At 39.0% G+C, this 72,089-nt stretch overlaps 3 protein-coding genes across 3 annotated transcripts; 1 reads left to right on the top strand and 2 right to left on the bottom strand.

Annotated features, from left to right (window-relative positions):
• Positions 1-50,871: 50,871 nt before the first annotated feature.
• LOC104247767 (FACT complex subunit SSRP1) lies at positions 50,872-57,873 on the top strand. Its single transcript, XM_009803860.2, has 16 exons — positions 50,872-51,025; positions 51,530-51,715; positions 52,330-52,435; positions 53,626-53,762; positions 53,928-54,011; positions 54,123-54,217; positions 54,301-54,409; positions 54,530-54,616; positions 54,694-54,786; positions 54,933-55,130; positions 55,218-55,363; positions 55,450-55,591; positions 55,757-55,855; positions 55,944-56,114; positions 57,189-57,267; positions 57,450-57,873. The coding sequence occupies exons 1-16, from the start codon at positions 50,972-50,974 to the stop codon at positions 57,575-57,577; spliced, it is 1,914 nt and encodes a 637-aa protein (XP_009802162.1). The 5' UTR covers positions 50,872-50,971; the 3' UTR covers positions 57,578-57,873.
• An 863-nt stretch (positions 57,874-58,736) lies between these two features.
• Positions 58,737-62,168, bottom strand: LOC104247768 (probable pectate lyase P59). Its single transcript, XM_009803863.2, has 4 exons — positions 61,779-62,168; positions 60,606-61,021; positions 59,596-60,107; positions 58,737-59,105 (listed from the first exon to the last, which is right to left on the bottom strand). Exons 1-4 carry the CDS (start codon positions 61,976-61,978, stop codon positions 58,878-58,880), a joined length of 1,356 nt encoding a protein of 451 aa, XP_009802165.1. The 5' UTR covers positions 61,979-62,168; the 3' UTR covers positions 58,737-58,877.
• A 988-nt stretch (positions 62,169-63,156) lies between these two features.
• LOC138882303 (uncharacterized) lies at positions 63,157-64,248 on the bottom strand. The gene is made up of 3 exons (XM_070162874.1): positions 64,244-64,248; positions 63,830-64,123; positions 63,157-63,607 (listed from the first exon to the last, which is right to left on the bottom strand). Exons 1-3 carry the CDS (start codon positions 64,246-64,248, stop codon positions 63,157-63,159), a joined length of 750 nt encoding a protein of 249 aa, XP_070018975.1.
• Positions 64,249-72,089: the final 7,841 nt, after the last annotated feature.

The following is a 72,089-nucleotide window of genomic DNA, read 5'->3' as shown; positions in this document are numbered from 1 at the left end:
ATTATCTTGGGAGAAAAATTTCATCAGACCAAGATTTTGACTCTAGGAGATAAATCGTCAGACTAGGTCCATTTTGTTGTGATCTTAGGAGAAAGATTCATCCGACTAAGATTTTATTATATTATCTTGGGAGAAAATTTTCATCAGACCAAGATTTTGACTCTAGGAGATAAATCGTCAGACTAGGTCCATTTTGTTGTGATCTTAGGAGAAAGATTCATCCGACTAAGATTTTATTATATTATCTTGGGAGAAAAATTTCATCAGACCAAGATTTCTATCTTAGGAGAAAATTCATCGGACTAAGATTTGATATCTTATCTTGGGAGAAAAATTTCATCAGACCAAGATTGTATCGGGAGGGAAGTTCATCAGATTAGGACTTTTATCCTAAGAGGAAAATGTAAAGATCAATGATTTGAGAAACTTACCTTCGTAATTTCTTCTTTTCTTTTCTCCTTCCTTTGCTCTGCTTTGTTCTTGCTTGCTGGGGATAATACCACTGTGGGAGTCTCCTTTCTTCCCCTCCTCCATTCTTTATATATTTTTTCTTTTCTTTTTCTTTTCTTTTTCTTTTTTTTTCTGTCAACACTGCTGGGGATAAAAGAGTTATCTTTTTGGATAACGTTGTTGAGGATAACGCTGCTGGGGAATTTTATCCCTTCAAATCGATGCTTTATTCTTCTGGAAGCCGCTGGGGATGATAATGGCTCTTTGCTTTTCTGAGCACAAATGTCATCCCTTTGTTCTGCTAGGGAACAACTTCTCCATTGAAACTTGTTATGCTGGGGGCAACACTGGTTCAATGACCACTTCCCTTGAGACTGGTGTTATCTTTATTCTTCCTCGAGTGGGTACCTGACTTCCAGAAAATTTTCCAAATGAAAGGAAAATTTTCTGCCCCAGTTTTATAGTCTCCCTTATGGCATGCATTTCTGTCATCAATGCCATTCCCTTTACCTGTTTCAAATCAAACAAAATTTGTTAGTTTAAAATGTGGTGGTTGGTTGTGATACTCCCACTGGGATGGTTTTCCCTTTTCCCTTCCTTGCTCTGCGTTCCACAACTTGTTGGGGATGATATTATTTGCTGGGGATAATCCTTTTCTGCTGGGGATATCCCTCTTCTTTCGTGGCATGGCTCGGAAACTTGCATTTTCCCGACCTTTTAGTCTCGCATGAATTTCCCAAATCATGCTTATTGTTTTTCTTGTTTTGTCCACGGGCTCTGGTCTTGAGGTTTAATAACCTTTGATTTCGGCAAGGATATCCCTCTTGACACTCGTCAATCCTTTTGCTGGGGATATCTTTCTTGACACTGGCCTCGCGCTTGTTCCTTCCTGACTATATCACTTGGATGTACTAGTCAGATCTTATCTTGGAAAGCTGATGGTCTACTTTGAAGTCATTTCCCACTGGTCTTGACCCAACAGACTCTACTGGGGAAATTTCTATGAAAGGAAAAGATAAAAGGGAACAGAATAAAAGACAAAGGAAAAAAATGACTCTTTAACAAAAGAAACTATAAATAAAAACCTATCAAACGAAAACACTGACTCTAATGGTCATGACATGCATATGTGGCCTATCCTTCGTCATCAATCGTCTTTTGAGGTCTTCCCTTGACTATCCCCCATCTGATTCCCAATCTTATTCGACCTGTAGTGCCCGAAGGGTTTTCACTATCAAGCCTCTCTCATTTTGGTTTTTCTCTCAGCTTGCGTCGCCTTATGGTGTCCGTAAAAATTTTCACCGATAAGACTCTCTCATTTGTATCACTTTCCAGCTGGGGATTTGGAGTGTTGCCGGTATGACTCTCTCTGCTGGAGATTAGAGTCCTTTCTGCTGTGGAACAGAATGTTATGTTCGTCGGTAAGATTCTCATTTGTCTGACTTGGCATCTTTTGCAGACTGATCAGAAGGTCTTTCTTTGGACCGTAATGTGGGTTTTTTGGATAGGCTTAAAAAGAAAGGGTATTAAAGGCTCAAAAACAAAATAAATTTGGGGTTTTAAAATTACAACCTTCGGAACCAATTTTGCTTACAACGAGTACAACTCTTGCCCCAGTTTCTTGCTTGGGGATTATTTATTTATTATTTTTAATTTCTTTTTACACCATGACCGAGCCGTGAGGTGCCTACGTATCCTCTTTGAGGAATCAGGTCAAACGTAGTTCCCAATTCCTCTTTTTTCATTTGACTTTCTTTTGTTTTTTTTTTCATTTTTGTTTTTCTTTTTCGTTTTTTTTTGATTTTTTCTTTACCTTCCAGGCTCGTATTTCCTAGTCGTTGCTATTGATTCCGAACGAGGGGTATGAAAGAAAATAAATAAGGCTCAAAAGGGGTAACGAAGGATAAAGTGTTTAGGTAGCAGAATAAAATGCCTTCGTCATTCCAGTCTTCAAAACATGCCAAGTGCAAACAACACAATTGAACATAGATTTATAGTCTCTTCCGATGGTGCTGGACTTGACAATTATGTTAAACACTTGCTTTTTCATTTGTCATTTCTAAAGCACTGCTGGGCGACACTCTCACTCTCATGCACGACCCTCATGCCAATTTGGCGAATCTTGCATTTAACGGTTTTCTTTATGTTTTACTTGCCCCAGTTCCACATGACTCGGGCTTCAAATAATCTCAAACCGTTCTTATTTCCTTTAAATGCTTTGATCACCTTCCCAGGGTTTTATGATTAACTTTATAGACTAGGCCCAAACTGTGTGCGCATGTCATGTCCCTAGAATCGGCATTGAACGAAAATGACAAAAGGACTAAATAAAAAGATGACTGGAAATAATAAAAGACCGGCTTTTGTATTAGACTTCCGGCGAAATGGTTAGAAAAACAAACAAAACAACCAGAATAAAATCTTAACACAACATCAACGAGACTTAAACAAACTGATACGACAAAAATGGAAAGATAAGAAGGTTTGACACAAGACAATATTCGGATTACAACCCTAAGAATAATCCGGATAACAGAAATGACAACAAAATAAACCACCAACAGCTTCTCTCTTGCTAACCAAGGAACGGAGCGTCCTCCCATTTTATCAAAATTGGCATCTTAGCCACTAAGCTTTGCATTAGTATTGCCAAGACCATTATCAGCTTCCATATCATCAACCTCCGTCAACAAGTTCTCGATAGGGTTCGAGTGCTCCATGTTACTGTTATCGATCACAATCCGCCCTTCTTGGATCATTTTCTCTACTTCCCTTTTCAAATTACGACAACTCTCAATGTTGTGCCCTATGACATTGGAGTGGTACGCGCATTGCGCTGCCGGATCAAAGTTTCTTGCATGTGGATCTGGAGTATATGCGGGGAGCGGCTCAATCAAGCCAGCATGCTTTAGCCTTTCAAACAGACTTGCATAAGATACTCCGATAGGGGTGAGAGCCTTTCCTCGTTTCAGCAACCTTTCGTTCCTAAATGCTTGATTGGGCCGGAAACCTGATCCAGGGGGCTTCCGGTAGGCTTGTGAGGGTGGATAGGCCTTCTGTGGAGCTGGGTATTTGGAAAGTGAAGCCCATCTTTGGGAACCTCGTGGAGAGAAGTAGCATTGGGGAGGGGAGTAGCGTGGACGAGTGATGGAGCTACTCGGGTAGCTAGGAAAGCTGTCATAAGTGGGTTGGGATGGAGAGTATGGGGGATGGGTAATGCCAGAGTTTGAAAAGCTTGGCGGTGGTGGGGGTGGTGCTTTCCCAGTTATCCATGCCTGATACATGTCTGCCACATGTTGTCTCAGCATTTTCACTTCTTCTACCAACCCGTTGTTCTGTTCGACCAATTGTTGTCGGTCATCAGTACCGACCCACCCTGTTCTGAGGTTCTGTGTCATTTGCTTTGCAGGGAGGAGTTACCACAACCAACCACTTTTCTATATATGAACACAGCAAAGGGAAGCCATCACGTTAGTGTCAGGGCATTTGACAGATAATCATATATTAGAGATGCAATGCACCTAAGCAGTTAAACCGTTCTATCAGAGATGCGATGCACTTGCGCTTTCCTTTATTTTTCTTTCTTCCCTTTTTTTCCAGTGGTGGTCGAATCTTATGGAGATTGCCTACGTATCATGACCCCGCATGAATCAGACCTTGCGTAGTTCGGACCAATAAAAGATAAACAATACTAATCATTTTTTCGATTTTCATATTAAAATAAACTGGGTTTCAAAGGTTTGAAGATGACCTACAAACTCGAAAATCAAACATCCCACATATTTTAATTAAAAGATTTACAAAATTCAAAACAAACGGCCAGCTTCCTTTCTCCGTTTGACAGATGCAACCGAACGGTTATTTTTGCAAACGTGGCCCCTTCCAAATTTTGAGGCCGGAGAGGATTATTTTATGACACTTTACACACTTGTTCGTTCTTTTACGAAAATAGCCTTTCGACAACTGAAAGATATTCTAAGGCTATTTCGGCAAGAACGGTTTAAGACGCGGCCGAAGCTGGCTTGACTTATTTTTGACTAAAAAAATTCAAATGGTATTCACCTGACCGCTGACTCTTTGTTTTTTTTTTCAAATTACAATAAAAACCGGGTGTTGCAAACACGGCCCTTCAGCGCCTCGGGGACGAAGATTTTTTTTTAAGGCTGCGTGGGTCAACTGGACCAAAATCCTACACATGACCCAAAAAGTGGCTGTTTATGCAAAGTCAGCCTTCCGGTGTCCTTTTCGGGAACATTCGGCTATGTCTTGATAAAACAGCGTCACCCGATTTCTTTATGACAAAATTAAAATTAGACATATTTTTTTTTTGCTATTTTTTTTTAGCAAAAGGGGAGGCTGGACACTGACCGACTTATTTATGACAAAATTAAAATTTTGACACGTTTTTTATTTATTTATTGGGTTTTGGCTATTTTAGCAAAAAAGGGGGTTGGACCCGATGAGGGTTGCCTACGTATCTCACATCCAGTGAGAATCAAACCCGCGTAGTTCGGGCAGGTCATGAATAAAGTAAATAAACTAATTTTAAATTTTTTTTTAATTTGTAAAAGAACTGCTTTAAAAGAAGAAATGAAGTATATATATATATATTTTTATTTTTTTATTTATTTTTGATTGATTTTTTTTTGAAAGAAAGACTTCTAAGAATTCCTTTTCTTTTGATTTGAACTTTGAGGATTTCAAAAGTAAAAGGAAGATATTTTTTTTGTTTTTTCTTATTCTAAGAAGAAAGAAAATACTTTTTTGGAATTTTACCTTTAATAAAAGAAATGCTTTCTGAAAAAGATATTTTTTTTGAATTTTGAATTTTCTTTTCAATTTTTAAAGAAGAAGGAAAATATTTTCGAATTTATTTTATTTTATTATATATATATATATATATATATATATATATATATATATATATATATATATATATATTTTAATAATTAAAAAGACTTTCTTAAAGAAGTCAATAATGGAAAATATTTTTTGAATTTTTTGTTTTGAAAATTGGGAGTGTAAAAAAAACTTTTCTAGACTTTGGCAGGACAAATATTTTTGCAACAAATAAAGATATATATACATTTTTTGGAAATAAAGAAAAACTTTTTGAATTTATATATATATATATATATTTTTGCAACAAATAATAAAACCACTTTCAACGCGACTCTTTTTATTTTATTATTTTTATTTTTATTTTGGTATCTAAACAAATAAATAAATAAAAACCCATTTTAAAAACAAGACTCTTTTTCATTTTCATTTTTTATGGCAAGACAAACTATTTTTTTTTTCTAATTTGTTTTTTTTAAAACAAGACAGAACAACGACTCTTTTTTTTTCTATTTTTCCTTTTCTTTTAATAAAACAAACTAATAAAATATTTTTTTTCATTTTCTCAAAATTTCGGCAGAGTTTTGACAGTTATTTGGGCATTGTTTTTTTTTTTTCCAAAAATTAACAATCAATTCCCTAACCGCTATTTTTTTTTCAATTTTAAAATATTATTCATGATATTCAAAAGTCAATCAGCACACAAGTACTAATCAAATAAATGCGCAAGTAGGAGCAAGTAAGATGCATCAGGATGATCATTTTCATTTTTGGTACACCTGTCCTAGACAGACCCAACCCCTGTATTGAGTCTCCAAAGTCAAATGCACGTGATGCAAACAAACGCTCCTACTAGGGATCCGGCATGAAGCTGAGTTATTCTAAGTGAAAAAACCTGAGGCATATTGATCTAGCCCTGGCTTACCCAAACGGACAGTTTGAGCCGAAGCGGGGGCAACGTACCGGGAGCACGAAAGTCTACCCGGCCTAGTTACTTGTCCCAACTTCGTCTTATTTGGTATGACTTTAACAGAAAGGTGGGCCACGCGCACGTGTGCACCATAAATTTAGAAGACTCAGAAAGAAGGGGGTTTCGTAGCAGTTGTATATATTCATAATTCAAATAATATTAAAGCGGTAAAAGTGTCATTTAGCACATTGGGCATATATCATGTAAAAAAATCAGATAATAAATAAAGCCAACTATAACAATTATTTTAAGCTCGAATTCTCGAACCCTGAACCAGAGGTTCTGGGTAAAGTCCCCAGCAGAGTCGCCAGAGCTGTCGCACCTCCTTTTTACATACCCGCGAGGGTGCGTAGGGAGTTTTCTCCAATTAAAGGACAGTCGAAACGGGATTTGTTTGTTTGTTTCAGAGTCGCCACCTGGGAATTTTAAGGCGTCCCAAGTCACCGGTTTTAATCCCTGAATCGAGGAGAATATGACTCTGTCTATTTAACAGTCTGCGCACCAGAAATCCGGATAAGGAATTCTGTTAACCCGGGAGAAGGTGTTAGGCATTCCCGAGTTCCGTGGTTCTAGCACGGTCGCTCAACTGTTATATTCGGCTTGATTATTTTGATTTGTAAAATACATTTTTATTGCATGATTTTATTGTTACCGCTTCTATTTATATTTAAAGACCCTTCTTTGAATTGAATCACGCGTACGTGTATTCGTGTTATAAATTATATTTTTTTTTTAAAAACATGCGGAGTTGTGTCACGCGCACATGTACACAATAATATAGATAATATTTTTATTATAATAATTATTTTCGAAATTATGCTTTAATAAAATCAAGAACATTCGCCCCTTTTGTATAATTAAGTAGTGAACCTCACATCTCGGGTTTTTATGAAATTAATAATGATATTCTCCGAGGAATCCCTTTTATTAAATATTCGATCGAAGTTGCGCGAACGCATAATCCGAATTGCTTTTAGAAATATAATCAGGTTACGCGAACGTATCCCTAATCACAAAAATATTCTTGATAAGGTTCTCTACAAATTGTTATTATGTGTTGACCGCGAGCCTTGTTTTACACATATGAATCATATACCTCAAATTTTAAAGAATTAATGACGTGAAAAAGAAAACAGACAATACGTATCTAAAACTAACATTTTTCGTGGATACAACCTTTGGATGTCCATAAATCGAATCGTGTATAAAATTGGGAAAGAACTTAAAATGGTAAACAAATTAATATTTTCCGCAGAATCTTCATTGTTTCATTTAAGGCGAACTCTTCTTCTATATATCTTTTACATAAAATGCCACGATTCGTTTATAAATCCTATGTCCTTCTCATGTATTTGTTTTAGTCCAAAGTTGCAATGGTTTGGTTAATGTTTGCAATGGAAGATAAGAGTCAAGTTGATAAGAAAGAGAACTATTATACAAATTGATTCAATAAAATTACATCACATGCAATATAGTTGTACGTTTGAACCATTCCTAATATTGTATCAACTCACCTTCCACATATGATTATATATATACTCATCATCATGCCATATATGAACATACAACTTATATCAATCTAAACGAAAATCAGATTTTTTTTTACAAGATATACTAATAATGTAATTTATTGATACTTCCATTCTACTTTACATTTAGCTAACAATATTACGGGATGTAATTAATGGCCCATTTTATGCCATGTTCCCTACCTTGGTATTTTAATCATGACTTCACTTAATGAAAATTCCGAAATAGATGATATTATTACAACACTTAAACGAATTTTAAGAGGTAACAATTATCTTATATTCATTACGCCAAACGTACTACTATATTAATCAACTGAAACAAAAACCAAATTTTTAACTAATGAACTTGAACGAATGGAAAACAGAATTATAATTCCCGAACTTCATTAATTTGTCATGTTGAAGCTTTTCGTGACATGAATTTACAGATATGTACCTGATATTGGAAGCAAAAGAAAATGAAGATGAGAATCAGCAGCAGTAATAACAGTACAACAGCAACAACTGCCCAGCAACAGTAACAACCCAGTAACAGACCGGTGGAGTAGTAATCCCAAAAACAAAAGCTTTAAGCTTTAAATGAAACAACAACCATTAATACTAATTTCAAACAAAGAAAGAAAGCAGTAGATTTTTAGTTTTTATTTTTATTTTTGAAAGCTTAAATATTTTTCGGAATTTTTCTCTCTTATATTCTCTGTCCGTTTTTTCTCTCTATCTGTGTGTGTATTTTTTCTCGTATCCCCTCTCTCATTGTCTTGTGTTCAAGACTTCTTCTTATAACCCATCCCATAAACCTTTCAATTAATTAAAATCCATACTTTTTCTCTACCCAACCCATTATCTTTCCACTCATCCCCATTACATTAAATAAACATATCACACCACCCCATTATATTTTGTCCCCCATGCTTCATTTAAAATAATGCAAGATTCCCCCTTTAAATTAAATCTTGTCCCCCCTTTATATTAAACAACTATATCACAACCCACCCCATTTCATTTTGTCCCCCATGCTTCAAATAAACAATTTCAAAATGTACAATTCCTAAACTACCCCTCACGACCTTACTGAAATTACCAAACTACCCCTGAACGTACTACAAATTACCAAACTACCCATCAGCTATAACACATCATTTAATCAAACATAACCAAAATATAGACAATATGATTAATTTCTAACAATGTTCAAACAACAAATTTCATGAACATGATTTCTTCAACATTTCAACAACAAAGCACATGAACATGATTTCAACAACATTTCAACAACAAATCACATGAACACAAATTGAACAACAAAGAACAACTAAAATTTGATTGAACAATATTTTAGCAACAAACAATCCTATTTTCGGATTCAACAACAACAACAAACAAGTATATTTAGATTTCTAAATTCAATAATATTGAACTTAAAATCAACTACTCTAACAACATTACAACAAACAATTCCTATAAACAAGATTATGAGACAAATTCAAGAAATAATCATAAATGATAAACAAAAAATCAAACTATACACATTTCGGATTCAAGATCAAACAAACATAATATGAACATGAATTAAATCTAAAAAACGATGGATTCAAATGATTAAAACCAACATACTTCCCTTATTACAACTAAATTCTTTTAGGCAAATGACAAAACAAAAACCTAAGAAGAAACAATTATGAAATTTAAACTTGAACTTAACAATATTAACAATTTCCGGAAAATACATAAAATACATGAAACAAATTGAAGAAACAATTAATTAAACTTCAATTTGTATCTAACTAATATTAAACTAACAAATATTCATTTAAACAATAATACAAACATGAAATAAACATGAAAACAACTAATTAAACTTCTATTTTGAAATCTGAAAATTAATTTTAACAAAGCACATGAACATGAACAAACTAGAAAAATGATTTCAACGATAAACAACGAACAAAACAAGAATCAAATATTTAACGATTTTAACTTTTAGAAATATAAAAACGAAATATGGACAAAATAAAACTCAAAAACAACTAACCGGAGATGAATCAACGAAGAACTTTGATTGTAAACAAATCTGTCCGAGCCTCGACCAAAGCTCGAACAAATGACGACGAAGACGAAGAGAAGATGAAGCAGCCCGTAGCTACTGCCGCGACGAGCAGCAGTAGCAGTCCGTCCAACACCTGCTGCGACGAGCAGCAGCAGCACGATGTCGAGACAGCAGCAGCAGCGGCGGCGACAGGCAGCAGCAGCGCGGACAACCATGGACGACGACATGGTCGACGTCGAAGCTCGTCCATGGCTGTGTTCGTTTGGTTGTTTGGTTGAGACAGAAGCAGCAGCGACGGGGCTTCGAACAACAGAAGGAACAAACAATGGGCTGGTCGACGCACAAGCAGAAGCAACTGGTGGCGACGACAGACTGTTTTGCCGGAGAAGATGAAGCTCGACCAAACAACGACGAACTAGAGCAACAATGGTGGACGAAGAAGATGAAGTGCTTGGGCAGCAGCTGTTTGGACGATGAGGATGTGTCGAAGAAGAAGGTAAAGGGCAGCCATGGATGCTTGGTTGGAGCTTTGGAGGAAGAAGAAGAAGATAGGAGAGGGGGGCGGATGGTTTAGATTTTAGGGTTTTCTTCTTTTAATTTTTGTTTTGTTTTGTAAAATGTAAGACAAAGGGGTTTGGGTCTTTTGGGTTATGGACTGGGTCGACCCAGTTCGAAATGGACTGGGTCGTAGGGAAGATTGGGCCATTTTTTGGGCCTATGGCTTGAAATCGAAGAAGAGGCCCAATTCCGACTTTCTTTATATTTTCGCTCTTTTTCTTCTTTTATTTCTCTAAAACTAAATTATAAAAATACTTAAACTATTATTAAGAATTAAATTAAGTTATAAAAGCGCAAATTAACTCCCAATAACAATTAACGCACAATTAAGTAATAATTAAGCATAAAATTGTATATTTGGACATTAAATGCTAAAAATGCAAACGATGTCTATTTTTGTAATTTTTAATTTTTGTAAAACAAATTTAATTACTAACAACTGTAGAATTAAATCCTACATGCAAAATGCGACATATTTTTGTATTTTTTATTAATTTATCAAATAAACACGCACAGACAAATACAAATAATTATTCAAAATATCACAAAATATCACAAAATTGCACACCAAAGAAAAATCATTTTATTTTTGGATTTTTTGGGAGTAATTCTCATATTGGGCAAAAATCACGTGCTTACACCCAACATCCACATCCTCGTCGATAATTGCGCCAAACACGAAATACAGTCTTTCGTAGATTGTTACGCTGGGTATCATCAGGTATTGATGGATGAAGAGGACGCCGAGAAAACTGCCTTCACCACGCCTTGGGGCACCTACTGTTATCGGGTCATGCCGTTTGGTCTGAAGAATGCCGGGGCTACTTACATGAGAGCCATGACTGCCATTTTTCATGACATGATGCACCAGGAAATAGAGGTGTACGTGGACGACGTGATAGTCAAGTCCAGGACGCAGGATAATCACATCCAAGATTTGAGGAAGTTCTTCGAGAGACTAAGGAAGTATGACTTGAAGCTGAACCCAGCCAAATGTGCTTTCGGAGTTCCGTCGGGCAAACTTTTGGGCTTCATCATAAGCAGGAGAGGTATCAAACTAGATCCAACTAAGATAAAATCTATCAGAGATTTACCTCCCCCGAGAACAAAGAAAGACGTGATGAGTTTATTGGGCAGGTTGAACTACATCAGTCAATTTATTGCCCAGCTGACAAGCACGTGTGAACCCATATTCAAGCTGTTAAGGAAAGATGCGGCGATCAAATGGACAACTGAGTGTCAAGAAGCCTTTGATAAAGTCAAAGAATACCTTTCGAATCCCCCAGTCTTGGTCCCTCCAGAACCAGGGAGGCCACTTTTCTTGTATCTGACAGTCTTGGAGAACTCTTTCGGTTGCGTCCTCGGGCAACACGACATAACCGGAAAGAAGGAGCAAGCAATCTACTACTTGAGCAAGAAATTCACCGGCTACGAGGCCAAATACACTCTGCTGGAAAGGACATGTTGCGCTCTGACGTGGGTTGCTCAAAAGCTGAGACATTATCTCCAAGCCCACACTACTTTCCTCATAAGCAGGCTGGATCCTTTGAAGTATATATTTCAGAAACCGATGCCTACTGGGAGACTGGCCAAGTGGCAAATCTTGCTTACTGAATTCGACATAGTCTATGTCACTCGCACGGCAATGAAAGCCCAGGCGCTAGCATATCATTTGGCCGAAAATCCGGTCGATGAGGAATACCAGCCATTGAGTACCTACTTTCCAGACGAAGAAGTAAACACCGTAGAAGTGGTCTCGGAGGACGCTCATGTTTGGAAGATGTTCTTTGATGGAGCCGTGAATGCCAAAGGTGTAGGGATCGGGGCAATTTTGATTTCGCCTTCTGGTCAGCATTATCCCGCCACAGCTAGACTGCGTTTCTTTTGCACAAACAATACAGCTGAGTATGAAGCCTGTATCATGGGCATGCATATGGCGATCGATCAAGATGTCGAAGACTTACTGATTATGGGAGATTCTGACCTGATTATCCGGCAAGTCCAAGGTGAATGGGAAACTCGGGATGTCAAGCTTATCCCTTACCGACAGCATGTGGAGGACCTCGGCAGGCGTTTTAAATCAATAGAGTTCAGGTATATCCCAAGGTGTCACAATGAACTGGCAGATGCACTTGCTACTCTGGCTTCAATGCTACCCTACCCGGGCAACGCCCACGTCGATCCTTTGGAAATCCAAATCAGGGAAAGACACGGTTACTGCAATGTAATTGAGGCGGGATCAAATACGCAGCCTTGGTACCATGATATCAAGAGGTTCTTGAAGATGCAAGAATACCCCGAGCATGCTACTGGAGATCAAAAGAGAACCATTAGGAGGCATGCGAGTGGTTTCTTTTTGAGCGGTGAATTGTTATACAAGAGGACCCCGGACCTCAACCTCCTAAGATGTGTCGACGCCGAGGAGGCGAGAAAGATTATGCACGAAGTACATGCAGGTGTGTGCGGACCTCACATGAACGGGTATGTCTTAGCGAAGAAAATCCTTCGAGCAGGTTATTACTGGATGACCATGGAAAAGGACTGCTTTATCCAGAAGTATCATCAGTGTCAGGTGCACGGTAATTTGATTCATGCACCTCCCACGGAACTGCATCCCATGTCTGCACCTTGGCCATTTGTCGCCTGGGGCATGGACGTCATTGGGCCAATTGAGCCAAAGGCTTCAAATGGACACAGATTTATACTGGTTGCCATCGACTACTTCACAAAATGGGTAGAGGCTGTCACTCTCAAGTCGGTCACTAAAAAAGCTGTAGTGGATTTTGTACACTCAAATCTTATCTGTCGTTTCGGTATTCCTGCGACTATCATTACAGATAACGCAGCAAACTTGAACAGTCACTTGATGGGAGATGTATGCGAGCAATTCAAAATAACGCATAGGAATTCTACTCCTTATCGGCCAAAGGCCAATGGCGCTGTAGAAGCGGCAAACAAAAACATCAAGAAGATTTTGAGGAAGACGATCCAGAGTTCCCGACAGTGGCATGAACAGCTACCATTTGCATTATTGGGATATCGTACTACGGTACGCACGTCAGTAGGAGCAACTCCTTATCTTTTGGTTTATGGGACCGAGGCTGTGATACCAGCAGAAGTAGAAATCCCTTCGCTTCGAACCATTGTTGAAGGAGAAATCGAAGACAGCGAATGGGTCAAGACTCGGTTAGAGCAGCTGACTTTGATCGATGAAAAGCGAATGGCCGCGGTTTGTCACGGGCAGTTGTACCAACGAAGGATGGCCCGTGCTTACAACAAGAAAGTCCGACCCAGGAATTTCGAAGTAGGTCAGCTGGTACTGAGGCGTATTCTGCCACATCACCAGGAAGCAAAAGGGAAATTTGCTCCAAATTGGAAAGGCCCGTACATCATAAGGAAGATACTGCCGAGAGGAGCACTGTATCTAGGTGATATCGAAGGAAATGACCCCGAAACAGCAGTAAATGCAGATGCAGTCAAGAGATACTATGTCTGATTTATACTCCAGCGGTCCTGACGCATTTGAAATGATGAAGGTTTTATTCCCACTATCCTCAAACACTACCAATTCTCTCTACAAGCCATTTAAGCCGGTCACATCCCTTCGGCGACCAACAAAAAAAAAACATTGATTGAGGCCTGAACTACGTTTGACTTGATTCTGAAAGGATACGTAGGCAGCCTCTCCCTGAGGTTCAGTCACACCAACAATAAAATCCCATTCACCCTGAAATTGAAACCGGGGCACGTCGAGCAGTTTAGAAGTTAGTATCATCTACCTCTCTTTACCAAGCACAAGCCTTCAGATCAATTACCAAAGATAGTGGGAAACCAATAAGCGTCACAAATGGAGACCGGCACACTCTGAATTGAGAGAGATAAAATGAGAGAGTCTCGTCGGTGAAAACCTTCGGGCACCACGAGGCGACGGGAGTAGAGAAACCAAAATGAGAGAGCTTGTTTAGTAAAAACTCGCAAAGAGTGCTATCAAGCGATGACAGGAAGAGAAATGAGAGAGGTCAGCCAGCGAAAACCCGCAAAGGGCGCTGTTGGCCGAAAGAATGACTCCACCCAAGGAGGTCTCGGCAAAGGCTCCACCGGTTTGGAATCACAGATCCGTTCTGGGAAACGCAAGCTCATTGAAGGTCAGGTGTCCAGTCCAAAGAGCATGTCATGCCATTTAAAGCCAACACTATCTTCCTCAGATAAGTCTTTCTCGTCCCGAAAGGGACACTCCTTTCCTGAGATTTGCTTTCTCCTTTCTTTGTTTTTTTTCTCCGAGTCTCTTTCATGTTTAACCCCAAGTTCTAGATATACCGGAAAGGACATGTGGCAGGTTTGGTTGCACGGAATTCCGTTTCGTGAAGGAAAACACCTCGTTTCATTGGTACGTCTGTCCAAACCTGATAAATCATGATGTTCGACGGCGTTCGAAGTAAAGAGGAAGGAAAGAAATTTCCCCAGCAAGTCCACCTCGGACAAACCCCCACAGGGTTTCCCTTTGTACGAATCCGCACAAAGAATCCACTTTGTAAATATTCCCCAAAAGGTCTGCTCCAGCAAAATCCACACAGATTTTCTCTTGTACAGATCCCCACAGGGTCTTCCCTTTGTTAATGAAAAATGGGACACAAATCCCCATCACATCCCTAGCGAGTCCCTTTGTAAAAATTCCCCAACAAGCTTACCCCAACAAATCCTAGAAAGCCCGCTTTGAAACAAATCCCCAGCATGCCCCATTGTACAAAAATCCACACAAAGAATCCACTTTGTAAATATTCCCCCACAGAGCTTCCTTTTGTACAAATCCCCACAGAATACCTCCAATAAAATCCCCGTTGAGAACCTCCAAGCAAAACGGGACACAAAAAAAAAAAAAAAAGAGCCTTACGAGGCCAATCATCACAGAATCTGGAAATAAAGCATGAGCAGTCTAAAGGGTTTCGCCATTTGAATCCAATCAATGGCCGGACTCCTCAACAGAAATAAGGGCGCGACAAGGCAACTAGAACAATCAAGGTCACCGAACCAACCGCCATTTCCGAACTAACAATTGTTCTTTGTTTGAAAAGTTGAAACAGGTATAATCCAAGACAACCGTGCAAGAAGCAGGTGTCTCCCAAAGAAGAAGGTACATGGGTACAAGAAATATTTTGGCAATAAGGAATTCACTCGAAAGGTAAGTTTCCACGAGACTCTCTTTTATCTTCTACTAAAACAAGAAAATTCAAAAAAAGAGGTCGGTTAGTATTCTCGAACTTTGTCCCCAGCCAGTCAGCATTAGGGTTGTTAAACCCTAAACTGAACTTTTTCCATTCAGCCAGCATTAGGGTTTTAAACCCTAAACTGAGCTTTTCCATGCAATCAGCATTAGGGTTTTAAACCCTAAACTGAACTCTTTTCCATTCAGCCAGCATTAGGGTTTTAAACCCTAAACTGAGCTTTTCCATGCAATCAGCATTAGGGTTTTAAACCCTAAACTGAACTTTTTCCTTTAGTCAGCATTAGGGTTTTAAACCCTAAACTGAACTTTTTTCCATTCAGCCAGCATTAGGGTTTTAAACCCTAAACTGAGTTTTTCCATGCAATCAGCATTAGGGTTTTAAACCCTAAACTGAATTTTTCCTTTAGTCAGCATTAGGGTTTTAAACCCTAAACTGAACTTTTTTCCATTCAGCCAGCATTAGGGTTTTAAACCCTAAACTGAGCTTTTCCATGCAATCAGCATTAGGGTTTTAAACCCTAAACTGAACTTTTTTCATTCAGCCAGCATTAGGGTTTTAAACCCTAAACTGAGCTTTTCCATGCAATCAGCATTAGGGTTTTAAACCCTAAACTGAACTTTTTTCCATTCAGCCAACATTAGGGTTTTAAACCCTAAACTGAGCTTTTCCATGCAATCAGCATTAGGGTTTTAAACCCTAAACTGAACTCTTTCCTTTCAGTCAGCATTAGGGTTTTAAACCCTAAACTGAACTTTTCCTTTAGTCAGCATTAGGGTTTTAAACCCTAAACTGAACTTTTTCTATTTAGTCAGCATTAGGGTTTTAAACCCTAAACTGAACTTTTCCTTTAGTCAGCATTAGGGTTTTAAACCCTAAACTGAACTTTTTCCATTTTGTCAGCATTAGGGTTTTAAACCCTAAACTGAACTTTTCCATTCAGCCAGCATGAGGGTTTTAAACCCTAAACTGAGCTTTTCCATGCAGTCAGCATTAGGGTTTTAAACCCTAAACTGAACTTTTCCTTTAGTCAGCATTAGAGTTTTAAACCCTAAACTGAATTTTTCCTTTAGTCAGCATTAGGGTTTTAAACCCTAAACTGAACTCTTTCCTTTTAGTCAGCATTAGGGTTTTAAACCCTAAACTGAATTTTCCCTTTAATCAGCATTAGGATTTTAAACCCTAAACTGAACTTTTTCCATTCAGCCAGCATTAGGGTTTTAAACCCTAAACTGAACTTTTTCCATTCAGCCAGCATTAGGGTTTTAAACCCTAAACTGAGCTTTTCCATGCAGTCAGCATTAGGTTTTTAAAACCCTAAACTGAACTTTTCCATGCAGAAAGCATTAGGGTTTTAAACCCTAAACTGAACTTTTCCTTTAGTCAGCATTAGGGTTTTAAACCTTAAACTGAACTTTTCCTATAGTCAGCATTAGGGTTTTAAACCCTAAACTGACCTTTTTCCTTTAGTCAGCATTAGGGTTTTAGACCCTAAACTGAACTTTTTCCTTTAGTCAGCATTAGGGTTTTAAACCCTAAACTGAACTCTTTCCTTTCAGTCAGCATTAGGGTCTTAAACCCTAAACTGAACTTTTTCCTTGCAGTCAGCATTAGGGTTTTAAACCCTAAACTGAACTTTTCCTTTAGTCAGCATTAGGGTTTTAAACCCTAAACTGAACTTTTTCCTTTCAGTCAGCATTAGGGTTTTAAACCCTAAACTGAACTTTTTCCATTCAGTCAGCATTAGGGTTTTAAACCCTAAACTGAACTTTTCCTTGCAGTCAGCATTAAGGTTTTAAACCCTAAACTGAACTTTTCCTTTCAGTCAGCATTAGGGTTTTAAACCCTAAACTGAACTTTTCCTTTCAGTCAGCATTAGGGTTTTAAAACCCTAAACTGAACGTTTCCTTTAGTCAGCATTAGGGTTTTAAACCCTAAACTGAACTTTTTCCTTTAGTCAGCATTAGGGTTTTAAACCCTAAACTGAACTTTTCCTTTCAGTCAGCATTAGGGTTTTAAACCCTAAACTGAACTTTTTCCTTCCAGTCAGCATTAGGGTTTTAAACCTTAAACTGAACTTTTTCCAGTCAGTCAGCATTAGGGTTTTAAACCCTAAACTGAACTCTTTTCCTTTCAGTCAGCATTAGGGTTTTAAACCCTAAACTGAACTTTTCCTTCCAGTCAGCATTAGGGTTTTAAACCCTAAACTGAACTTTTTCCTTTAGTCAGCATTAGGGTTTTAAACCCTAAACTGAACTTTTTCCTTTCAGTCAGCATTAGGGTTTTAAACCCTAAACTGAACTTTTCCATTAGTCAGCATTAGGGTTTTAAACCCTAAACTGAACTTTTTCCTTTCAGTCAGCATTAGGGTTTTAAGCCCTAAACTGAACTTTTCCTTTAGTCAGCCTTAGGGTTTTAAACCCTAAACTGAACTTTTCCTTTTAGTCAGCATTAGGGTTTTAAACCCTAAACTGAACTTTTCCTTTCAGTCAACATTAGGGTTTTAAAACCCTAAACTGAACTTTTCCTTTAATCAGCATTAGGGTTTTAAAACCCTAAACTGAACTTTTCCTCTTAATCAGCATTAGGGTTTTAAACCCTAAACTGAACTTTTCCCCAGTTGGTCAGTATTAGAGTTTCAACTCTAAAACTGAACTTCTCCCCAGCTAGTCCGTATTAGGGCTCCAACCCTGAACTAAGCATCCATACCTTCTTTCATTAATTTTATGAACTTCTTGGTGAATAATTCACGAAATTTTCCTAGTGAAACTGGGGCAGAAAATTTCGTTCGTTTGTTTTTCCCGCAGGTCTAACCTCGAGCCACACGGATCGAAATGACCCACGAGATGAGTCTCAACTCAGAATCTAAGAAGAAAAAGACAAAAAGAAGATGTCCCGAGATACCGAAGAAAATGGAAGGCGGATCGCTCCAAGATTTGATTGAGGTCCAGAACTCTGCCAGTCACTGAGTATCCCAGAAATTAAACGAGCACCGACAACTCGCAAACATCAAGATTCGGATCGAAGTCTCCAAGCAAAATCAGCTAAGACCCGAGATCAAGCCACAAAAGAATCATAGATAGAGATCTTGTAGCTAGCAGTTGACATGCATATAAGTATTTAATTCAGTTTCAATTTTTCTTTGGTTGTAATAAGGCGGTCAGTAAAGCAACGGTGACAACGGCAACAGCAGTAACAGCAAACATTGCAGGCCCATGGTAGTCCCAGCTATCAAGAATTTCCCGAACTACATTGACCTGATTCCTGTCTAGCCCAGGATATGTAGGAAATCTTTGAAGCAAAGATTCGGTCAAATCTTTCAAAAAACATGCTTCACATGGAGTAGTCCATAGGCAAAAATCGCTCATATCCGCTCACTTTATCTTTGCACGAAAACTCTTCGTGTTTCCGAACAAAGAGGGGCAGCTGTGAGCACGTAATTTTTGTTTTACGCGACAATCACTCCAAAAGAAATAAAAAATAATAACAAATGGTCCTGCTGTACAATTTTTGGATTTTACATGGCACTTTGTTAATTATTTATGATTTTTACCCATTTTATTTTTATTAAAACAAAATACAAAAAAATGTATGTGTCATACGTAATTTGAACCGTAATCCGTTTGTTAAATAGAAAAATCATAAATATGCATTTTTTGTCCGTGATTGTTGTCTTATTTAATTTTACCTATTTTTAACATTTTTTATATGCGTGTAATAAAAACATTAATTGTTAATTAATGTTTTTTTTAGTTTCATTTAATTAGGTTGTGTGTTTAAGAAAATTAGAAATAAAGAAAAAGAGGGTAAAATTTGTTTTAAACGAATTTGGGTCGATTCCCATTTCAAAATCTAAGGCCCAAATGAACAGCCCAAGCCACCAGTCCGAACAGCCCACCCCCAGGCCACAAAACGACGTATTTTAACACCAAAACTACGTCGTTTCAATGCCAATCCATCACGACCGTTCAAACCAAGTTGATCCAATGGTCTGGATCTCTCACCCATAACCCCCATTACCCCACCCGTTACCCGAACCAATTCTGACCCCTACTAAGCCAAACGACGACGTTTCTTTTAAGCCTTCAGATCCAAGCCGTCCATCTCGCCTCATCCAACGGTTGAAATCAATCCACCCATCCCATATATAAGTTTCCTATCATACCCTGCCCCCCCTATCCAAGACCCCAGCCTTCGTCCCCATCCCCTTCCCCACGAAACCCTAGCCGCCCCCTTATTTCTCACCATTAATCCCGGCGGCATGAACGCCGGTGGCCTTCACCTTAACACCCTAGGACCACTTGGACACCCTGAACATGGATCTGTTGGCCGTTTAGTTCGAATCATCCCCTAGGTTCTCGAATCTTCATTTGAAGATTCGAGCAAAACTCGGTCTACACCGATGCACCCCAGTTTCATACCAGATAGTCCCCGGACCCCCTCGTGACCAAACCATGCTTGGTTTGGTCCGAATCTAACCAAGAAAGCCCAAAACCCAAATCTGCCCTCTAGAACCCTAGGTTTCCTCGTGCCTGTTCCGTGCCTGTTCAAACCAAGAGATTAGGGTATAATGGACCTTAATCGAAGTGTTTCTCATTTGAGAAACACTTCGATTAAAGTCCGTTCAACCTTGAGAAGGGTCTGTTCAAACACAAGTTGATTTCCCTGATTTTTCTTTCAAAGATTTTAAGGTAAGTCTATTTTCTTTTCTTTATTTTAGTCCATGTGCTGATTAAAGGTTTGTTCATGTTTGTGTAATTTGTCTTTGAATTTTTTATCAACTGTTGATTGTCCACCTTGCCCGGACTCCTGTATTCGGTCAAGTCTTTCTTCATAATGTGTGTGTGTAAACTGTATGTTCAATTGAATTCGTAATTGGTCATTCAATTAGCTCCCAAGGTCATTTCTGTATTAACATTGCAATCTGAACCCCTTGTGTGATACTTTTGGATTTCTGATTTTTGGCTACGATTGTATGTGTTATGATTAATATAGTCGAGTCGACATGTGTCGTCAATTAGTTTCAGCTGCCTGAACAATAACAAATTGACTTGCTTCTGCTAAGCATTGCCTGAATCAATTAGGAACTAAGTTTGGTTACTTATAGTTGTTAATTTGAATCAGAAATGTAAAAGGAATGTTTTGTTTAGTTACAGTTCTGAATTGGAGGGCATGTGCACTTGTGCACAACATGTGCACTTGTGCACCACATGTGCATTGTGCACAACCTGTGTCCTGCATAAAGGCTTTTGTTAAGTTTAAAATAATTTGACAGCATATGCTGTCAGATTACATTCTGCTGCCCATATTCCGCTTTAGTTCAGAAATATTAAACCTTACTGAAAAGTAAGTCTGCCAGGGAATATCATGGTTTGTGTTCTTATTTAATTAGTAAGTGGAAACTGAAAAGAAGAGAGCACATGGGAGGGGTATTCTAATTGTCTAAACAGGCTGTTAAAAGGCTGATTTTAGGTTCATAAAAGGGAGGACTTCCATCAGTTAAAGGGAGATTTTAGATTGGATAATATACACACACACACAGACAGACATTGATAATAACAGAGTGAACTGAGAGGGAACATTCTTAGGAGAGTTGAGTTCTGAAAAACAGAAAACTGGAAAAGAATTCTTTTGGATAGCCAAAAAATAGATTTCAAGACTGAAATTGGACATTGGATTTTGAAAAGAAATAGATAGTAAGAGGGATAAAGGTACAGAAATCAGAAACTGGTTTTCTTCCTGCTTTTGTTCAATTCTTAGCCTGCTCAGCCTATTCAGTCAGTTTTCTTTTCTTTCAAGTATCAGCTAAGTGTGTTAGTTTGGTTTGCCTTGGTTGATTCTCTTGGAATTGGATTGTCTGGATTTCTGTTTCTATACTGCTGGTCATTGCTGTCATTCTGCCATTTTTTCATCGGCACTGGTTGCCTTTTGCACTGGGATTTTGTTCAATTTGTCCTGCTGCTATTTATCTGTTACTGCTGCTGTTTCGTTTACATTGCTGCTCAACTGACCCCCTGCTTTCTTCATTGTAAGCATCTCCTCAGGTACACATTTCGAATCTGTCTGATATTGCAATGAAAGTTGAATCGAAAGAACTGAAGGAGTTATAATCATCTGTTGCATTGCTCACAAGTTTTCTTTTTATGTTGTTAAGCTGTGTAAGTTCTAGTCTGTGAGCCTAATAGAGATACATTAGTAAGGTTGTACTTAATTAAAGTTTATGCCAATCTGAAACTGCGACATTTGACTCGTTTAGTAGTATACAGGATGTAAATATAATTCATGAAATGTGCAGCTATTTAATACGATTGTTAACTTAAACTCGCTCTTTAGCATGCTTTGAATATGTAAGGGTGAATGGTTGTTAAATCTAGCCAAAGTTAATATAGTTTTTTGAATTACCCAGTTTCGACTTCTTTAGGCAGTTTATAGGACGAGTTTTGAATATCATCAGTAACATCCTTTAATAAGGAATTCTATTAATCCTGTTTAAGCAATTCAATTTAAACTCGACTTAAGGATGTTGTTCGGATTAAGTGTTGCATTTCGTCAATCTCATATGTAATTTCTTTGTCCAACCAAAGCATTTTCGTAAGGTATGACGTCTCTTCACTTTATAAGTAATTAATCAGAAATTGATAAGAATCCGGTTTAGGCCAAAGCATATACTTCAATTAGCATACATTTTCTTTCTTCTATTTCTGGAAACAAACATAATAGAAATGTAGTCACTTTAGGATATCCTTTTCTAAAAATGAGACGAGCCTCGCCAAATAAAAAATGCAAATTGTGTGGCCCTCAATAATGAACCATAATAAATATCTAGAATTCAGGATAGGCCGTTTAGTAAATTTCACGGCCTTTCTCCAAAAAAAAATAATGCGCTAGACTCTTTAGGCGCGGCTTAATTAAAAGTATATTCCCAAATTCGGGTGCACATTGATGTGACCCAAATCCAAATCTCAACGGAGTCTAAATGTGTTAACAACTACGAGTGCATTGATTGTGACGTGGTTCGAGATGCATTTTCACGACGTTGCAATTCTATAAAAATAAATGATAATAATAAAAGCGGTTTTAAACTTAATAAAAGTACATAAGTCACAACATGTATTTAAATCAGATATTTAGCCATTATAACAATTTAAGCGACCGTGCTAGAACCACGGGATTCGAGGGTGCCTAACACCTTCCCTCGGGTCAACAGAATTCCTTACTTAGAATTTCTGGTTCGCAGACTTCATTTGGAAAAGTCTAAAATTTCCTCGATTTGGGATTCAAGATAAACCGGTGACTTGGGACACCAAAAGCCAAACCTTTCCCAAGTGGCGACTCTGAATTAAAATAAATAATCCCATTTTGAATATTGTCACTTAAATTGGAAAAACTCCCTCGCGCATTTAACCCTTCGGGGGCGGGCGCGCAAAAAGGAGGTGTGACAGGGATAACAAGGTTTCACACTTTATTGAACATAATAAAAAAAGAATCTAGATTACAACCCTAGAATAATCCAGAAAACAGAAAAGGAAAATCAGAGTCAACTACCAGGACTCCCTCCAAGTAGGAAGATGAGTAGCTATCCAATTGTTGACTTTGACCTTAGGACCCATAAACTGTATGTCTGCCTTACTGGAACCCTCTCCAGCTTCTATCATGTTGACATCTGCGAACATTCTTTCAAATCCCTCATTCAAATCTCCATCTGGCCCGATCAGAGGTCCGAGAACTTCCAGGACCGGCAACTTTCTGCACCCTGCTTTGACAAATGATTTGGACAGGCGTGGGATTGGCTTAGGAAGGACCTAGACTCTTTTCTTCAATTTGCGGTCCCGCTTCACATCCGCTGCGGTAGGCTTGAATCCCAACCCAAAAGTTTCCAGGTTCTTGGGCAAAGAAACTGGCTGGATCATTCCTTGCAGATCAACCCCCAGACCTTTCCCTGGTATAAACCTGTTGTTCAACATCTCTGAGGCTATCATGAAGGTTGCTGCTGTAATTCTGGGAGGTGGAAGGCCCTCAACCTCAGGAATTTTGTCTACTGAGACTGTGTCGAAAACCTGATAAACCCATGGGCCCTTATCATCATCGGTTTCTATGAAGGGCACAATAGCATCACTGATGACATGTGTGCCGTCATCCCCGTGTACCACAATCTCTTGTCTATCCCATTCAAACTTGACCATTTGATATAGTGTAGAAGGCAGTGCTTTATCTGCATGGATCCAGGGTCGTCCCAACAAAAGATTGTACGACACCGCCATATCTATTACTTGAAATTCCATGGTGAACTCGACCGAACCAATGGTTAATTCCAGTACAATATCACCCACTGTGTCAGTGCCGCCCCCATCAAAACCTCAGATGCAGACACTGCTCTTGTGGATCCTATCATCAGCAACCTTTAGTTTGTTCAGAGTGGCCAAAGGACAGATATTGGCACTTGACCCATTATCAATTAGTGCTCGAGTGACCAACGATTCTTCGCATTTTACCGTCAGGTAGAGTGCTCTGTTGTGTTCAGTACCCTCTACCGGTAACTCATCGTCAGAGAATGTCACTCGGTTTACTTCGAAGATTTTGTGCGCTATTTATCCAAATGGTTCACTGAGAGCTTGTCCGGGACATAGGCTTCGTTCAGAATCTTCATTAAGGCCTGACAATGATCGTTCGAATGGATTAACAAAGATAGCAACGAAATCTGGGTCGGGGTCTTCCTCAACTGTTCTATAATTGAGTAGTCCTGTGCCTTCATCTTTTTTAAAAATTCCTCTTATTCTTCCTCTGTTACTGGCTTCTTTATTGTTACAGGATTGACCCTTCTCAATTCTGCGGGAACAAAACACCTTCCCGAACGAGTTAGTCCCTGAGTTTCGCATACTTCTTCCACCACCTCCTTTCCCTTATGCATCACTGTCACTTGTCTGTAGCTCCACGGCACAGCTTTCTCACTTGTTACCGGCAACTGCATGACCGGCCTGATAACAACTGGTTCTACATGGACCCCTTTTACCACCAACATTGGTGTGCTAGATACTCCCTGCAGTACTGCCTTGGCTGACTCTGGCTTCTTCGCAGCAACAGACGAACCTTTCCCTACTATCATGAATGGCTTATCATCTGTCTTTCCCAATCGTACCACTGCCTTTTCACTAGTCGAATTTTTGCTCGGACTAGCACGAATCATCATTATCGTTTGTGAGGGAGTTTTAAGCTTCCCTCCTTCGTGCACTATCTCGATCATGTGGGCCTCATGGTGCACTGGCAACGGGTTTTCATTGATATTGGGTGCCTCTGGTGCCTGAACCTCGATCATATTTGTGTCAATAAGATCTTGTATGGCAGTCTTCAACTTCCAACACTTCTCAGTATCATGCCCGGGAGCTCCTGAACAATATTCACAACTTACTGAATGGTCCAAATTTCTGGGAAGGGGATTTGGCAATTTGGGTTCAACAGGACTTAATAGACCTATCTGTCTCAACTTGTGGAACAGAGTAGTATAGGTTTCTCCCAACGAAGTGAATGTTCTCGGCTTCTGCATCCTTTCATTCCTGAAAGCCTGATTTCCACGGAAGCTTGGCCCTGAAGGATTCCTGTATGCTCTTGGTGGTGGATATGTGTTTTGTAGAGGTGGATATGTGTTTTGTGGAGGTGGATATGTGTGTTGGGGAGCCGGCGCACGCCATTGCGGACGAGCCGGAGGCTGGGTGTAAGTTTGGGCGTGATGGATGGAGAAGTGGGGCTCTTGTGGTGGATAATAGGGTTGTGGAGGGTTGTATGGATAATTTGGGTAATGGGGTCTGGTTTGATAGCGAGGGGCTGGACCTCTTGATCTGGACCAAGTACCTGCTTCGACTGTTGCGACCTCCTCTCTCTTCTTTTTCCGAAACGCACTTCCCGTGCCGCTTTGGATAACCTGAGTTGTGGCCTTGATCGCCGAATAACTCATTATCTTATTGGATCTGAGTCCCTCTTCAACCATGCCGCCCATTTTTACTACTTCATTGAAAGATTTACCAACCCACGTCACCAGGTGACCAAAATAGGTTGGCTCCAACGTTTGTAAGAAGTAGTCCACCATTTCACCTTCCCTCATTGGCGGATCGACTCTTGCTGTTTGTTCTCTCCAGCAGAATCCAAATTCCCTAAAGCTCTCTCCGGGCTTTTTCTCAAGTTTTAACAGTGTGAGACGGTCGGGGACGATCTCAAGGTTATACTGGAAATGACCTGCAAATGCTTGTGCCAGATCATCCCAGGTATACCACCTGCTAGGATCCTGCCTCGTGTACCATTCTAATGCGGACCAGCTTAAACTTTGACCGAAATAGGCAATCAGCAACTCATCCTTTCCACCTGCCCCTCTCATCTTACTGCAGAAACCTCGTAGATGTGCCATGGGATCACCATGTCCCTCATATAGGTCAAACTTTGGTATCTTAAAACCTGCCGGCAATTGAACATCGGGGAAGGGACACAGATCTTTGTAGGCCACACTAACTTGGTTGCCCAATCCATGCATATTCCTGAAGGATTGCTCCAGGCTTTTTACTTTACGGAGCACTTCATCCTGCTCCGGATTTTTAGCTGGCCTTTTAGCTTCTGTAGGGAATTGAAGGTGAGGGGTGTAAGTGTATGGCTCAGGCGGTTTGAAGGTGAGTTCAGGAGGATAGTATTGATTGTCTTGAACCTGTAACACTGGTTCATCAGGGGATTTTTGTAGTGGGGGCGGGTGGAGGTGCCACGAAAATAGGAACAGTTGGTGGATGAGGGTTTTGTTTAGGTGGTGAAGCTTAGGGATTATAGGAAGTTTCTCCCTGATAGTATTGGGCAATGGGGAAGCTCGCTGATGGACCAGTGGAATGGTATTCCGGAGTCCGAGCTGGTGAAAGGGTAGGAGTAGGGGGAAGTATTGGTGGTGTTTGTCCCTTGGCCCAGGCTAGGTGCATCAGAGCAATCTCTTGTCTCAACCTGTCCATTTCCTCCTTCATTATTTGCATCTCTGTCTTTTCTTCCTCAACACTTTTGTCCGAACCAGACATACTTTCCGGAATGGGCCCTTTTGATCTTGTGTGGTAATGGTAATCTGCCAGAGCGTTCTAACGAGCTAACTGTTTTGAAATCTCTTTTTCTGATATGGAACAACAAACTTGTTAGCGTTAGAGTTTAACACATAGTGCAATTTCACATCAGGGAATGCAATGTTCCTAGGCAGTTTAACCATTTCTAACATGTTTTTGCTTCGATTGCATGCGTCATTCCGGCCTATGTCCTTTATTTATTCACCTTGTCTTTTCTTTTTATCTTTGTAGCAGTGGTCGAATCTTATGTAGATTGCCTACGTATCATGTCCCCGCATGAATCAGACCGGGCGTAGTTCTGCCATAAGTAAAATAAAGACCCAATTTTACCTTTTATTACCCAAATATGCTATTACAAGCTATTATTTGAAAGAAAAACAAACGAAATACAGACTCTATAATATTAACAATGTTTGAAGAGAACATACGGGTAGACAACAAACTCTAAAAAACAAACAAGTGCAGGATTGAACTAGGGATACATTAAAGCCTTGAATTTTGGTGCCCGCGAGGCATCATTCGGCCTTTCCGCGGGCTTTGGTGCGAGGCCTCTTTGCAAGCTTTTTAATTCCTCCATGATCCGGTGGACATAACCCATGACTGAGGCATAAAGGATATCACGAGGCATTTCTTCACATGTTAGGCACTTCGTGGTGACGTAGCGCCCAATCTCATTGATCTTACCCCTGATTCTATCCCTTTCTATGCACACCTGTTCTATTCGTTGATTCTTTAGTCCCAATATTCGAGTATTGTCAATGAGCTGATCTTGGAACCTCTCCATTTGTTCTTCCATTCGGGCTATTGAATCATAGCAGTGTTCCTTGTCTGTTCTAGCATCCCGAGCTTGTTTAAGGACCCGATCACTGAGAGTGGAATTTATTTCTCTCAATGTTGTAACACTCATTTCGTAATCCTTTTTCATTTGCCATAGGTGCTTTTTCCGTGCTGCTGTAACTTTTGCCCACCTGGTCCGTAATCTTGCTATGCTAGCCTTGGATCTTTCCAAGTCTTTCCGCCCTTCAGCGACCTGATTCCTTAACCCTGCTATCAACCTTTTATCAGCCCGGCTTCTCAGTTGGTTGTCGGGATCCATTTTTATCTTCCGGGTCTGAGCTTTGAGGATCTCGCTTTCTCTGGCTAATCTGTTCTTTTCTCCCTTGTCGGCAGCAACCTGCACTTTGTTCTCAAATTTCAGATCCTGAATCTGTTGTTTTAGTTTGCCTATTTCGGCAAGATATTCCCGCTCTTTGGCCAACCAGTCCCAATGCTCTTGTGAGGACTTGGCAAATTCTTGAAGGTGAGGTCTTTTAGTCGGCCTTCCAGATGACATTTCCCCTTTGTACCAAGCCTGATATTTAGGTGAAACTTCCCCTCTTGCCTGATTCAGCACACAAGTATTTGCCTCTAAGTATTGACATTGGCTCCAAATCTGGCGGACCCTTGCTTCAGGAAACTGACCATCGGAACTGATCTCAATCACCTGGGTACTTAGATCCTCATCTTTGGGCACTATCTGACACCTCCCAAGTTGCCTCAAAACCCGATACGGCGCATAAGGTTGAATGCTCTTAAGCCCCATCAAGAGAAAATGGGGCCTAGCTGCTGGCATGTATATGGCTTCGTCGATCGATAACCATCCCAGTGTCCACTGTATTTGACTGGCGTGAGGGTCCGGAAATATGAGGTTCATGCCGAGACTCCTTCAGGTAGGCGAACCTCATTAATTCTGGTGTAGAACTCCTCCATGCAGGTCTTTTCAGAAGATCCATGGCTCAGGAACTGGGCTCGGTGACATAGGTGTTCGGTTATCCACATTTGCAACAACAAGTTACAACCTTCGAAAAAGTTTCCTCCGGCTTTGCAGGCCGTGAGAGCTCGGAACATATCAGATACAATCATGGGCGCCAGCGTGCTATCTTTTTGAGTGATCAAAGTACTGACGACCCCAGCTATCTTTATGTCAATATTCTCGTCTTTTCTTGGGAAAACTAAAAGCCCTAAGAAGGTTATCATGAAAGCAACCCGTCTATGTTCATCCCACTTTCGAAGGTTACTTTTGCTGCACAACTTGTTTTCTGGCTTGTCGAATCCTCCTATGTGGCCATATATTTGATATATGAAGCTCAGAGTGCAAAAACCTTTTGCCAAATCAGGGTTATGGATTGTTCTGACTATCTTTAACGAGTCCAGAAACCGGTGCACTGCTACGGCTCTTGGAGTAACCAGGTATTTATGCCTCAACGGAACCTCAGTACTGCCGATGTACCCTGCTATTTCCTCTAAAGTTGGGGTGAGATCAAAGTCCGAGAAGTGGAAGACATTGTGTGCAGAGTCCCAGTGAGGGATCAGTGCCCTTATAATATCTCCTCGAGGCTTGATATCCAACAAACTCGTGAGACCTTTCAGATGTTTCTTGATTTCGTCATGCCCTTCTTTGCCTAAATCATCCCACCATAGCCGCAACTGGAGGAGAATTTTATTCATGATTGAAAAAGGTTCATTTTGAGTCGTGCTCATTCTGCACATTTATTAATAAGATTAAACAAGCGAAAATTTATTTGACTAAAAAAAACCCAGATCTTCCGAACACGGCCTTTCAGCACTTCAGGGACGAAGATTTTGAGGTTGTGTGATTTAACCAACAAATAATAAAAAAGATGAAAGAAGTGGCCGTTTATACAAAGTCAGCCTTCCGGCGTTCCTTTTGAGAACATTCGGCTATTTATGATAAAAACGGCATCACCTGACTCTATGACAGAAAAATTAAAATTTTGACATTTTTTTTAACAGAATGGGAGGTTGGACCCGACGAGGGTTGCCTACGTATCTCACGTCCTGTGAGAATCAAACCGGCGTAGTTCGCCCAACATAAACTAAACTTGTAAACAAGACTCCTTTCTTTTGTTTTTTCTTTCAAATAAATTAAACTAAAAAAAACAAAAAAAATCATTTTTTTAAAATTTCGGCAGGGTTTTGATACTACTCGGACATTGGTTTTATTTTTCTAAAAAGTAGTTATCTCACTACACTGCTATTTTTCTCTTCTTCTTTTTTTCACAATTTTTTTCAAAAATTCTTGATTTCAGAAGCCGGTCAGCATGCAGATCTGAAGCAAATAAATGTGCAAAACAAACAGGATGCAGCAGGATGGTCTTTTTCCGTTTCAGGTTACTAGTCCTAGACGGACCCAACCCCTGTGTTGAGTCCCCTAAGTCAAAATGCAACATGATGCAAATAAGCATTCCTACTAGGGATCCGGCATGAAGTCACGTTATTGTATATTCAAAACCTGGGTCTATGTTCTAGACAGTGCACCCGAGAGGACAACTCGAGTTGAGGAAGGAGCTCCTTTCCGGGAACCAAAAGGCCAGCCGGCTTAGAAACTTTCCGAGCCTCTTTTATTTAGGGTATGACACTAACAGAATAGGGAGTCTTAATCAGTAAGCACATCCCCAGAGGTAAGAAGAGAAGGTTTCGGCACAGTTTATATGTACAGTTCAAATAATATCAAAGCAGTAAAAAGCATCATTTTGCATATTAAGCACAAATCATATGAGAATATCAGATAATAAAGCCAAAATACAACAATTTATCAAGCTCAAATTTCTAACCCTGAACCGGTGGTTCTGGGTAAAGTTGAGTATTTATTTCTCCCCAGCAGAGTCGCCAGAGCTGTCACACCTCCTTTTTCCGTCCCCGCAAGGGGTGAAGGAGTTTTTCCAATTAAAGGACAATCGAAACGGGATTTATTTATTTATTCAGAGTCGCCACTTGGGAGATTTAGGGTGTCCCAAGTCACCAATTTTAATCCCGAATCAAGGAAAAGAATGACTCTGTTTAACAGTCCGCGAATCAGAAATTTGGATAAGGAATTCTATTAACCCGGGAGAAGGTATTAGGCATTCCCAAATTCCGTGGTTCTAGCACGGTCGCTCAACTGTTATATTTGGCTTATTTATCTGATTTTAACAATTAAGAACTTATATGCAAATTTTAACTTTGAACCGCTTTTATCAATTTTATTATTATTGTTATTATTTTACGGAGAATTGCAACGTTGTGAAAACGTATCTCGAACAACGTCACAATCAATGCACCCGTGGTTATCGACATATTTCGATTCCGTTGAGATTTGGATTTGGGCCACATGAATGCGCGCCCGTATTTAAGAAAATAATTTATTAAAGACGCGCCTAAAGCGACTAACGTATTGTTGTTTTGGGAGGAGGCCGTAAAAATTCATTAGGGGGCCAACTCCAAAGTCTATCCGGTTATTGAGTCCTTTTATTGAGGGCCCCGCAATTTGTGATCTACTGTGGCAAGGCACACCTCCTTTATTTTAAGGATATCCTAAAATGACTACATTTTTAATTAAATTAGTCTCTAAAAATAAAATAAAAATCCTAATTAATTACATGATTAATCGGTCTGTTGTTTATTATTTACTAACTTACGACCATTGTTGAAAAGTAAACATCACCAAAGCTGAAATCGTAAATAAAGTACAAAATTGACAAGTAGTATTTTTCAAAAAAAAAAAACTAAACATCTTATAACTATCCTAAGACCATTTTGTTAAATGAACAAACCATGGGTATTAACTACTTACAAATATTGACAACTAGAATTAACTTTAATCGCTAATGCTCTTCCAAAAAATATTGAACTTCAATATTAACTCATTTTTTGTACTTGACTCATGTCTATTGGATTAATGTTCTTAGCCTTGATATATTGATTCACTCTTCAAATATAGTAAACCTGCTAATTCTACAAGTTAAGAGTCCCTATGTTTGCCTAAATTTGCGGGTCTTTGTTACTTAAAGATTCAACAATTACAAAATTGCGAATTACTTCTATTTTAATGTCTGCGAGTTCAAAACTAGATTTTTGTTAACCAACCAATATTAAATTGATATCCTACCTGGATTATTTGCCAAAATGATTCCGAACTAAGGTATTTGATGACACGCATTAACAAAACTGACATTATTTAACTATGAAACTTACGCGAGACTTAAAAGTTCAAAAAAACCTACATCTTACTCAAATTGAACACGCGTATTATACTAATTGATGCTCATATCTTTTCAAGGAATTCAGTTCCACAATCTAAGGTTACTTATCACTTATTGCTAATAACATGATCTTATAGAAGAAACAGTCATACTTATACAAATGTCTAACGTTCATTTAATATAAAACAATATAATTAAAGTCTATCTAAAATACAAAACATGCTAAAATTCTGCATCTCATTTCATCTTCAAAGTGTACATTAAAATGATTTGAAGAAGTGTACCTGATATGGACACAAGAAGAAAAGGGGAAGATAAGTGCAGAAACACAGCAGTAGCATATACAGCAACACAACACCACAGTATAGCAACAACCAGTAAACCCAGGAAATACTAAACTGAAAACCCAGCAGTACCAAAATGAAACACAGACAGATGCAAGGAAACAATAGTTTCTGATTTTCAAACCCTCAAGAAAAGCAGCCTGAAAACTCTTAATGCAAAAGTTCAGCCTCAACACTCTAACTCTTAATGTAAAAGTTCTGATTTTTCTGAATTTGTTTCCTCTTTGTTCCAGAATTTTCTCCCTACAATTCTTACTTCTCTTAAAATCAGTCCCCAACCCCCTTTTATACAAATCTGCCCTTTTTCCCCAACTTAGTGCTGCCCGACCCCTCTCTTTTTGAAAATCAGAAATTTTCACTAAATCTGCCACTAAGACTGCCTTTTCCAATTAATCAGCCCCCATTTCCTTTTGTTTCCCATTAATGTATTAATTAATACCCCCATTAACAAAGCACTAACACTAAAATATTATCCTAACTATTTTATTCCCAAATTGCCCCTGAAAACCCTCAATATTATTGCCCTCCTAACACAAATACTACTGCATTACAGCTTTTAATTCTGAAATCTGTTTTCAACTAACAAAGATTTGAAAATTAAACCTGATTATCAACTATATCCAAACTTATTTCTGATTACTGAAGGACTAAGGTTAGAAATCAATTGGAACAAATGAACTTGAAATTAAATCAATCCAGACTTAACACAACATAGAACTTAACAAAATCCTTAAAGCTGAAACTGAACAATAAAAACCAGAATCAACATGAATGCAGGATCATTGTTAGCCTATTGACAATTCCCTGAAACTAAGTATCCACAGATCAACACACACAACAACTGTTTGACAAACTTACTGGTTTATAAACAGGGACGAATTAATAGACGAAACTAATTAACTGATTGTTTACAACCGTTGATACTAAACAATCAGACCTAGATAATCAGACAATTCACAGGCAATTTCAGTGGTATTGACAAAAACATAGATTAACTGGAAACTAATTAATCGACGCAACTCATTAATCGATTACACAAATTATAACACATAACAATTATATCGAACATAAGCAAATGACAAAATTGGTCCAAATGAAGATGTCTATTGAATATGAACATAGTCAATTGACCAAAAGAATTTTAAGATCAATACAGCAAATAAACAGATACGTAGAGAAGGAAAATGAGCAAATACGAAGGAAAGAAAAGGAAATACCTCATAATACCAGAACTATACAGACCTAGTCTTCGAAACTCCGATTCGGACAATTTGGGATCGAACAGACCTTAGTCGAAGTATTCTCAACTAAAAATACTTCGATTAAGGTCGATTAGACCCCAACCTTTCATTTTAATTTTGGACAGATTCCATGATTTGGAAATTTAGGGTTCTTGAGGGTCTGATTTGGGGTTCGGACACTTTCGGCTTGATTCGAACCAAACCTTCGTTGGCTTAGGCCTAAGGGGGGTCAAGGGAGTGTTAGGTATCAATTTGGGATGGTTTGGCGCGAGTTGAGTCTTGGCTCGAATCTTCGATTGAAGATTCGAGAAGATGCTGCTAGATTCGAGCCAAGGGAGTAAGGGATTTGGGTTCAGGTAGTGAAGGGGTGCTATGGTGTTAAATGGGTGACCATCGGAGACGATTGGGTTTTCAGGCCAACCTTCGATCGAAGATTCGAGACGTTGGGGCCTGATTCGAGGGATATGGGTTATGGATTTGGAACGAGGATGTTAAGAGGAGTCTGGGGTGTTAAGCTGGGGTCGTTTGGACCACCGGAACCGCCGTGAGGCGATTTCCGGTGGGTGGTTGACGGTGGGGGTATGTTTGGCCTCTGAAACCCAGAAACGAAAAGGTGAAGGGGCATGGCTTTGGGGGGGGCTGGGGTAGGATTTTAGGAATATATACGGTGTGAGAGATTTAATCCCGGTCGTTGGATCGATTAAAATCAACGGCTAGGATCAAAGAACTAATAAGACGGTGTCGTTTGGTTTAGTGTTGGGGTATGGGTTGGCCCGGGGGGGGGGAATTGGATCGGGTCGTGGTGAGACCTTGAAGCCATTGGATCAAAGAAAATGGATGGCTCAGATTGAACACTTGAAACGGTGTCGTTTCAAACCAAGCCAGGGCTGCACTGGACCGTTTGATTTGTTCGATCAACAGCTCATATTGAAGACGCCTAAACGACGTCGTTTAGGCTTTCTGAGAGATCAGGCATAATGGACTGGGTCATTGCCTTTCATTTTGGGCCTGATTTTGGCCTGGCCCAGTCCATATTAGCCAATTATTTTAACTTTCTTCTTTTAATTAACAATAAACAACAACTCTAGAAATAAATTGTAAAATAAAGTTAATCTACAAAAATATTAATTAACCCTTAACAACAAACAACACACAAGTTAAAGCATTTAATTAAAAATAAAATCACACGATGGCACACTTTAAATGCATATTTTTGTGATTTTCTTCTTTTAAAACCAAATTATGGTTCGATTAGTTCCTAAATGCACAATCAAATCCTAAATATGCATGCAACATATATTTTTTTTGTATTTTAATTAATTAAAATAGGATAAACATTCACAAACAAAACACAAATAATTATTCAAAAAAATGCCACGCAAATCCTAAAATTATATACCAAGAAAATTTTATTTTATTTTTGATTTCTTTTGGAGTAGTTTTCGTGAAGCAAAAATCACGTGCTCACAACAGTGTATCTATAAAACGTAAAAATCAGTCTAAATTAAAATAAACTAATTTAAAACTAAATACTAAAAGTGAAACTAAGTTTTGTATTTTCTGATGTTATAATACTATAAATGTAAATATACAAATTGCCTTTAACCTAAAGATAAAAATATATTTATTTTTTTGTAATTATTTTTGTGATAAAAATAAAGTAAAAGAGTCAAAACTATTTAGAATGGTGATACTAAACCTAAATTAAATATATATGCTAAAATGTATAAAATTTGGGGGAGAGTCAAAAATTACATGTCTACAGAGGTTGGCCATAAATAGCCTCATAGCGCGTGGTCTGAATTGAGGAGTGAAAGGTAGTGTTATACCACCACTCAGCTGCTGCTAAATAAGAGGACCGGTCCTTTTGAGAGTTAGAGCAAAAACACCTAAGATAGGTCTCCAAACACCTGTTAACCATTCATGTCTGCCCATCAGACTGTGGATGGTAGGATGTAGAAGTGCTAAGAGTGATACCACTTATAGAGAATAACTCATGCCATAGCCTACTAGTGAAGACAGGATCCCTATCACTCACTATATCCTCAGGCATCCCATGTAGTCTGAACACATGCTCCATAAATAGTTTACAATGTCAGAGGCAGTATAAGGATAAGCCACTCCTATGAAGTGAGCATACTTGGCTAATCTATCTACCACCGCCCATATCACTGTTTTTCCCTTAGCTTTTGGCAACCCTTCAATAAAATCCATGCTAATACTGCTCCAAGCCAATGAAGGAATCTTGAGTGGTTGTAGTAGTCCAGGATAAGGTACTGTCTCATACTTGTGCCTCTGACATGTGTCACATTCCTTGACATATGTTTGAACATCATCCTTCATTCCTCTCCAATAGAAGAGTGCAACTATTCTTCTGTAGGTGTGATCTATGCCTGAGTGACCTCCAGTAGGGGAATCATGCCATAGTTTCATAATATCTTTTCTTAGTTGCTCATCAGGTCCTACCACTAGCTTCCCATTTCTTCCTAGTTAATTGTGTACAAAGGTGTACCCTTTTGATTCTCCACCTTCTTTCTTGAGACTCTCAATAAAGGCCACATGCTCATCGTCTAACTCCCAAGTCCTTATTATCTAGCCCAACAAATTAGTCTTGATGGCAAAGAGTGTTAAGGCTGCTAGTTCCACCAATGGCAGTCTAGAGAGGGCATCTGTCACCTTATTCTCCTTCCCCTTTTTGTACTCAATAACAAAGTCATATTGCATAAGCTTAGTTATCCATTTCAGTTGGGATCCCGTGTGCAATTTTTATTCCAGGAGGAATTTCAGTGCCTTTTGGTCTATCTTCACTATAAAAGGGTCTTCCTATTAAATATTGTCACCACTTGTTCATTGCCATGACTAAGGCTAACAGCTTCTTGTCATATACTGATAAGGTTTGATGTTGTAGGGATAAGCCCTTGCTTAGATAGGCTATAGGCTGACCTTTCTGCATCAATACATCCCTTATTCCCATGTTGCAAGCATATGTCTCCACAACAAATGGTATAGAAAAATCAAGCAAGGTTAGAACTGGTGCAGAAGTTAAAGCCTTCTTCAAGTTGCTGAAGGCTCCAGTAGCCCTGGGAGACCACTTAAAATCGTCCTTCTTAAATAGATCAGTAAGGGGTTTGCTAAGAACTCCATACCCCTTGATGAACCTTCTATAGTAACCTGCTAGCCCCAGAAATCCCCTTAGCTTCTTGAGATTAGTTGGTTCTGGCCACATTTAGACAACTTCTATCTTCTTTGGGTCAGTAGTTACTCCTTCTGCTGAGATATAGTGTCACGACCCAAACCGATGGGCCGCGACGGGTGCCCAAGTCCTACATGTCAAGCACTCTTAAGCATGTGTCTAAGATATAAACCTGAATAACATCTGCTAAATTACGAGAATAATGATGAAGGAAATCTGCTAAAAAAGGCATACATACATATACGTGCAACATACGCAGGACGAGCCGACAAGGCTGCTATAGACAACTATACATCTCAAAACTGGAAGCCGGCAAGGCAACATACTATCCAACTAGACATAATGTCTACAGACCTCTAATAGAAATATAACTGTACAAAGACGGGACTAGGCCACGTCATACCCATATATATATAGACAAACATATCCTACCAAAATCAAAACAGCTCTGGATCAAGTGGAGTACGACAACTCTCACTGATCAAGGATCCTAAGAAGGGGGACCGTCAGCTTGCCTACCTGCACCTGCGGGCATGAAATGCAGGCCCCGTGAAATAGGGTGTCAGTATGAAAAATGTACTGAGTATGTAAGGCATGAAAATCTATACGTAAAAGGCATAGATGAAACATGGAATAAAGGAACCCATCTATAAATCTGAATAACTTTGTAAATTCCGAAACATTTAAATGTTATGCACGTGTATATAAATGTCGTGTCATGCATGAGTATAGGTGTACATAACATCATCAAACCACTGAGGGTATCCCATCATATCATCTCGGCCACTGTGGGCAACATCATCAACATATACCAACTGATCAGGTGGTGGTGCATATATAACGCCATAACCTTTTTTCATATCCCATATACGTATATATATACATATAAATATGCGTATATAATGTCATCTGGTCATGGGTCAATGTACATGTATAAATGAATGAAATGCATGAAAAATATGTAATAATCTCAATATTCCTTCCGGATAAAATTTTTCAACTGCGCATTATTCTGAGACCCATGAACAGAAGATATAATAATATGTCACATGGGGAATCAAGAACATAGAGACCCCTAGTATTTCTATGAATAAAGTCGTTTATGAAAACTGTGCATTTACGCGTTTCTTCTGTATAACTTGGACCATGCCAAAAAGAAAGAAGGAATGACCTTAACATACATGGAGTAAGGAAAACTCCCTATAATATTCCATTGAAAAACCTTCTCTAATTGAACTTAGAACTCAAAAAAATCGGATTAAGCTTCTGCTTTTTGAAATCCTTGAAAACGAATTTTTGCTTTTGCTTCTTTGAAATTATTGAATGAAATTGCTTCTGATTCTATGAAGCTTTTTTGGAACGAAACTTAGCTTCTGCTTCTAACGTTTATTTTGAACTAAGATTGGTATATCAACAATGATTCATGGGGTGTTTTGATCCTAAAATGAGATAAGACTAATAATGTAGTTTTATCTTGGTTAAATTTTATTTTAATCCTTAGGTAGACACCTACTCATAAATTACTATGAGTCGTTTTCTTGATTGATGGCCTTGTGCCACATTTTTGGAAGGGAAGAAGGGGTCAATCTTATCCACTTATGTTATTAATTAACTAGGTAATGTCCCGTTATCCGATAATTAACTAATTACCCGTATAATTAAGAATTATCTCAAATTACTTAAAATTCTATTTATTTAGTATACTTTATACATCGTACTATCGTGGTCATATGGTACCTTGCATGGTACTAGTACATAATTATTGGGTATTATTGCTCGACCTGTATTTTATCCCGAATCGGCCACCTTCAACGAAACTCGTTTTCTTTAATTCCTTTATCTTTCATGACACTTATTTATCACTTATTATAAATAGCATAAATACATTAACCTCAAGATAGTTTCATCCCCGAGTCCACGTCGATTAACTGAAAATGAAACTTTAACGTACGAAAATGCGAAATGTAACATCCTCCCCCCTTAGAAACATTCGTCCTCGAATGTTTAACTCTCCGGGATCTATATAACCTTGGCAGAGTCGCCTTTGTAACAATACTACTACCAACTCATCCTGTAGAAACTTAATAATTCAATTCCACATAGGATCACAATCACCAATAACGACAATGGCCTCACACGACCAACAATAATAACTGACACCAGAATCCATACACGTACCTTAAGGTTATGATGTCTCAGTCGGGCCCTTCTCTCTGGAAGAGGAAATAAGTAGGGATATCTAGACTTCATGTCTTCCTTGGCCTACCAAGTCATTTCTTCCACCTTGTTGTTCCTCTAAAGAACTTTCACGGAGGCTACCTCCTTATTCTGTAGCTTGCGGATTTGTCGGTCTAGGATGGCAACCAGAATTTCCTTGTAAGACAAGTCCTTTGTAATCTGTATGTCATCCATGGACACCACTCGGGTAGGATCGTCAATGCACTTCCGTAACATAGATATGTGAAAAACCAGATGGACAGACTCCAACTCCGAGGACAATTCTAACTCATAAGCTACTTGGTCCACTCTCCAAATGATCTTATAAGGCCCAATATATTGTGGGATAAATTTGCCTTTCTTGCCAAACCTCTTCACACCCTTCATAGGTGACACCTTTAAGAATACCCAGTCATCAACCCCGAACTCTAAATCTCGTCGCCGTACGTCAGAGTATGACTTCTGATGACTCTAAGCAGTCAATAGTCGATCCCAAATCAACTTCACTTTTTCTATGGCTTGTTGAACCAGGTTTGGCCCATGTAACCCAGATTCTCCAACATCAAACCACCCTATAGGTGACCTACACTTTTGTCCATAAAGAGCTTCGTATGGAGCCATCTGAATACTAGGATGGTAGCTATTATTATATGCGACCTCAATAAGTGGAAGATGATCATCCCAACTACCTTTGAAGTCTATCACACAAGCTCATAACATATCCTCCGGTGTCTAAATAGTACGCTCAGCCTGTCCGTCTGTCTGGGGATGAAATATTGTACTAAGACTTACTTGAGTCCCCAATCCTTTTTGGAAAGACCTCAAGAAGTTAGCTGTAAATTGAGCTCCTCTATTCGAGATAATAGATACAGGGACACCATGCAGTCGTACTATTTCCTTAATATAAAGCCTTGCATAATCCTCTAAGGAATATGTAGTTCTAACGGGCAAAAAATGGGCTGACTTTGTAAGCATATCAATAATCACCCATATCAAATCAAACTTATGCTGGGTACGAGGTAAGCCTACGATGAAATCCATATTGATTACTTCCCATTTCCAAGTCGGAATCTCCATAGCATGCAATAACCCACCGGGTTTCTGATGCTCAATCTTAACCTACTGACAGTTAGGACGCTAAGCAACAAACTCTGTTATATCCTTTTTCATTCCATCCCAACAATGTACTTCCTTGATATCATGATACATATTTGTTTCTCCTGTATAGATAGAATAATGAGAATAGTGACTTTCTGCTATAACCCGCCAACGTAGCCCTGCAACATTAGGGACACATAATTGTCCTCAATATCTGAGGACCCCATCTTTTGTAATTTCAAACGACGTCTTCTCCTTCTAAAGGGTGGTATCCCTATAATGAACTAACACAGGATCCTCGTACTGGCGTTCATTTAATTTAGTTACTAAAAAGGATGTTGTCGTATCCTGAATAGTAATTCCAATATCACCTGAGTCCAGTAACCAAACTCCAAGACTAGCTAACTGATGAACCTCATGGGCTACTCCCCTCTTTTATGGCTATAAATATGACAGGCTACCCATAGATCTACGATTGAGGGCGTCGGCTACTACGTTCGCCTTCTCCAGATGGTATAAAATATCAACGTCATAGTCTTTAAGTAGCTCCAACCATCTCCTTTGATGTAGATTCAATTCCTTTTGCTTGAAGATGTATTGGAGGCTCTTATGATTCGTATAGATATCAACATGAATGCCACACAAGTAGTGCCTCCACATCTTTAGTGCATGAATCACTACATCTAACTCTAGATCGTGGGTCGGGTAATTCTTTTCGTGCTTTCTTAGTTGTTTAGAAGAATAAGCAACAACCTTACCATGCTGCATCAGCACACAACCCAACCCAAAGCCTGAAGCATCACAATAGATAACGTAACCATCGGTCCCTTCCGGAAGCGTTAGAACCGGTGCTAACGTTAATCTGTCCTTTAATGCCTGGAAGCTCCGTTCGCAAACATCAGTCCATTGAAACTTTGCTCCCTTTGAGTCAACTTTGTCAAAGGTGCTGAAAAGGAAGAAAATCCCTCTACAAATCTCCTGTAGTAACTTGCCAAACCGAGAAAGCTATGAACCTCCGTCGGTGTTGTGGGTCTAGGCCAAGTCTTTACTGCCTCAATCTTTTGTGTATCCACCCGGATGCCTTCACCCGAAATGATATGCCCAAGGAAAGCTACAGAATTCAACCAGAATTCATATTTAGAGAATTTTGCATACAACTTCCCTTTTTATAGAACTCTGAGCACAGTACGCAGATGATCTGCATGCTTAGCCTCTGAACGAGAATACCCCAATATATCGTCGATAAATATAATTACGAACAGATCTAAAAAGGGCCTGAACACACGGTTCATCAAATCCATGAATACTACTGGGGCATTGGTCAAACCGAACGACATAACATGAAACTCAAAGTGCCCATATCTGGTCCTGAATGTTGTCTTCGGGATATTTTCATCCTTAACCCTTACCTGATGGTACCCGGACCTCAAGTCTATTTTTGAAAAACACTTGGCACCTTGCAAATGATCAAATAAATCGTCAATCCTCGAGAGCGGGTACTTATTCTTGATCGTTACCTTATTCAACTGTCTATAATCAATACACATCCGTAAGGAACCATCTTTCTTCCTAACAAAAAACACAGTTGCTCCCCACGGTGATGTACTAGGTCTGATAAAGCCTTTTTCAAGCAAGTCCCTTAGTTGTTCCTTTAACCCTTTTAGCTTCACGGGGGCCATTCTATAGGGATGAATAGATATTGGATAAGTATCTAGTAGTAGGTCAATGGAAAACTCAATTTCTCGCTCTAGCAGAAGACCTGGAAGCTCATCGGGAAAAACATTGGTAAACTCATTCACCACAGGGATGGACTGAATGGTTGGTGACTCAACTTCCACATTCTGAACCTGAACTAAGTGATAAATACAACCCTTTCTGATCATCTTCCTTGCCTTGAGATAGGAAATGAATCTTCCTCTCAGCGATGCCGTATTACCTTTCCACTCCAAAATAGGCTCCCCTGGAAATTGAAATCAGACTATCTTTGATTTGCAATCAACGTTGGCATGACAAAGAAGCCAACCAATCCATGCCCATTATAACACCAAATTCTACCATATCTAACTCGATTAGTCTGCTATGGTAGATCGACCATGAACTACTATTATACAACCCCTATATACTTGCTTAGCTATCACTGAGTCCCCAACAGGTGTAGACACCTCAAAAGGTTTAACCAATTTATGTTTTATTTCAAACTTACTAGCAACCAACGGGGTAATGCATGATAAGGTGGAACCTGGGTCAATCAGTGCATATACATCATATGAGGAGATGGATAATATACATGTAACAACATCAAGTGATGAATCCTGGTCTTGTCGTCCTGCCAACGCATAAATATGGTTCTGAGGACTACTCGAGCTAGATGCTCCGCCTCTGCCTCTACCACGACTCATTGGTTCTTGTGAACCTTGCCTAGGGGGGCATACTGATGATGATGAACCAGCTACAGATCCCGCTGGCTGAGCTATGCTTGCATCACCTCTCATCGTACAATCCCTCATAACGTGGCCCGGATAACCACAAGTATAACAAATACCTAATCCTATACGGCACTGCCCGGTATGCTGCTTACCACATTGAGCACATCGTGGCAAGGGCGACCTCATCTGATTTGACTTACCCCCATACTGAGAACCCGAGGCCCTGAAATTCTGACCAGACCCTGAAATGAGGAACAATCAAATCTCTTACTGCTAAACTGAGGGGGCACGCTATGAGTGGGCTGGATACCTCGGGTACTACTGCCTATAACTACCTCAAAACTCACCAGAAGGACCCGAAGACCTCGCTCTCTTATTCTGGGCCCTATCATGCTTACGATCGGCCCTCTATTTCTGTTTACGCTCCTCTACACCTTGAGCGTATGCCTGAATACGAAAAATATCCATGCTTGGCTGAAGTGAGACCGACATACAATCGTTAAGCAAGTGAGGCTCTAATCCTACCACGAACCAGTGAACCCGATCCTCCATCATAGATACAATAGTGGGAGCATACATGGCTAACGAATCAAACTGAAGACTGTACTCCCGAACACTCATGTTACCCTGTCGAAGGGTCAAGAACCTATCAACTCTGGCCCGCCTAAGCTATGGTGGCAGATAATGACGAAGAAAAGCTTTTGTAAACTCCTGCCATACTGTTAGAGGGGCATCCTCACCTCTGGATAATTCCCAAGACTCGTACCAATTAACTGCAACATCTCGGAGTCTATAGGAAACTAACTCAACTGACTCGGTCGCAGTGGCCTTCATTACCCTTAACATCCTCTGCACTCTATCAATAAATACCTGGGGGTCCTCATTCGGATCTACCCTAGTAAATACCGGGGTCTAATTGATGAAGTCACGAACCCTCGCTCTGACGGACCTATCTGCATGACCAATACCTATTTCCTAACGTTGAGCCTGCGCGGCTACTAATCGGGTTAATAGCTGAATAACATCTCTCATCTCCTGACCCGGTGTATCCAACTGGGGTGCTGAATGTACAGGGGCGGGCGCTGGAGCCGGTGCCCCTCGGAGCTCTTCTGGAAAGGGCGGGGTATATGAAGTCCAAGATAGAACCTCACCATGAAACTCTCCCCGAGCCCTGGTAACTCGTGGCACTCGACTAGTAATCTCACCAGCCACGGACTTTCCCTTCTGAATGGTCGTACTCTTTGGAGGCATCGCTGAAAATATAACATATCGTTAGGAACATGAATTCTTGTATTACACGATCTGAGATAAAAAGAGAGGATAACATCCTATATGTCCTGTAGCCTCCTGTATATAAGTGTGATGCACAACACACCCATAAAAAAGACTCTACTAGACACGGTTTGTAGACAACCCTAGGACAAAACTGCTCTAATACCACTTTCGTCACGACACAAATCGATGGACCGCGATGGGTGCCCTAGTCCTACATGTTAAACACCCCTAAGCATGCGTCTAAGATATAAACCCGAATAACATCTGCTGAATTACGAGAATAATGTACATGAAGGAAATCTGCCCAGAAAGGCATACATACATATACGTGCAACATACGTAGGGCGAGCCGACAAGGCTGCTATAGACAACTATACATCTCAAAACTAAAAGCCGGCAATGCTACATACTATCTACAGATTTCTAATAGAAATATAACTGTACAAAGACGGGACTGAGCCACGTCATACCCATATATATATATATATATATACACAAACATATCGTACCAAAATCAAAAGCAGCTCCAGATCAAGTGGAGCACGCCAACTCTCGCTGATCAAGGATCCTAAGAAGGAGGATCGTCAGCTTGCCTACATGTACCTTTGCGCGTTTCTTCTGTATAACTTGGACCATGCCAAAAAGAAAGAAGGAATGACCTTAGCATACCTGGAGTACGGAAAACTCCATATGATATTCCGTTGAAAAACCTTCATTGATTGAACTTAGAACTCAAAAAAATCGGATTAAGCTTCTGCTTTTTGAAATCCTTGAACGAAATTTTGCTTTTGATTCTTTGAAATTTTTGAATGAAATTGCTTATGATTCTATGAAGCTTTTTTGGAACGAAACTTAGCTTCTGCTTCTAACATTTCTTTTGAACTAATATTGATATATCAACAATGATTCATGGGGTGTTCTGATCCTGTAATGATTTAATGTAGCCTTATCTTGGTTAAATTTTATTTTAATCCTTAGGTAGACACCTATTCATAAATTACTATGAGTCATTTTCTTGATTGGTGGCCTTGTGCCACATTTTTGAAAGGGAAGAAGGGGTTAATCTTATCCACTTATTTTATTAATTAACTAGGTAATGTCCCATTACCCGGTAATTAACAATTACCCTTATAATTAAGAATTATCTCAAATTACTTAAAATTTTATTTATTTTAATATACTTTATACATCGTACTACAGTGGTCATATGGTACCTTGCATGGTACTAGTCCATAATTATCGGGTGCTATTGCTCGACCCGTATTTTATCCCAAATCGGCCACCTTCAGCGAAACTCGTTTTCTTTAATTTGTGTCCCTTTATCCTTCATAACACTTATTTATCGCTTGTTATAAATAACATAAATACATTAACCTCAAGATAATTTCATCCCTGAGTCCACGTCGGTTAACTGAAAACGAAACTTTAATGTATGAAAACGCGAAATGTAAAATATAGTGCCCTAGGTATTCAACTCTGATGGCTGCAAACACATACTTGCTTCCCTTAGAAAACAGTTGGTATTGTATCAACAACTCAATAATTGGTATAGGGAACTTGTCTTTTATAGTGAGCTTGTTCAATGCTCTGTAGTCCACACATAGTCTTCAAGAGCCATCCTTCTTCCCTACGAAAACTACTGGAGAGGCATAAGAACTGGCACTATACTGAATTATGCCTCGTTGCAGTATCTCTGACATCATTTTCTCTATCACATCCTTCTGAAAGGGAGAATATCTATAGGGTCTTGAGTTCACAGGAAGATTGTCATCTTTTAAGGGAATATGATGGTCAAATACTCCCCTTGAAAGTGGTAACTACCTTGGTTCCTGAAATAGTTCATGATATTCTTCTAGTAATGCTTGCACTTCAGCTGGTCTTTCCTCCAAACTATTATCCTGTTTCTCTTCAGTAGGTGATATTGGGCACACCCTAATCATGAAAATCTGGGCATCATAAGCACTGATGTTGTTAAAGGCCTTTGCATCTACAGTTTTGAAGGAAGGCTGGATGCCCTGTAGAGCAACTTGCTTGCCTTGCTACACAAACCTCATATACAACTTCTCAAAATTGATTTGAATATCCCCCAACTTGCTCAACCACTGAATGCCCAATACCACATTACAACTTTCTATGGGAAGCACCATAAAATCATCTTGAAACATGACACCCTGCATCAACCATTTGAATCCCTAGCTTCCCTTCACTGATTGGATAACTCTTCCATCAACTACTGATACATCTTGAGGATTAATCTGATAAACTTTGCATCTAATCCTCTGAGCTGCCTTCTCATTAATAAAGTTATGTGTGGAGCCACTATCAATGAGAATATTGATTGGTTTATGTTTAGTGAACCCTTGGACCTTTAAGGTTTTGTATCCTCTAGAACCCTGCAGGGCTTCTAAAGAGATCTCACAGCTTTCTATTGCCTCTTCTTCTTGCCTTTGATTTGTGATGCCTTCTTCAAGTTCTACTTCTTTAAGGATAACTGCATTTGTCTCTTCAATTTCCAAAGAGTAAATATGCCTTTTGGCCTTGCATTTATGCCATGGCACAAACTTTTCATCAGAAAAGAAACACATTCCTTGAGCCCTTTTTTCCTCCATCTCAGCTAGAGTCAGTCTCCTCCTCCTATTGTTATCAAAGCTAGCAGTGACTGGCCCCTTGCTTTCTGCTATGATTCCTTTAGAAGGTCCACTAAATCTTGATCCTGAAGCTGCCTTAAAAGTAGAGTGATGAGCTTCAGTTTGCCCCTTGATGGCCTTACTCTAAGCATCAAAACTTGCCTCTTATAGTCTAGCCAGGTAATAAGCTTGAGGCAAGCTGCAGGGGTTCCCTATTCTAACAACATCCCTGAGCTCAGGTTTTAAGTTATTCAATAAAATACTGATTGCATGCTCAGTAGCTAGGTTTATCCTGGTGATAACACTAATAAAAGCCCTCTGATAATCCTGCACTGACCTTATGTGCTTGACATTCATGAGCTCAGTCATAGGGTCAGAATACTCAGCCCTAAAGCTGTCATAAAGTGCCCACAAGTACTCTTCCCAAGTAGGAAGAGGCAACTGTCCCCTACTCCTCATATAACATAAGTGCCATTGTAAGGCATCCCCCTCAAAATGCATGGATACCAGCTTCATTCTCTGCTGAATTGTAACATCCTCATCAGCAAAAAACTGCTCCATCTTGTACAACCAAGTCCTTAAGTCATCACCATTGAACTTAGGAAATTCTACCTTGTGATACTTAGCAAAAGGGATGTTAGATAAGTCAATAATGGGAGTGTAAGGAAGTTTATGTGGGTGGCCATTGGTGGGATCAGGCTGATAAGGGTGTGATGTAGGGAGGTAGGGCACCTAGTGGTACATAGGAGGGAATATGTGAGTGGTTTGGGTACAGTAGGCAGGTGGGAACTGAGTGTGTTGGGCATAATGGTTATATGATAGTGGTATAGTCATAGGTGAGCCTTGGGTCTGAAAGGGAGCATGTGGGTAGCTCCTACTTAAGCTGTTTTGCTTGTGAGAAGACTGAGGTGGCATCGTAGTTGTTCTAGGGAGTGGAGGAGGGAGTGGCTGAGAGCTAAGTGTTTGGAAGGGAGCATGTTGTATTGGTGTTGATCGTGCAGGAAAGTTATATGGTGAGGAGCTAGGGTTTGAAGGCATTATTGAAGCTGGTGCCATGGGCATAGAAGTAGCTCTAATTGGAGCAACAGAAATGGGGTTACTGCTAGTGTTGATTAACCTTTTGCGAGCTAAGTGAAGCCAGGTCCCCAAAATCAAAAGGCTTATCATTGGGAGAATAAAGCTCACCTCCACTATAGGCCACTGATTTGTCTCTCTCAGGTCTCTTCCCATCATGTATGACTTCATTGAGTACCTCCCTTATGTCACTCAAAGCTTCTTCTTGATTTCTACAGGTTTGCTTTTGAGCAGCCTCCAGTTATTCCCGTCTAGCTGCAAAAGTCGACACTTCTATGGATATCTTTTTGAGTGTCCACATAACCTCGTCCATATTGATAGTCATTGTAGCCACAGAGCCAAGATATGCTCTGATACCACTGATACGATCTGAGCTAAGTAGCAAAAAAATGAGAAGAAAAGTGAGAAAAGCAATGGAACAGTAAAATGAAAGAAAAGGAAAAGAAAGATAGAACATGAAATTAAGCTAACTTAGAGCAGCAAAAATAAGGGTTTTGATACACCAATAATGTATTGTAACCTTAAATGACGTAGCTGACACTGTACAATCACTGCCCAGAATTGGGAACAAAATTGGGCCTTAATGTGCTTTGATAACCTAAATGTGTGGGGTCAATGTGTAATTATAAAAACTATAACTTAAAAGTAAATGGGACTAAACTGCCTATCGTGCAAACTTCTCCTAACCTCCTTCCCAACTGATTATAACGGCTATGTACTCCTGCGCAAACACAAGGTACCACAACCTGAAGCTCATCTCTATTGAATTTGTATCAGTGCGTCTTATTCTTCGTTTTTCCTAATTTGGTATACACGGATATGGATGTCATGGTAGTTTTTTTCCTCCTTCTATTTACCCATCAATAAATTTTATACAGAGATATGATCGATCTTTATCAAGTTGAGTTAAGAAGGCATGAAAAACTTACTAGAGCTTCTTATTGTTGCGACCTTGCCGATCGTGACATTTACATCTAAATTTCCACTTGAATTTCAGGAGAATTTGTAGCTTATCAGAATTTTGGCTAGAGTTTTACAAAAGTTTGTTAATTGGAGGTTATAAACGGGAAAATCATGAGATGAAAAATATGGGGAAAGCAGCAATTTAATGGGTAAGTGCGTCGGAAAAAGATGTGTAACCGGCGTGTTGTTAAAATGAGGCAGATTGGTTCGAATGAATTGGAGAAGCAAAGGGCTCTCTATTTTAAAGTCGATTTTGTATCAGTTTATTGATAAATTAGTAAGGATTTTTTACGTGCCGCGATGATTTCATTTATTTTGGCTTTGTATAATGGAGAAATAGGTAGTGAGAAGGAGATCACAGCTTTCGTGGAGCCTTTGGTGGTCTTCCTGATCCTAATTATCAATGGTAAAATAATTTTAACTTGCCTGCAATCTTTTATGGATTGAGTTCAAGGAAAAAGTTTGGAACTTTGGCACTTAGTAAAGTCAAGGTCATTTAGCGGTCACACAAGTGGACTATTTTTTGTTCCTCTCTTTCGCATTTTTCATTATTGTAAAATTTTCTATTCCTTTCAGATTTTGGCATAACCTCCATGTTTGGTTTCGATTAACATATATGACATTACAGTTTAACTTCTTTATTCTAAGAAGATTCTGAAATTTATCTTCGTATTAGAATGATGCAATATGTATGACACAAAGCACAAAAGTCCGAAACTGATTTGTAGTGATCGTAAATAAGCATTTTTTATGTTTAGTTATTAAATTCGGTTAACCTTGAAAGTTTACATCAACGAAAAATTATTGCCATACGATTAACAAAATAACAATCATGTGTTACTAAGTAAATTCTCCCATAAGAATATTTTAATAGATCATATGTTTGTCGTTTTTTTTATTTTTTATTAAACATATATTTACTTATCAAAAATTTCAAAAAGTAAGATTGAAATAATATTTATATAATAAAAAAACGAAAAAACCCGACAAAACCAAACCAATCCAAACCGATATAGTTGATTTGGTTTGGTTTGATAAAAACCGAACCAACCAGGTCTATATACACCCCTACACACATATAATATATCAAAATTTTATCTATTTTATCTCAATTAAATTTTTAGAAGATATTACATTAAATATACTACTACTACCTTTTATAACCGCGCAAAGTATGGACACATTAACTAGTTTACAATAAATGCGGAAGGAGCGAATAATTGCTACATAGAGACGAGGGTGCCCGTCACTTTTGCAAAAATGAATTAGTTTAGTTTCTCACCTTATAATCACTTCCCTAACAACATGTTTGGAAAGCCACATGGGTAAAAAATTAGGTGTAATTACACGATGTAATTATAAGGCAAACTTTCCAATTCCTTTTTTTTATTTCAACACATATAATACGTAATATTTATTATTTAATATTTAATATCTATTATACATATAAATATTTATCATATAGTGAAAATTATTTTACATGTTAATCTGAAAAGATATTTATTTATCTATGTACTTACACTTGTACAATCAAATATGATACAGATAATTACATTGTAATTACATCATGACAAATAAATAAGCCATTGTAATTACAATACTATGTAATTACTGGGATGTATAACTAATATCCTAGTAATTACACAGCCAATTAATTACACCGGGCTTTCCAAACATACCTAAGTCTAACAAAAATTAATAGCGAAACGGAAGCAGATTTCTTTAAATTTTCTTTTGAAAAGTTAATATGCACTGTTTTAAATACACTTAAAGCACCTCTATTGCTTGAAAGAATTCAAAGATAATTCATAAGCACTATTAAAATTTCCCCTCACTCGATTATCCAGTAAATAAGAAGGATAATTTAATGTCAGAAATTTTACTTTCTGTCATGTAAACGAAATTATTTGGGAAAATGACATTATATAGCCGCTTCCAAGATAATAGCCGAAAAATATATATTTTTTGTATATACAAAAATTATACAAATTTTACACACCTTTTTAGCTATTTAATGTAAATAGTTTCTGACGCGTGCTAAAAGAGAAAAAAACCCAAATTATTTCCATAAAATTTAGAGATTATTAACTTATGGAATACTACTACCAATAGAGAATTGACTGTTAATTTGTTATCATAAGAGGTGAATTAATTAATTTAAATATCATTTTTGAAGAAGCAACTGTGGTCATGAATTAAATTTTCATGATAAATAAATACGTTACTACCAAGGTAAAAATGAGTCTCCTATGGAGTAACAATTTGTGTGATTAAAATTCAATTTAATGTATAATAGTACATGTGCTGTTTATACATCATGGTCCTTTACAATTTTGAATTTAAAAAAATGACCTTTTTAGATCTCTCACGTGTAAAAGACACATCTCTCACGTATAAAAGTAAATCTCTCATGTATAAAAAAAGAGGTAGGATCATAAAACTAAAAATAAATTTATAAAAAACCAAAAAACCAATTAACCCACATGTGCTATTTGTACATCATGGCATAGTACATTCTATCCAAGAACGATTCAGATAGAGGGAAATTAGATTTTTGCCACAAGGCCTACTCGATGTCTCAAATAAGGCTAAGGAATGAAATGAATGGCTATTAGCGCAAAGGACTGCTAAGTTGCAAAGAGTCGGTCCGGTTCGGGTCTGACCCCAATTTACTAAACCGCCTAATGCATTTTAGCGCGGGAGGAGGTTGATACTCGTCCATCTGCCTATATATAAACTTTTCTCATAGCTTTCCCACTCGCTGCACTGTATTTTCCCATTTTCGTGTACGTAGCAATGACGGACGGTCATCAGTTCAACAACATCTCTCTCGGTGGCCGTGGAGGCACTGTGAGTTGTTCTTATTCTCTGACCATGCTCACTTCTTTCTATTCTCGTTGCTTCATCCAAGTTTGCAGATGCTGTCCATTTGATTTTTACTTCTTTAGGAGCCCCTATTAATGATGAAATTGTTGTAAAAATCTCGTTTTAAACCCTAATTTTCAGTTTTGTTATAATTTCATCATTTTTCTTGTCTTTAGATGGATACTTGGAACCCTAGCTCCTAGTTATTTATGAACTTGTTACGATGTGATTATAAACCCTAATTTGCTGTTCTGCCAGTTTGGTGTTTTTTCTTGTTTTTACATTCTAATTTTGTGTATTTGTGGGATGTTTCCATCTGATCTGGATACATTTGGACAAAAGAAAAGGATAAAAGTAAAGAATTTATGGGATACACACAAAAAGGGTAAAGGGAATATTTTGTTACCTATGGTTAAAAAAAATTGGGCTAGCTTCTTAACACATTTATTGATAGTAAAACTTATTTTTTTTCTTCTCTGTGAAATGCAGAATCCAGGGCAGCTCAAGGTTCAGTCGGGAGGTATACTATGGAAGAAACAAGGTGGTGGTAAGGCTGTGGAGGTGGACAAGGAAGACATAGTGGGCCTTACTTGGATGAAGGTTCCTCGAACTAATCAGCTGGGTGTACGGATCAAGGATGGTCTTTACTACAAATTTACTGGCTTCCGTGACCAGGCAAGTGTTTTATTATTGTGCTTTTAGTAAGTTTCACTTTATCAGCGTCTTGAACTATTTCATTGCTGATGTAATAGAATAGATACAGCTCAACCAATGCAGAGAGACATAGACGATTAGCCATATACTAAGTTGTTCATCATTGGTTTGAATAAATGCAAGCCGTAAGTACATGGTAATTAGCAACTTAACAGTAATTTGGTTCCAGAAAACTCAGGGACTGACACATCTGGCTTTGTAATGGTTATCAATCTTACACGTTGACGGGTAACATAATTGAATTAGGGGTAACTTGGACACTAAATACATATATCTAGTTTGGAACTGGCTATTGGAAGTGCTTAGTGTCGCAGCTCCCATTACCGTAATTACAGGCTTTGAGGAAAAGAGAAATAAGGGGAAGAAAGTCCTGAGGTTTTTTGCATGGTGTTTAAGCAACGTTCCTTTCTCAAGCTATTTGTAGAATTATCTGTACAAGTTTATACCTCTGAGTCTTTGCAATGTATGTGGTAGCTGGAGAATCTCTGGGATAGCGCACAGTCATGCATTATTATCTTGAGTTATTAGTTTTTGATGCCCCTTGGTATTGTGTTTGTGTTTTTACTGCTTTGCAGGATGTTGCGAGTTTGACCACCTATTTCCAGAATACTTGCGGAATATCTCCGGAGGAAAAGCAGCTATCAGTTAGTGGAAAAAATTGGGGAGAAGTTGATCTAAATGGTTGGCAGATGTTTTCCCTTCATAAATTTACTAGCTTCCTTGATTTTCTTTTGCTTGACATACATGTTTTCTCTTCTTGTGTAAATGAGTGGTAATTGATATTAACCTTAACTATACCAAAAAACCGATTTTTTATGCCTTCAACTAGGGGTGTCAATGGTTCGGTTCGGCCGGTTATTTTATAAAATTTGTACCATACCAATTTTTCGGTTATTTTATTATGTATAACCAAAACTAGACTTTTCGAAACCGTCCCAATCATGTCGGTTTCACTTCGGTATCGGTACGGTTCGGTTAATTTTCGGTATTTTTTAATTGTCATATAAAATTCATTAGTAAAAATAGAATGCAATAACGTACGTTCTTTTATAGGACTTAGCGCGAAACTCTCTAGACATTTTTACTGTTTAAAGGATAGTGAATTAAAAAACATGAAAGATGGCTAGAGTATAGATACACAACTATTCGACACCAACGTAAAAGAAACCAAGTAAAAGCAAAGAAAATATAAATCACACGAGTGGAAAGATATTAACCAAGTTGGGACTCAAGAATAAAGTCTATATTAAATATTTAAAAAGATAAATCTAAATTATATAAAAGGAAACATATTCAAACATTGTAGTTTGCTACTCATAATCGTTAGAATACTTTGTGTCTTGCTAATAAAGATACTTGAAATAGCTTAGTTTAAGTATAAGTACCAGAATAGGTTTTAGGAATTAGTATTTTGAGTTTAATTACTTATTGGCTTGTAGCAGTTTTCATAATTCCAAGATCCAATGAAAAATTTAATACTTTATGTAAACTTGCTATATGAATATATTTTTCACATGTAAAATTTATTCGGTACGGTTCGGTATTTTTTCGGTTTATTTTTATTAAATAGAAAACCTACCCTAATTATCGGTACAATTATAGATTTATATAAAAACCTTAAAGAAACCTAAAAATCGGTTCGGTGCGGTACGGTTCGGTCGGTTTAGTTGGTTTTCTAATATCCATTGACACCCCTACCTTCAACTTCATTGGTTGAATGAGAGTGGCCTAAATGGAAAGTTCAGACCGCCCATATTGCTTTTTATAGTTCTGCAACAGATCATATATGGGAGCAAGAGCTAATACTGAAGAGAGCTGTTATCCTAGTATTTCTTCTGTCTACATATTTGACTCTGTGCCACTTTTTGCAGGGAATATGCTTGCTTTTCTTGTTGGTTCAAAACAAGCATTTGAGATATCATTAGCAGATGTTTCACAAACACAGCTTCAAGGAAAAAATGATGTCATGTTGGAGTTCCATGTAGATGATACAACTGGGGCTAATGAGGTTACTCACTCTCGTCAATGATTTCTCAGGATTTCATTTTCTTACATTTGACATTTATGTGTTCCTAATTTGGTTGTCATGCCTAATCTACTTGAGCGGCACTCTTCTTGATTCATGCTTTGAAGCCACTCTATTCTTAGTAAGCCACACTTCTATTGATTGCAGAAAGACTCGCTGATGGAAATCAGCTTTCACATCCCTAATTCAAACACTCAGTTTGTTGGTGATGAAAACCGGCCTCCTGCTCAAGTAAGCAAAGGCGCATCAATTCTTTGAATTCACTGGATGGGATCCTTAATCCCTTCCATGACTTAGTAGCTTCTCTTGGTAGAGATTGAGTAATATGATTGTGCCTAATAGGTTTTCCGGGACAAAATCATGTCGATGGCTGATGTTGGTGCCGGAGGTGAGGAAGCTGTTGTCACATTTGATGGCATTGCCATACTTACTCCAAGGTTGGTTAAGCGCTTTTCATGTCATTTATTATCTCTCTCTGTTTTTTGCTTCAGAGTTATTGACATATGCCCATATGCTGCAGGGGCCGTTACAATGTTGAGCTTCATCTCTCATTCTTGCGCTTGCAAGGGCAAGCCAATGACTTTAAAATTCAATACAGCAGCGTAGTCCGTATTTTTTTGTTGCCAAAGGTTATTTCTATGTTCAGCCCCTTTTTAGCACCTTTCAATGTTCTAGTTATGCAAACTCTTTTATATTTCTTCATGCAGTCTTCTGAAATCGTCTTATCAAACTTTTCTCTGCTTTTGCAGCATAACCAACCTCACACTCTAGTAGTTATCACTCTTGATCCTCCGATTAGGAAGGGGCAAACTTTGTATCCGCACATTGTATTGCAGGTATTGATTGATGTATGATGGATAATGACGTACATTCTATTTTTGGTATCAACCTGCTGATTTTTTTGTCTTACCAGTTTGAGACAGACAATGTCGTTGACCTTTCGCTGGCTTTGAGTGAAGATCTATTAAATGCGAAATACAAAGATAGGCTGCTTCCGGGTTACAAGGTAATTAGTTGATTGTGTTTACAGTCATTTGCATCAACTATAAAAATAGAAATGCAAGTTCATTATATTTGCTTTTTGTTGCTTAAGGTTATGGAACATGTTTGGTGTTGTTTACTTATTTGCATTTTATCTGTCTTATGAACCAGGGTCTTATCCATGACATCTTTACTCAAATTTTACGCGGCTTGTCTGGTGCCAAAGTCACTAAACCAGGGAAGTTCCGTAGCAGTCAAGATGGGTATGCGGTGAAGTCTTCATTGAAAGCTGAAGATGGACTTCTCTATCCTCTTGAAAAGAGTTTCTTCTTTTTACCTAAACCACCAACTCTTATACTGCATGAGGAGGTATACTCAAGTTGCTGTAAAGCTGATAATCTTGTGGGTGATACGTTTTCATTCTTGAATATTTGACTTAATTCGTTATGCAATTAGATTGATTATGTGGAGTTTGAGAGGCACGCTGCGGGCACAGCCAACATGCATTACTTTGATCTTCTCATCAGACTGAAGACTGAACAAGAACATCTTTTCCGGAATATCCAGAGAAATGAGTACCACAATCTTTTTGATTTCATCAGGTTAGCTTGAGTTTCAAGCCTTCCTTCTTTCTCAATTTGGGGATAACAAGACTACTTTGTCTCTCTGACACAATTATTGATTGCAGTTCAAAGGGTCTGAAAATAATGAACCTTAATGAAGCTCGGGCTACAGAAGGTGTTCCTGTTTTGCCTGATGAAGATGATGCTGTTGATCCACATCTTGAGCGTATTAAGAATGAAGCCGGTGGAGATGATAGTGATGAAGAGGTAATCATACCTATTTGTAATTTTGAGTTAATTTCATCTTCTTAAACTCCCTGATTATCTTTTTCTAAATCATTTTCAGGGTGTCTATTGGATTGTGTCTTTTTCTTACCCTTTGTGTTGTGGAAAAATACTTGAAAGCCTGTCTGACATTCATAAACTTTTCAGGACGAAGATTTTGTCCTTGACAAGGATGATGGAGGGTCTCCTACTGATGATTCTGGAGGGGATGAATCTGATGCCAGTGATAGTGGTGGTGAAAAAGAGGTAAAATTGCCCTTTCACATTTATATATTTTCAAGTTCTAACCTGCAAATTGGCAAAATATGAGGACATTCATGTATGGTGACTTCAGAAACCTGCAAAGAAGCCCAAAAAGGAGGCTACTGTTTCAAAGCCATCTGCAAGCAGGAAAAAGGCAGATGATGATGGATCGAAGAAGAAGAAACAGAAAAAGAAGAAGGATCCAAATGCTCCGAAGAGGGCAATTAGTGCTTTCATGTTCTTCTCACAGAGTGAAAGAGAGGTAGGTGCTCTGTTACTGGATTTCTTATCTCTGTGTTTCTCATACTGCTTGAACTTTGATGGTAAGAGTTTAGTAGTCTTAGTAAATAAATGACTTTTCCCTGCATTATGTGGTCTGTTCCCAGCATTTTGTGATGACAGTTCTTGAAAATGATGATGTTCATTTTTCAAGGAGACAATGTCTTCTTTCCTCTTCAGATGTATAAAAGCAAGTACCCGGTGATGCGTGTCTAATCTAGCTTTCTACACAAAAATGTTTTTGGACATGTCAACCAAAAACAAGTATTTTCCCTAGTCCTCATTTCTTGACATAAAACACAACATCCCCATGGTTGCAAGTTGCAACATTCAATATACTTCATCCCAAAAAGAAAAAGTTGCAACATTCAATATATTATGTAGGTTCAGAACTGACTACCGCGTGCCACCAAATGTACACATGTATCTTGCAAATCTAGTGAAAATTCCTTTTCACAATCTATATATAATATATAGTATGAACATGATATCTGGTACATACCCTCGTCCCTTGTGTGTCTAAACAACTCCAACAAGGTAAAATAAATGATCATGGTTTTGGGATGCATTTGATCCACAACTACAAAACTATCGACTTCTTTCTCAATCTGTATCCAGCTTGTCACTGTCTCCTTTGCCGCTTCCATCTCCGTCATTTTTTAATGGTTTTAGCTCTCTTTCCACCTCCCTCCGGAAGAACATATGTTATCCAGTAGAACATGTCGCATGATTATCAGTGAAGCCAAGACCCACCCAATCAGCTGCATAGTTCCCCATCTTGGCATCACCATGAATACCAGCTTTACGCTACTCCTTCAAATGAAACTCTTGGCCAAAGTTAGCAGTCCAGTTCGCCCAAGCAATTCAACCTACCCTAGTCAATATCTGTAATAAGCTTTGTGCATTTTATTCCACATTATATTTATGATGGAAATTACAAACCACGTGGTGTCAAGATATATGGTAACCTGCTTGTTCGTTAAGTTGGTGTGCTTCACTTGCTTTGAGATACATGGTTGTAATGTCTCATTCACTTGCCTTTCCTTTGTTTTTGTAGAGTGTGAAGAAAAGTTTTCCTGGAATCACCTTCACGGAGACTGGGAAGGTTCTTGGTGAAAGATGGAACAAGCTGTCAGGTTGGTTATTTTGTGGCGTTGTGTTTGTCTTATTTGCTTCAATTATTTTACAGTTAAAGGGGGTTGACACAATGTTGGTCGTGTTTGTTGCAGTTTGTTTGTGTTTTTATTTTCTTTAATTATTTTATACTTAAGGCAGTTAATACAACGTTGGCTCACGTGTTGGATTAATGATTTTGCAGCTGAGGAGAAAGAACCCTATGAGGCAATGGCTAAGGCAGATAAGAAGCGCTACAGCGAGCAGATCAGTGGTTACAAGAACCCCCAGTCGACCGCCATGGATTCAGGGAACGAGTCTGAGAGTTCGTAAGTGCAAAATTATTTTAGATTGGGAGTGGGAGCTTTGAAGGTCGACGTGCCTAATCAGCAATCAGGGCTCGTAGTGGGAAGGATCTCTTTACAGTGTATGTGAAGCTCAAGTTTTGGGGCAGATGAGAAATAGGTGTCGTGAGACACTTTTATTTATGACAGCCTACGAATCTAATTGTCTGCGATCTGCTGAGTATTTCTAGATATTCCTTTGTATTAGCAGGTATAATCTAGGAGCCGACTGCATAAATTATCCTTCACATATGTTTAAGAATATAAAGAGGTAGTTTTATTGTTTGGTGTGATCTTTACATGAGCGTCACTCCAGTGAGTGCCAATCATCTATTGAAACACGTTCTAGCGGATAGTGGATATCATGCATAGCAAGTTAAAAATCTGAGACTTAGAAATCATATCATCTTCCATCCAAATTTTCAAACGAAATGTCAGTATTGTTTTGGTATATTATATACTAATATTCACTTCATTGCCGCTGGCCGCTTGGCCATGGTCCGTGGCAAGTAGGACAAACGAGGAGAAAATATTTGTATTTCGGAAGAAAGCCAAAGGGATAGGCCAAAAGAATTCCAACTCTTACAAGCCGGAAATTTTTTAGTCAGTAGATACTCCGCGTGCCAGGATTTGAGTTGGAACAACTAATAAGGAGCAAAAAATTCTTTACCATTTCTAGATACTGTTTTTCGTCGAATTACCTAACCAAGCTAGTCGTACTAAAACATGTATTGCAGCAATTAGTAAGAAATATATGTTCTTACATTTTTGTAACATGGCAGGTTGATTATTTATGAACCAACAAGCAAAGTTTAGCTTTTTTCACGGTTACTTTACGTTTGAAGAAATTGTTAGTTAAGGATAAACGTCTAGTATCCCTCCCAAACAGAAGAAATATAATTTGACCGTAACACAGCCTACATTTATTTTAGAACTAGGTTATGAATATACAGTAATTTGGTTTTCGTTATACCTACAAGTCAGGGTCTCTCCTTTGTTTTCAAACTCGTTGAATGGTTTGTGACCCCTTTTCTTTATATTATAGTTTGTTAACAGACTGCGTACTGATATAGAAATTGCATTTAAATTGGCGAACCAAAACATTGACACAGAGTTGCATAGCCAGTACATCAACTTATAGTGGGTAATATTATGAATTTTAGTCCTTTTTCATTTCTTTGTGATTTTGTAGTACTTAACAGTTCAAAATTACAAAGTAACTTTAATACAATACATGCATACAACGTAAAATTTTTAAGGACATATATGTGATGTCAATGACTCCCTAATTAACAAGCATGTCCTGGCCTGCAATTGAGAGCCCCTGCAAATCTCGTAATCCAAGTGACTTGTTCCCCTGGGGCTGATGATATACCATCAAAAAGGTTCTGGTGTTTCTTGGTCCAATCTGGATCTCCAGATTCAACAAAGAATGCTCCATTCATGAATAGATCACCTTGTGATCTCCATGTCCACTGTTTCCACACTGATTCTGGGGCATAATCCCTCTTTGTTATCTGTGCACATATATAAATGCAAAGATCAGCAGTTATACAGACACCAAAACTATTACACCTCAGTTCCAAATGGATTTAATTAAAATACACATTGACAATGTAAAGGATTTCTGCACTGTAAGTGCATCTTAACATGTTGTAGTAGGCGTAGCTAACCTACTTTATTTGTCAGGCATTTGGTTTATATGCACTGATACTATAAAAGAATTTCTACCTTATCAATTTATTTTAACCATTTTTAGTAAGGTACTTAACATATATATGTTTTACTTGTCACTTGTCAGGTTACTATTCCTGCTTTTTATGGACGATTACCTATAGTTATCTTTTATATGACCTGATCGCGCTAAATTATTTCAGCTGACTAATTTCACTTTTTATGAACAGAATACATATTTGAGTGATTCAGTGTGAAAAATCTTTTATATTGATAGTATATATAGAAATGAAAGCATTGCCCAAAAAAATAAAGAATGGAGTGTTGATTTACCTCCTTCTTGAACATGTCAGGAGGAGCAATAAAACGATTGCCCTGGCTAATAATAGTGGGATGTTGGCTACCACCAATAGCATACATATTCCAATGAGTGTAGTCATTGTTAACAACATGAATAAAACCCCATCTGCACCTTGGCATTCTCTGTACCAATCTCTTTCCAAAATGATTGAAAGCTACAGTAATTTGCATCCTTTGATCTATTGAAGAACTGTCACTTGCACCAAAAAGCATCACCTCATTATGATCAGTGAAATGTCCATTTGATATGGTAATAGCAGTTGATCCCTCCACAGCATCAATAAGCCCATCACTACAACGCCACATTGACACATGATCAATCCAAATATTGGATGAACCAAATATGGAAATACCATCTCCATCGCTTTGTGTCCTTATTCCGACATGGTCCACCGCGCTTATGACCATGCCACCATTGCCTACGACAATGTCGTGAATGTGGAGACCATGGATGATCACGTTCTTCACGTACTGTAAGGTGATACCTATTGAGACATAATAAAATTATGATTTTGTTCGTGTTAGCTGGTTGAAAATAGTTGATAAACAACAAGTGTTTGAAATTGATTTCATAAAGTTACGTGTTTGGATATACATGTTAGGTGTTCTCTAGTAAGCAACTTTTCAATTAAAATAATGAAAATGTCGTTCGAGCTATTAATTTGTTTAAAAAAGTATCTTTGCATGAAAAGGAATAGATATGATTGAAAGATATAATGGGGAGAGAGAGTTAGGATTTTATTTAAGAAGGGTATTCCAAAATGATAACGAAAAAATATTACGAATAAAAATCAATCGAAAAGAGCTTATAAGTTGAAAAGACCGGTCACTATTATGAGTTTTGGTTAATTTTAAGCACATTTGATTTTTATCACACGACCAAAAAGTACTTATAAATTAGTTTGAACAGTTCACCTTATGAACTTATTATTCAAACGCTTAAAATCGCGATTTTAAGCACTTAAATTGTATTTCAAAAATACCTGCGCCATATGCAATATGAACGTTAACACCACGACCATCAATGGTCTTATCGCTTTGCATTATGAGCTCCTGATGTAATCTAATGGTCATGCTTTTTGCAAAAATGATCCACAATGGCTCCTTTTGAATGACAGCGTGACGTAGGGTTCCCGGCTTAGGGTTGCTGCTGTCGTCGGAAGAGTCGGTGACGACGTAGAATTGGCCGGCTTTGCCGCCGGTGGTCCCTTTACCGAAGCCCATTGCACAATCTGCTAATCTTTTACGATTGTCGGCCCAATTACCTTGGCATCTCCAGCACCTATCAATGGGATTGGTGACTAAACAAGGCCCAGCGTATATCTTGTGAAAACCTCTTAATTCCCTCCTTGTTTCATTCGTTGATAGCTTGTTCACTTCCTTTAATTCCTTCATTGACCTGTTTTGAAAGAAGAATTAACCCAAATAATCGCCCACTTAATCTTTTAAAATCGAAATAGCCGACGAATGTATAATATGTAATGTAATTCATGTATAATATATGTATAACTGTATATAATCTATGTATACCAGCTTGTATAATATATGTATAACTGTATATAATTAATGTATAGTCTATGTATACCAACATTAAAAAGTAAACATTGAATTTGGACGACTATTTAAGTAACTATCCCTAATTAAAATCTTGATAAAATAAGAAATTGCTAGCTATCATCTCTAAATTTCTTCATCCTTTTGAAATAAAATTTAGATAGTAAGAAACTACATAAAAATGGCTACAAATTGTAACATTTAAATGTATCAAAAAAGTTGTAGTCTCGAAGGGAAAAATAGTTTTAACTCCTCAAATTATATAGTAGTATCATATAAAATGAAACAGATAGAATAGATTATTAAATAGTCTTTTTTTGGATAAAGCTTTGTAGGAAAAAAATCATTCTCGTAAAGACACTCTCAAAAACCTTCTTAAATAAAAAACAGTATTTTGGAAAAAAATACTTAATATTTTAAAACTTGTTGAAGAAAACTTAAACAATCACGTCTTTATAAAACTTTTGCAAATATCACAGCATCTTTTATGGAAAAATGTCACTTTAATATTTTATGTTATTATAATTACAAGGCTTGTAAATGTACACCACAAACATTCAGAAAATAGAAATTAGAAAAAGACACGAAATTAATTAACGTACTCCCTAGTTTGCTTGGCAAAAGCAAGGGTGACATTAACCGGGTCGGGCTCATAGGCCTTAAGGGCCCATTCTTCAGCTTCTTGGGCTCGCCTCCGCCACACTTCATCAAAGTTACCAATGTGACCATTTAGGCTTGGAATTATAGCCAAAAAAGTGGAAAATAGAAACAGAGACAAATTTATCAGCTTAGGTCCTCCCATTTAAGTATATTTCCTTTTTTAGGAAGACTAGCTGTAGAAAAAAAAATAATTTAATTAACTAAGAATTGCAGTTGAAATTATCTAAAGAATTAATGTGTTGTTGTTTTTCTAAAATTTATGGAAGAAGGTCTTAATTGGGTCAAACCCTTTGTTTTTTAGGGGTCAAACCCTCTTTGTTGCAACTTACGAAAGCAACAGCGTTAAAAATATGAGTCTTTGTTGGTGAAAAAATGTTGTTTAAATACTGAATGGTTTTGCTCAAACAATATCGTAAGATGCGCATAGCCATTTCTTTCAAAGGTAAACCGCTTATAAAAATTTGATGGTTAATTTTTGTTACTTGCCTATGGTGCAAAAATGCCCGAGGATTCTTCGAGAAAATTTGACTCGATATCAAAATGGAACAAATTATTTCTATATATTTCGGTAGTTTTACTTGCTTTTGAGCCTAAAACGTAAGACAAGAAATTATTTGCACGGTATGTTTACTTCAAATCAATTTAACTTGCGATGGTCAAATCAATTTAATGAAGTAAAATTATACATTATTTAACAACAATTTTTGGTTTATTATAGACTCCATGTTACTTGACTATAAAGACTTTATCCATCTTACAACCACAAATCTTTTAAATGACACATAGCATATCAAGATTTTAGTATGATGAACCAAGATCCAAAACGGGGAAAAAACCAAAGATCCCATAATTCTATGATTAATTTTTTTGGTTAAAGTAAAAATTTTATTCAATCAAAATTGTATATTTACAGCCGCTAGTTTCATTTGGACTCAAGAACTAGTCATCTCTATCTCTTTCTATCTAAGAGTGTTACCTTTTGCACTTACATTCATAAGCTATCTACTCTTAGCTAGGAAAACTATTTAAACTATCTAGTATCTTCTTCCATTTGCTATAACTCTGTCCTCTAATGTGCAATTGGAGACTGATTTCTTTAATTCTATGTTGACTCTCTCTCTTTTCATTTTGAAATTTTCTAGCATTCATTTCACTCCATACATGGTAAACTGTTGCAGCAAACAACCATGCTAGTACCTGGCCTTTAGCTCTGCTTCCTCTACACCTCTTTGCCATCCAGCATACCTCCTCATTCCATGTTTTAGGAATTCTGTTTTCATTCATCCACTTCAATAAAGAACTCCAGATATATATTTACATTCAAAGAACGGATAGAGCTAGTGATTCTGTAGTTCCCTTGGAGCAAAAAACACAATCCTTTGGAACATTTATTCCCCATCTCTCTAGTCTGTCCACAGCTGCAAGCCTTTGTCTTATGGCTAGCCATAGAATGAATTGATGTCTAGGAATCTGCCTTGCCTCCATGGTAAGATTTTTCCGGTGAACTTTTTGATATTGTGGTTGAAAGGACAAATAAGCTGTCTTGATGCTGAACTTATCACCCTTGCTGCACTTTCCCAGTTCCACCTTGTAGTTCCTGTTGTCAAACCAATTTCTTGCATCAAATATTTTCCTCACAAGCCAGCAAGCTTGTATAGGTATTTTCATGGACTCTATCTCCTTGTTCTTTATGTAATAGCCATGTATCAATTGCACCCATAATGATTCCTTCCTTGTAGATACTGCCCATAAGAGCTTGCATATGGCTGCTCTATTCCACAAAGTATAGTCTATCAACTTTAGAGCCCCCAGCTAATCTTGGCATACACAATGATTCCCAAGAGACTAGAGCTTTCCTTGATGCTTCACAGCTTCCACTCCATAGAAAGGTTCTGCATATACTTGTGATGAGTTGAATAACCTTCTTGGGTAAGACAAAAATCTGAGCCCAGTATATTTGCATCTCAAAGAGAACACTTTTGATCAGTTGCACCCTTCCACTATAAGATAGGAATTTGTAGTCCAACATCTAATTCTTGATATCATCTTTTCCACAATTGGCATGCATTGTTGTACAGTAATCTTCTTGGAAGAAAGTAGAACCCCCAGATATTTGAATGGCAATTCCCCTGGTGCAAACTGTATCTCGTTCAAAATCTGTTGCTTCAGGTCCTGAGAAATTCCAGCAATGTACAGAGAACTCTTGTCCAAGTTTGCTTTCAGCCCATACACATCAGAGAAATGATTAAAAGCTTGGATCATTAGTTGGATTGAGACTCTATCAGCCCTGCAGCACATGAGTAAATCATCAGCAAATCATATATGTACTAGCTTCATCTTACTGCATCTAGGGTGGTAATTGAAGTCCGAATTATGTTGTAACTATTTGAAGGATCTGTTGAGGTACTCCATAATCAACACAAATAAGTACGGGGACATGCGATTGTCACGACCCCGGTTCGCCCTCCGTGAACCATCATGATGACACCTAGTCTCTACGATTAGGTAAGCCTAATAATGCGGAATATAAACAACAATTGCTGAAGAAATAATTAAAAACCGAAATAGCGAAATAAAACAGTATTTAAAATGCCGCTCGACATACACAATAATAACTCTCGAAACTAATAACAATTCCCAAAACCCGAAATCTCATGATCACAAGCCTTTGAATATCTAAAAAAATATCTAACTCCAGAATATCTAACAAAGAAATGAAAGTACAGAGGGCTAATACAAAAGGGAGAGTAGAAAGGGACTCTTCGGTCTGCGGACGCGCTAAGTATTACCGCAATTTAGGCTTACCTAGTCGTAGAGACTAGGTGTCGTCACGATGGTTCACGGAGGGTAAACCGGGGTCGTGACAAGTTGGTATTAGAGCTATAGTTTCATAGGAGTCATAGATCACAAGCCTGTTTATTAGAGTCTCGATGATCGGCACAGAGACGTCCGTACTTATCTACAAGAGGCTATGTAACTGTTAGAAAATTTTTCACTTCATTTGATTTCCTTGTCGTGCGATATTTTGACATCAAAATTCTAAACTTTTGTTTTCTATTCTCTCACAGATGGTGAGGACATGTGCTACCCGAGATGATCAGGCACCCGCGCCCCCTACTATAGCCGCCAGAGGCCGGACCCGGGATAGAGGCTGAGGACGTGCACGTGGTGCAGCCAGAGCACCTGCGCGAGTTGTCGCCGAGGTACCACCAGCAGTTCCAGCCGGAGTCCAGGCACCTGATATGCCTACTTCTACTACTACTCCAGCTCTTCAGGAGACTCTAGCACAGTTCATGAGCATGTACACCACTTTGGCTCAGGCAGTTACTTTCCCTTGTTGCAGCTACGTCCTAGGCTAGAGGAGGAGCATAGACTCCTGCTGCCCGCTCTCCTGAGCAGCGAGTGCACGTTGATCAGGCCCTAGAGATTATTCTTGTGCAGCCTATAGCCCTAGGCCAGCCTGAGGACAGGGCAACGACTTTAGAGGATGAGCAGTGGAGACTTGAGAGGTTCAAGAAGTATGATCCTCCCGTATTTAGTAGGTTAGCATCAAATGATGCCTTGGGATTTCGGGAGGAGTGCTACCATATTCTCTGTACCATGGGTATATCAGGATCGAGCGGGGTTTCCTTCACTACTTTCTAGCTTCGAGGAGCCGCCTATGAGTGGTGGCGCACCTATGAGTTAGACAGTCCGGACGAGGCTGCTTCGCTGACTTGGACCAAGTTTTCAGATCTATTCTTGAGAGAGTTTGTTCCTCGGAGCCTCAGAGATGCATGGCGTGCTGAGTTTGAGTATTTGCACCAGGGTGCTATGATCGTCTCAGATAGGGGTGTTCATGGTTCGGTTTGGATCAGTTTTTCCCTAAAAAGATACCAAACCAAGTAATTCGGTTTTTCAAATATTAGAACCAAACCAAACCAATTATGTCGTGTTTTTCTCGATTCGGTTTATGTCGGTTTTTTGATTTTTTCGGTTATTTGTCGGGTTTTTTTAAATGTAAGACATACACTACTAAACATATATTTCGGCGACCACATTTTTAACGTAACATTATCAAATCAATTGCCCTTTGAAAAATCTATTATTTACCAAGATATATTGATGATAATTGAATCAAATAGTGATGAATAATTTAAGGACTCAATTAAAAATATATTATTTTTAACATGAAATAGATTCTTACACTTAACAAAAGAAAATCACCAATCAAACTAGAATGTAAAGGTAAATAACTGCACTAAAAGTGCAAACGATTAACATTTACTATAAAATTTTTAAAACTTTGTATAAAAATATACATATATATAGGTGTAATTCTAAATTTAAATAGCTACTCCTATATTTGGTTTGGTTTTTTTTTTTATTAAAACTAAAACCAAACTAAATTTGATCGGTTTTTAAATTTCAAAACCAAAACCAAACCAAACCAAAAAGTATCGATTTTTTTGGTCGGTTTGATTTGGTTTTCGGTTTGGTTCGATTTTTTGGATTTTTATGAACACTCCTAGTCTCAGAGTATGCTGTCTGTTACACTAGCTTGGCTAGACATGCACCAACCTTGGTTTCTACTGTTCGCGAGAGGGTTCACCGGCTTATTGAAGGGCTTATTCCCAGCATCAGGTCTAGCATGGCTCGTGAGTTGGAGATGGATATTCCTTATCAGTAAGTGGTGAGCATTGCTAGGAGGATTGAGGGTATGTATGCTAGGGAGAGAGAGGAGAGGGAGGGCAAGAGGTCTCGAGAGTCGGGCCATTATTCTGGTGCCCGTGCCCCAGCTGTAGGTCGTCATGGTAGGGGTTATATGAGTTGCCCTATTCATTCAGCTCTTCCAGCAGCCAGTAGTGCTCCGGCTCCTCCTAGGTCTCAGGAGCCTTATTATGCACCTCTGATTTCTAGCGCACCTCCTTCGCATGGTGCTTTCAGAGGTCAGTCCAGCAGACCTCGCCCAAGAAAGTCACAACCACCATGTCCTCCCAAAGCTTGGTTTGAGTGTGGTGACACATTCCATATGGTGAGGGATTGCCCCAGACTTGGGAGGGGTGCACCTCCACAGACTTCTCATCCACAGCGTGCCCCACAGAGTTCTCAGGCTATGGTTATAGCTCCAGTTGCTACCTCACCTACTCAGCCAACAAGAGGTGGAGGTCGAGGAGGTAGAGGTCGTCCTAGAGGGGGAGGCCAAACCAGATACTATGCCCTTCCTTCCCGTACTGAGGCTGTTGCCTCCGATTCTGTCATCACAGGTATTATACTGGTTTGTCACAGAGATGCATCAGTTCTATTTGATCCAGTCTCCACTTACTCTTATGTGTCTTCTTATTTTGCTCCGCATTTGTGTGTACCTCGAGATTCTTTGAGTTCCCTTGTTTATGTTTCTACTCCTATGGGAGATTCTCTTGTTGTAGACCACATTTATCGGTCGTGTTTGGTTGCTCTTAGTGGTTTTGAGATCAGAGCCGATTTATTGTTACTCTTCATGGTTGATTTTGATATTATCTTGGGCATAGACTGGTTGTCGCCCCATTATGCTATTCTTGATTGTCACACCAAAACCGTAACGCTGGCTATGCTAGGTGTGCCACGTGTTGAGTGGAGGGGTGCTTTAGGTCACACTCCTAGTAGAGTTATTTATTTTCATAAAGCTCAACGTATGGTCGAGAAGGGGTGTGACACATATTTAGCTTATGTGAGAGATATCAGTATTAATACCCCTTCAGTTGATTCAGTCCTAGTAGTATGGGATTTTCCCCATGTGTTTCCAGTTGATCTTCCAGGCATACCTCCTGATAGAGATATTGATTTTGGCATTGATCTGTTGCCGGGCACTCAACCCATATCTATTCTTCCGTATTGTATGGCTCCTCTTGAGTTGAAAAAGTTGAAGGATCAGTTACAAGAATTGCTTGATAAGGGTTTTATTCACCCCAGTGTATCACCTTGGGGTGCTCCTGTCTTGTTTGTAAAGAAAAAGGATGGTTCTATGCGTATTGATTATTGCAGTTGAACAAAGTTACAGTGAAAAACCATTATCCTTTGCCTCATATTGATGATCTGTTTGACCAGCTTCAGGGCGCACGAGTGTTTTCTATGATTGACTTGTGCTCAAGTTACCATCAATTGAAGGTTCGGGAGCCAGATATCCCGAGGACTGCTTTCAGGACTCGATATGGTCATTACGAGTTCCTTGTCATGTAATTTAGGCTGACCAATGCCCCAACTGCCTTTATGCATTTGATGCACAGTGTGTTCCAGCCGTATCTCGACTCATACGTCATTGTCTTTATTGATGATATTCTGGTGTATTCCCGGAGTTGGGAAGATTATGAGCAATACCTGAGGACTGTGCTTCAGACTCTGAGAGAGAAGAAGTTATATGCTAAGTTCTCGAAATGTGAGTTTTGGTTAGATTTAGTGGAATTCTTAGGCCACGTGGTATTGAGTGAGGGTATTCAGGTGGATCCGAAGAAGATAGAGGTCGTGCAGAGTTAGCCCAGATCATCCTCAACTACCGAGATCCGCAGTTTCCTTGGCTTGGCTGGTTACTACCGCCATTTCATGGAGGGGTTTTCATCGATTGCAGCCCCTATGACCAGGTTGACCTAGAAGGATGCTCCGTTCTAGTGGACAAAGGAGTGTGAGGCGAGCTTTCAGAAGCTCAACATAGCTTTGACTACAACCCCAATTTTGATACTACTTAAAGGTTTGGGGTCTTATACGATTTGTTGTGATGCCTCGAGGATTGGCCTCAGAGCGGTGTTGATGTAGGATGGTAGGGTGATTGCCTACGCGTCCAGACAGTTGAAGGTACATGAGAAGAACTATCCAGTCCACGACCTTGAGTTAGCCGCCATTGTTCACGTCCTGAAGATTTGGCGCCATTATTTATACGGGGTTTCCTATGAGATTTATACTGACTATCAGAGCTTGCAGCACTTGTTCAAGCAAAAGGATCTAAATTCGCTAGAGGAGGTGGTTAGAGTTGCTGAAGGACTATGATATTACTATTTTGTATCACCCGAGCAAGGCCAATGTGGTGGTCGACACTTTGAGTCACCAGGCAGAGAGTTTGGGGAGTCTGGCTTATTTACCAGCATCGGAGATGCCTATGGCAATGGATGTTCAGGCCTTAGCCAACAAGTTTATGATATTGGATCTTTCGGAGCCCAGTCGGGTTCTAGCTTGCGTGGTTTCTCGGTCTTCCTTATTTGATCGTATCAGGGAGCGGCAGTATGATGACCCTCATTTGCTTGTCCTCAAGGACAAGGTTCAGCACGGTAATTCTAGAGATGTGACTATTGGTGATGATGGGGTATTAAGGATGCAGGGTCGGATTTGTGTTCCCAATTTTGATGGGCTTTGAGAGTTGATTTTAGAGGAGGCCCATAGTTCGCGATATTCTATCCATCTAGGTGCCGCGAAGATGTATCACGATTTGAGACAACACTATTGGTAGGCGGATGAAGAAAGATATAGTTGGATTCGTAGCTCAGTGTCTCAACTGTCAGCAGGTGAAGTATGAGCACCAGAGACCGGGTGGGTTACTTCAGCAGATAGAGATTTCGGAGTGGAAGTGGGAGCGGATCACCATGGATTTGTAGTTGGGCGCCCACGGACTTTGAGGAAGTTCGATGCTATTTGGGTGATTGTGGATCGACTGACCAAGTCTGCTTATTTCATTCCTATGTGTACTACTTATTCTTCGGAGCGATTGGCGGAGATTTATATCCGGGAGATTGTTCGTTTGCATGGTATTCCAGTGTCCATCATTTCAGATAGAGGTACTCAGTTCACATCACGGCTCTGGAGGGCCGTTTAGCATGAGTTGGGTACTCGGGTGGAGTTGAGTACAACATTTCACCCTCAGACAGACGGACAGTCTGAGCGCATTATTCAGATTCTTGAGGATATGCTCCGTGCGTGTGTGATTGAGTTTAGAGGGTCTTGGGATCAGTTCTTGCCATTAGCGTAGTTTGCTTACAACAACAGCTATCAGTCCAGCATTTAGATGGCACCGTATGAGGCTTTATATGGTAGGCGGTGTAGATCCCCAGTGGGCTGGTTTGAGCCGGGTGAAGCTAGATTATTGGGCACAGACTTAGTTCAGGATGCTTTGGAGAAGGTTAAGGTGATTCAGGATAGACTCCGTACAACCCAGTCCAGACAGAAGAGTTACGCGGACCGGAAGGTTCGTGATGTTTCCTATATGGTTGGAGAGCGGGTTCTGCTTCGAGTTTCACCTATGAAGGGCATTATGTGATTTGGGAAGAAAGGGAAGTTGAGTCCAAGGTTTATTGGCCCTTTTGAGATATTGAGGCATGTTGGGGAGGTTGCTTATGAGATTGCCTTACCTCCCAGCTTGGCAGGAGTTCATTCGATATTTCACATTTTGATGCTCCAGAGGTATCACGGTGATCCGTCGCACGTGTTGGATTTTAGTTCAGTCCAATTGGACAAGGATCTATCCTATGTTGATGAGCCAGTGGCAATATTGGACAAGCAGGTTTGAAAGAAGAGGTCAAAGAATATTGCATCCGTGAAGGTTCAGTGGCGGGGTCAGCCGGTCAAGGAGGCGACCTCGGAGACCGAGCAGGATATGCGCAGTCGTTACCCTCATCTTTTCACTACTTCAGGTATGTCTCTATGCTCGTTCGAGGACGAACGAATGTTTAAGTGTAGGAGGATGTGACGACCCGACCGGTCGTCTTAAGAATTAACGCCCTGATTCCCTATTAACTGCTTTCCCCGAGTTTATTTCTGCTATTTGGATTTGCCAGGACGTTCGGTTTTGAGTTTCGGAGAGTTTTGGGACATTTAGTCCCTAAATGAGAGCTTAAATGTTGGAAAATTGATCATAGTTAGAACAGTGTGAAGATGGCCTTGGAATGGAAATCTGATACTTCCGTTAACTCCGTTGAGTGATTTCGGGCTTAGGGGCGTGTTCGGATTGTGTTTTGGAGGTTCGTAGCTATTTTAGGCTTGAAATGTCGAAAGTTGAATTTTTGAAGTTTTCGGTTCGATAGTGAGATTTTGATCCGAGGGTCGGAATGGAATTTCGGAAGCTGGAGTAGCTTCGTAATGTTGAATGTGATGTGTGTGCAAAAGTTCAGGTCATTCGACGAGGTTTGATAGACTTTTTGATTGAAAGCATATTTTAGAGTTTTTGGGGTTCTTAGGCTTGAATCCGGTGAAAAATATGTGTTTTGATATTGTTTTGAGCGTTCCGAAGGTTGGAACAAGTTTGAATGAAGTAATGGGATATGTTGGTAGGTTTAGTTGAGGTCCCGGGGGCCTCGGGATGATTTTGGATGGTTAGCGGAAGGATTTTTGGAGTTTGGGAGTTGCAGCTTCAGCTGGTTTCTGTCATAACCGCACCTGCGGTTTGGGTTCCGCAGAAGCAGAAAAGGAGGAAAGGCAGCAGGGACCGCAGAAGCGAGGTCTTCACCGCAGAAGCGGCCCCACGTCTGCGAAAGGATAGCCGCAGATGTGGAATCGAGCCTTAAATGAGAAGTCGTAGATGCGACCGTGGTTCCACAAAAGCGGGACCGCAGATGCGGTAATAGCTGGGTAGAAATATGAAATTTCGAGGGTTTAGTTTCAAAAGTTGGAAATTTGATTTGGAGCTCGAGAGAGGGCAATTTTGAGAGGAAATTGAAGAGGAGATCATTGGGTAACGATTCTTTAACCCCCTTTCTAGTTATATTCCATCAATCTATAGTTAGTTTCATATTTAATTTTGGATTGGAGATGAAAATTGGGGAAAAGTTAGAAGAAAGTTCTTAGACTTAAAATTTGACGTTTGAGTGGGAATTTGACCTTAGATTTAGATAATTTTGGTATGCATGAACTCGTGAGAGTGTGATGATTCTAAAAATATAAACTTTACCCGATTCTGAGACGTGGGCCCGAGGGGCGTTTTGGTCATTTTTCCTAATTTCGCGTATTAGCTTAGAATTGTTTTGTAGAATCAGTTACTTGAAGTGTTATTTACGTTATGAAATTGAATTGAATAGATTTGGTCCATTTGGAGTCGAGTACTCGTGGTAAGAGCGTGGTTTTGGATTGATTATTGAGCCGGTTCGAGGTAAGTGGCTTGTCTAACCTTATGTGGGGGACCTTCCCCTTAGGATTTGGTATTGTTGATAACTGAAATGCCTTGTACGTGAGGTGATGAGCGCGTACTTGTGTAAATTATTGGAAATCCGGTTTTTTTTCATTAAGTAATTACTAGTATGTTTTCTTTCCTGTTCTTA

The sequence above is a fragment of the Nicotiana sylvestris genome, chromosome 2 (assembly GCF_000393655.2).
Source record: "Nicotiana sylvestris chromosome 2, ASM39365v2, whole genome shotgun sequence".
NCBI classification, from domain to species: Eukaryota; Viridiplantae; Streptophyta; class Magnoliopsida; order Solanales; family Solanaceae; genus Nicotiana; species Nicotiana sylvestris.
This window is presented reverse-complemented; position numbering and strand designations above follow the sequence as displayed.

Excerpts from the sequence above, each read along its gene's own strand:
- LOC104247767 (XM_009803860.2), top strand. The coding sequence starts at position 50,972 with ATGACGGACGGTCATCAGTTCAACAACATCTCTCTCGGTGGCCGTGGA. Across the intron at positions 53,763-53,927 it reads ATACAACTGGGGCTAATGAG|AAAGACTCGCTGATGGAAAT; the intron begins GTTACTCACTCT and ends TATTGATTGCAG. Across the intron at positions 55,364-55,449 it reads AATCTTTTTGATTTCATCAG|TTCAAAGGGTCTGAAAATAA; the intron begins GTTAGCTTGAGT and ends TATTGATTGCAG.
- LOC104247768 (XM_009803863.2), bottom strand. The coding sequence starts at position 61,978 with ATGGGAGGACCTAAGCTGATAAATTTGTCTCTGTTTCTATTTTCCACT. Across the intron at positions 61,022-61,778 it reads TTTGCCAAGCAAACTAGGGA|GTCAATGAAGGAATTAAAGG; the intron begins GTACGTTAATTA and ends CTTTCAAAACAG. Across the intron at positions 60,108-60,605 it reads TCATATTGCATATGGCGCAG|GTATCACCTTACAGTACGTG; the intron begins GTATTTTTGAAA and ends ATGTCTCAATAG.
- LOC138882303 (XM_070162874.1), bottom strand. Across the intron at positions 63,608-63,829 it reads TCCTATCTTATAGTGGAAGG|AGCAGCCATATGCAAGCTCT; the intron begins GTGCAACTGATC and ends TTTGTGGAATAG.